Source organism: Fukomys damarensis, unplaced genomic scaffold (assembly GCF_012274545.1).
Source record: "Fukomys damarensis isolate Sample0158 unplaced genomic scaffold, DMR_v1.0_HiC HiC_scaffold_33, whole genome shotgun sequence".
NCBI classification, from domain to species: Eukaryota; Metazoa; Chordata; class Mammalia; order Rodentia; family Bathyergidae; genus Fukomys; species Fukomys damarensis.
Window position 1 is genome coordinate 5,677,706 of NW_022900945.1, and position 72,089 is coordinate 5,749,794.

General features: G+C 40.2%; 1 long non-coding RNA gene across 1 annotated transcript; it reads left to right on the top strand.

Moving 5' to 3' along the window:
• Positions 1-26,976: 26,976 nt before the first annotated feature.
• On the top strand, positions 26,977-30,132 carry LOC104848909. The gene is made up of 3 exons (XR_776589.1): positions 26,977-27,357; positions 29,220-29,284; positions 30,072-30,132. It is a non-coding gene; the product is annotated as an uncharacterized LOC104848909 (long non-coding RNA).
• Positions 30,133-72,089: the final 41,957 nt, after the last annotated feature.

Below are 72,089 nucleotides of genomic sequence, written 5' to 3' on the forward strand. Positions count from 1 at the left end.
GGATATTCCTGTGCTTACTTCTGATCCTAACCTCTTGCCTTGCTGTTGACATTGTAACAATGGCCTCCTTGCTTGTTTTCAAGACGTATTTCTCCACGTCGGCAAATAGGATTATCTTTCTGAAGTGCACATCTTGCCGTGCTACGCACGGTCTCCACAGATTGCTTTTAGCGTTCTCTTGCAAACCTTCAACCCTGTGGCTCCCTTCTCTCTTCACCCTTCCTCCTCTCTTTCCAGTCTCCCTTCACCCATGGGCACTTCTTGCAACTTGTTCTACTGTCAGGATGCTTCTACACCTGCCTGGTCACTGTGTCTTCATTCTCTGGGATTTATGCGACTCTGTCCTTAGCCACAGCGGCACCATGGGTCTGGGAGGGGGATTCTTTGTCTGTACTACGACCATACCTCAATTCCCTGAGAATATTTTTTTTGTAATTTGAGAGCTAGAACTCCACGTCATTCGCCCCTGTGCTTCTATGCCTATCACAAGGAAAACGTTTTGCAAATTTTGAGTAATTTATTGACAATCTGTGCTCAGCAGATGAGCACACACAGAGCCCTTTCTATGGTACAGCCTGATTAGGGATCGCAGTTTCGGTCAAGCAGTTTACCACCAAACTGAAAGTCAGAAAGTCTATTTCTTACTCTTGACCCTAGAAGCCCAATTTCTGGTTTTTAGCTACATATTTACTGAGTCCCTAGCATTGTTCCAGAGCCAATAGCGCAGTGCTGAACAACAAATTCACATCGTGCTTGGGGAGACAGAAAACAAAGGAACAGACTCACATCATATGTCAGGTTGCAAGTTATAAAATAGAACAGGATAGAGTTGAAGGAGGTAAGAAGCGGGTATCTGAGCATAGGCCAAAGAAGCAAAAGGATTGAGAATGTGCATTTGTTTGTTTGCAGGGGATCGAACCCAGGGCATTCACATTGCTAAGTGACCCAGGCTGGGCTCAAACTTACAACCTTCCCCCCTCACCCAGTCAGAGCGCCAGGATCACAGGTACACTCGTACTGGCCACGTGGGTACTTTTGGAGAAAGCATCCCAGGAGAGGGAAGAGCAAGTTCAAAAAGCCAGAGATATGCCCGTTCTCAGCCAGGTCCAAGTCAGCGTGGCTGCCCGCGGCTGCGGCACCGAAGCAGAGAGGCTCCCGGTGTCACATGAGGCGGGAGAGCTGGCAAGGGTCGAGGAGCGTGGCGTGTCTGCAGCTCCAGGGGGAGCAGCTTGCTTTTTACTAGGTGAGAAAGGAGTCCCCTTGGGGCAGATTTGTGGCCTGATCTGAATGCCTTTTCGAAGGACCACTGTGACTCCGAGTGGATTCCGACGGGGCCCGGGGTAATGCTGGAAAGTGAAGCGCCCGGTGGGAGACTGCTGCTGAGAAAGGACTGGAGTGTGGCGGAGAGATGAAAGAAACAAATTAGCTCCGGATACATTCTGAGGGCACACTTCAGAGCATGGAGCTTTTGCTGAATTTGCTTCTGAGATATATCAAGAAAAAGGTCAGCAATGACGAAAACTTCAGGCTATTTACTGAGATGAGGAAGACTGTAAGAGGAGCAGAGGAAGGCTAGTCTTGCGGCTCAATAGGTAAAACCCCAAAGTGTCTCTCTGGACTTCAAACTGAGACTGTTTGGGAAACAGAAGCTTTCTCTATAGTCCTCATCTACACCAAAAGACAGGGTCAGACGAAGGAGACTGCGGTGTCCTCAAACCTTCATCCTGAAACTGGATTGACCGAGGAAGGTTTCACTTCTGTCGCAAAAGAACACAGAAGATCTGAAGCCTGGAGAAAATTTGTCTGTTGCACAGATTTCTCGATTTCCCCTAAAAAGCATCTGTGTCTCCTCTAAAAGTACCCTTTACTTCCGCTTCCCCATGAAGAGAGAATTTAGACCTGAAACATCTGGCCCTGCCCGGGTGTCATATTATGCACAACTCCCGTCCACAGGTACAGGTTGGTAGATTTGGACCCTTCTTCCTGTTTTTCCGCCTGCTCTGTGTTTGTTTCAGCAGTCAGTTACCAAGCTTTCAGTGAGAAAGTCTGCACTTCCTACAGCGAAAGGGGAAGATTCAAAGGATTAGAGTTAGATCTCAAAATACACAGATACAAATATAGATGTAGGCGCAGCTATATATAAGCATATAGATGAGGTATAAATGATCCATATAGAGATGATGCAGACATAGAGACAGGAAGGTGGAGATCGTCAGTCAGCAGAGAGATAAATGAGTCTGTAGGATAGGTGAACTCAACGTCTGAGATAAAAGATTGGGAGTCACCTGAACGTGGATGGAGTCAGAGGGAACTGAAAGGTGGCCCAGGTGAGAGGTAAGGCCAGCAGGAGACACCAGAGTCAGAAAGTGGCATTCATGGAATAAAAGAAACAACAGAACATGGAAACCAGCTGAAGAAGCAGTTGAAAGGAAGCGATTCGAAGTTGTTTCAAATGCTGCTGCTAGCTTGAAGAAAATGGAAGCTGTGACTCTACCCTGGATGCTGATAATGTGAGAATTACTGAGACTCCTGGACAGAGCAGCTCCAGGAGACGGAAGGACAGACATGGCAGCAGTGAGACCCTATGATAGACAATGCGTGAGGCGGGACTGTGGGGATGAGTAAGCTGCGGCTCTCTCCATTGTAAATGAGTTAGGACGAATCATATCCACGTTATATACCCCAGTATTTACGCACGTGGCTGATTCAGAGCAGCTGAGCTAAGCCTGAAATCCTAAGAAACGAATTACCTTGAACGCACTTGGTTTTTCTTTCGAGAATTCAGCCGACACTTTAGCTTGTTCAGAGCCTGAGGGCCACTTTGAGCTGCATCAATTATCACTGTAGTGCAGAACCGGTGAAGTGCCTGTTAATAGGATTCTGGGTGGCAGAGAGGCTCTTGCAGTTAGTCACCTCGTCTCATGCCCCTGCCTGCCCTGTGTTCCGTACAGCCTCTCATGAGTGAGACCATCCGTCCATCTACCCACCCATCCGCTCATCCATCTTCGCTTATTATTCGTCAAGCCCTGGGGATCTCAAGAATTCAGGCTGTCTCTTATTTGGGATAGAAGCATCTCCCAAAGAAGGTTGCACTAGCTGAGTTACTGGAACCAGATTTTCATAATCACAATCCCAAAATGAATCACGGGCTGAAGATGTGTACATTAGGCAAAGTATCATATCGAAAACGAGGATTTGGTGAGTCTAGTGTAATGTCCAGCCTGTGTTAGGAAGAGAATGTTAGGATGCGTCCTTGCAGGAGAGGGCTAGAAGCCACTTCCATGGAATAAAAAGGTACATGGACGGGTGCAGGGCTGATAATAAGAACTAGCATGCAGTAATAGAATAAAACACAATTAAAGTGGTAATGATTGTGCTGTAGTAAAAATATGAGGAAGACTCAAGAGTGAAGGCTCAGTTTTCCCTTCCTTCCTTTATTCCAACTTTTCCTATTCTTCTTCCCTTTAGGCTGTCATTCTTTTTCTCATATAGTCCAAAGACAATTCTGATGTCAAACAAAACATTTCTTTTCTTAAAGCACATAGTTGAATTTAATATAAGTTAATTCTTCCCTTCTAATTAGGCTTTGTTTTTTTAAAAAATTATACCTCTAGTATTCCAGAAAGCACAGATATTAGCCAGAAGAGACATTCCTGGCACTTTCTCAGTGGGCAGAAAACACTGCCTGCCGTGGTATTTTAAATACAGCCCTCAGCACAATGAATACATGAGAGATGGCACACTAGAAAAATGTTCTGAAATCTTTGTACTCTTTGCTACTTCAACAGGACAAGAGAAGTGATGATTTGGGTTTATGTGTAAAGAAAGGTTCAGAATTAAATGCAGTGAGGCAGAACAAAGCCCATCTATCAGATGAAGAAGTTCAACATGGCCGTGACAGGAATAAATATTCCCTGCCAGAGAAAGAGGATCCTGATCCTCACACTGGCCTCTCCAACAGACACTTAAGACAGCGTGTGCAGTGGGGCAGATGTTCTCTGGGAGGTTGCGTAGATGGGCATGATAGCGGAGCATACAGCAAGGTAGCTTCGAGTTCTCCAGGAAATAAGTTACCACAATCAATGAAATGGAGAAGGCTCATTACGTGGGACGCTCCTATAGGGCAGGGATACTCCCCAGGAAATTCTCTGCCAGTGCCTTGTGACTTTTACCCAGCTCAAGCAGATTCGAAGTCTTAAAATTGATCTTTCTTTCCAAAATAGGTTAGGCTTTTGCTCCTGCCTTGAAAAAGAATTTCTAGTAGTTATGCCAGAGAGAGAGAGAAAGAAAGAAGAAAAGACATTCATTCCAGGGCCTGTCTCTGTATGAAAAGGGATGCAGTTGTGCATTGCTGGTGAGACCTAATCAATGAAGGCTTGGACTGCCTAAACTCCAGTCTTTCACTTTTCCCTGTAGGCCCGACTCCACCAGTGTGGATGTACCGATCAAAGGACTAGGGCATCGGTAATGTTAGAAAAGCAGGAGCACCCACCCAGCTCCCTTGTGCAGGAGGCTGTGTCCCAGAGGTCTTGAACATGCTGGTGTGGCACGAGCTTGCCAAGCAGAGGGGCACCTAGGGCCTTTGAGTTTGACTTCTCGGAATATTTCTCAACCAAGTGGCCCTCGTCGAAAAAGCTCTGCTTAGCTTGTGGAGAAGATTAAAAAACTATCACTGACTGCAAAGCAACTGTTTCTCACTATAAAATGTTGATTGATTTCATCTCTATTTGGGCTGATAAGGCACTCAAGGGCAGAGATGGTCACTGCTCAGTCTCCACCGTTGGTACATTTTAAATATCAGATAGGTGTATCTTAACAGTAGAATGCAAGCAATCATGACTGTGATAATACTTCTCATGGTATGGGGCTGTTCCTGTGCCCCTGTGCCCCTGGCCGTGCCTAGCCCCCACTGAGTCACTCTGTCTCACCACAGGGCAGCCCAAGCCTGGCCGACGTGGTACTTGAGGGCTGCGCTGTCCAATCCTGCAGCCCTAGCCACGCACACAGACTGAGTACTTGCAAGGTGCCTCCTGCAACTGAGAAGCCGATTTTTAATTTTCCTAATTTGAATTTTCAATTTGGCCCAGACTTCAGCTAAATGAAAACTTTAAGTATGCTTGGAACATCATAGATTTGTAAATCAACTTTATGCTCTCCATTTTATTAAATTAAGAGATCAATTATTTCTGAAGAAAGTTTAGCAATCTGGCCTAGATAAGCTCTGATTTCAGATGAGGAAAAAAAGATAAAGCCTTATTAGTGATTGCTTGAGATGATTACGTTAGGAAATGACTGCAGTTGGGACAACTGATAGGAAACAAACAAATTAGTAAGTTAATTTCTCCTATTCCTTTTTGAATTTTTAAGTTTCTAAATGTGGCCACGCTGTATGTGCTCTGGACTGTGACCCCTCCAAGAATTGCCACCGACTGCCAGATGTGCTGCACTTTGATCAATACGATGAACATCCACCGGCCCTGCGTCCAGGGGGGTCACGATGGTGACAGTGATGGTGATAGTGATGCCTCGTACCTTGATCTTACTGCTCACATGCAAGTTGAGGGTTTGCAAAGCATTCTTATATAGAGCATTACATTAAGCTCCATAAATCACCACGAAATGCTGCCGAATCCACCGACGCTCAGAGAAGTGAAGGGACTTACCCACAGTAAATCTCTGCCCACCAGTGGCCGGGCCCATACCTCATCCCAAAGGGTTTTTCACCTTCCATGCTGCCTTTTCTTTTTGTTGTGCTGTCCGGGATTTCTCTACAGATGTGTCATCTTAATTATGATAGAGTATTAAGCACAGCTGGATTTATTTATCAGAAGTCTATTGAGTGCAATCATATTGATCAGTTGTATCACGCGGATAGCAACCAAGCCTTAGGATTAGTAATTGACCCGATGTTAGACCATTTTTACGATGCTTTCTTTTTCCTCCACAAAGCTGAAAGGTCTCTATCTGGGCCTTGGACTTCTTAGTAAAAGTTTGGAGTGGGTCTTTCACTCTGGTACTATCAGAGCTCTGAAATGAGAGAGCAGGACGTCATCCCTTACCTCCCCTCACCTGCTTCACGACTGCCAGAAAGTTAGATCGTCTTTGAGGAAGAATGGTAGGCTGAGACCTGTGCTTGTGACTTGTTGATGTTGACTTGTTGAGGATCTTCTTGGGAGCTGTCTTCTTGGGAGATGTTGTTGTTGTTGACTTGTTGAGGATCTTCTTGGGAGCTGTCTTCAGGAAGGATTTAATGACCATATTCTGCAGCAGCCTCATCAGCTGTCAAGAACGAGAAGGGAAAGGAATTGCTATAAAGTAAGGCAACAGATGAGCCCAGCAGACGCCTGGAATGTACGTCCTATACCTCCATGTGTGGGAACTTTCATCCTCGCACTTAATTGAAACATAAAATAGCCTTTTTTTTCATTATTTAAATAATACTTTATTAGTTTCTGTAATCAAACCCACATAGATATGACCTTACATATTTAGTACAATGTGTTACCCCTGTACACATGGAAAAAAACAAAATAAAATAAATTAACATTTCTAGACCAATATGGTTGTCCATTTCTGTGCAATGCCAACTCAACACAGTAAATTGGGATGACTTTTTCCAAAGTTGGCAGCACCGTTAAAGTTTCCCAAAATTCAATTTATATATGTGTGTGTGTGTGTGTGTGTGTGTGTGTGTGTGTATATATATATATATATAAATACTAATAATAGTATGTTATGCATCGATAGCAGCAACAGCTTTTCCAGGTTCTGCAGTCATCTGAACAAAATTATAGACATTCAGCACATTCCATTAAAAAAAAAAAAAAACAAAGAAAAGAATAATATCCAGACAACAGCAAAGTTCTGTTGCTGTTGTGGTACCTGGCACCATTTTTTCTATTAGCCTCTTAATCATCATCTGGAAAGAGAACATTCTAGAGTAATATCATTAAATGTAGCTCTGATAAAGCACGGTCCCTACTATGTATCATAAAGCAGGTACTAGATATTTTACATTCATAGAGGTATGATACAGTACTGTCCTACATCAATAATACTAGATTCAGTTTTGGTTTGAAATTTACTTTGTCTGCAAATAAGATTGCTACCCCTGTTTTTTTCTGGGCTCCTGTCACATGGAGAATTGTTTTCTATCTTTTCACTTTCAGTCTATGGGCTTCTTTTTGCACTAGGTGTGTTTCTTGTATACAACATATTGTTGGATTTTGCTTCTTATTCCATTTTGCCAGTCTATTTCTCTTGATTGGTGAGTTGAGGCCATTGACATTGCTGGTTATAACTGATATGTACTGACTTATTATTGACATGTTATTGGCCTTTTGTTGACTCTTTTTACTTTTTCACCTTCTCCTTTTAATTTCTTGCCTTGCCTATTTGATTTGCTCTGTTGGGCCTCATGGTGTTGTTGCCTTCATTGTCTTTTTCTAGGATCTTGTTTAGAATTGCTTGTAGTGCTGGTTTGGTATTCATGTAGTTTCTCAGGTGTTCTTTGTCGTGGAAGTGTCTTATTTCCCCCTCCATTTTGAAAGAGAGTTTTGCTGGATACATCAGTCTAGGTTGGAGGTTGTTCTCTTTTAGTACTTGAAATATCTCATTCCAGGCTCTCCTTGCCCCAAGGGTTTGTGTTGAAAAGTCTGCTGTGATTCTGATGGGCTTTCCTTTGTATGTGATTTGTTTCTTTTCTCTTGCCGCTTGTAGTATTTTGTTCTTCTGTTGGGTTTCTGGGATCTTGATTATTATATGTCTAGGTGTAGATTTTTTTTTTGATTGTAGCTAGTTGAGGTCCTATATGCCTCAGTTATCTGAATGTCAAATTCTTCCCCTGTGTTTGGGAAGTTTTCTGTCATTAATTCTGCAAACAGCTTTTTAAGGTCATTTCTATGTTCTCCTGCTACTTCATGTATTTCTATCAGTCTTATGTTATTCTTCTTTGCATCATCTAGGAGTTGTTGGATCGATTTCTCATGATCTCTTACTGTTTTTAAGAGATCTCTCTTTTCCTGGTCATTGACTGCAATCTTATCTTCTATATTTGAGAGCCTATCTTCGCATTCTTTTATTCTGTTGTGTACACTTTCAATAGAGTGTTTAATCTTCTGGATATCTGTTTGAATCTGTTTTATGGATTCCCTTTCTTTCCTATGTTGGGCGTTTATTTTTTCCATTTCTTTCTTATGCTGGGCCTTCATGGCTTCTATCATGGTCCTGAGCTCATCTATTTTTCTGTCAGTTTCTGCTCTAGAGTCTCGAATCACGACTTCCATTTTGCTCACTATCTCTATGGTTATCTGGGAAATTATTTCTGTTTTGAATTTTTCTAGAGCCTGATTGATCTGTTTTGTTACTTCCTGTCCTTTGAGTTCAAGGTGTCCTGGTGGTTCACTATCGGCCTTTTCATCCTCATTTGCCCTACTGTTTGCCGTTGGTAAACTGGAAGTCTGTCCTTGTGTCTTGCTTAAGTGTTTTCTCATTTTAATTTTTGTTGTTGGACTGTCCTTGGTTTAATCTCTGGATTATCACCCAAATCTTCCTGATATAATTGCACCCTAGCTTCTGTGTCTCTAACGACCCACGGACATTCTCATCTTCATAACATCAGAGAAAACAGCTCATCAAATCAATGGCAATGCTTTACCCCAACTGATACAATCAGCAACACATTAAGATCAAGCACAACTTGGACACTGACCACCTGTGGTAGTCACTAGTCTATCACCCTTAAATCATTTGAATTAAATTGAAATCAAGAAGCAGTCCAGAACATGTCTGCATTGAACAAACTTTTCAAAATAGTATATTAACAATTTAATGGCTCAGACAGAGCGAGGATGGAAGACCCCTGGTCTCAGTTAGCTGATTGCTGAACCCCATGATGCTGACTGACCTCGGGCTGCAAGGCCCAGATTGAGTTCCCCATCCTTCTGAATGGTTGAACTCCGCAACATTCTATTACAGATTTCCCCCGCCCTTTCTTTAAAGATGTTCAAAGTTGGGAACTCAGAAAAATACCCTTGATGACCACCTCTGTTTTTGCAGAGTGGATCCAAAGACTTGCACAGTCAGGAGGTCTGAGAGTGTGGGGGGGCTTATGGGGGTTCAGGGGGCTACCTTCCCGGCGCTTGAGCGATGGCTGCTGGGTCGGGAGCAGGCGTGGTTCTCCTTCCCCTAAAATAGCCTTTTGAGAGAGACTTTATTACCATTTTGTAACTGGAGGCCGAGTAGGGCAAGGAATAACCCCTGTTACTATGGCTTCATCTCTTTATTATTCCTTCTTTTACAAAGTGACAATTGGGGCTCATTGCAGTAAGCACTAGGGTTTGAATCAGAATTAGATCCACTTTAAGGCATAATACTTAAGATTATACGTTGCTCGAGATTCAAAAATATACATAATATTCAAGACTCAGATTTCAAGCGGAATATTCAATCACTATCTAACATTATTTTACATCTCTCCATTCATTCATTTATTTATTCAATAAAGGCTTGCATATTGCCAAATCTGTGTTAAATGCTTCGATTTTGTGAGATAAATGTTGTGCATCAATGTAAGCACTTTCACAACATTTTAAAAATCAACTGTTGCTCTAAGTATTCATTTCTATTTTTTCTTTTATTACTAATGGTGCAACAGATTCAGTGGAGAAATTCTGGTACCAGGTCCTGGTTGCAGACTTTAAAGGGATTTACAGATCCTCGGCTACTGTGACCAGTGCCAGAAGGCAGTGTCAGCTAATACCCAATCCTCAGCAACTCACCACGACCATCGCCTTAACTCTTACACCTCTGATTCCTCTGGGAGCTGTCTGTTTATTTTCCTTCTGGATCTCTTTGAAGAGGCGGTTATTATGATGCCTTATCTGGTTCGCTGGCCTCAATCTGAACCGAAGCTAGAGTCAGGATCCCAGAGGGTGGGCTGGAAGGTGATGCTGTTCCTGTCCAGCTGCTTCCCACCACACCCACTCACCAACCCAGATAGGTCTGCTAGTCATCTGCCCGCACAGGCCAGGCAGGCTGAAGGCTCAGTATGCCAAGTGTGTCCCTTCCTGTGCCCAGGATGCGCATTCTATTTCTTCCCCTGCTGAGCTCTTCCTGATCTCTCAAATATTATCACAGCATTACTTCTTTTAGCTTATTATTTTCAAATCTTTTACTTCTAAGACTTAGACTTAATTGAGCAATCCCTGCTGATGGCTCTTTGTTGTCCTAAAATAAGCAAAAAGTATGATGTGATTATAACACTGCTAATACCTAACTTCATTTGTTTTATTTAAACAAGAGACTGACTCTTCTAAAATGTATGCTTCTTGGAACAAAGGGTCATGTTTCCTTCATCCCCGGTGCCTGGCACACAGCAGGGATTCTGTACATGTTTACAGAAAAAGTAAATGAACAATTATCTTGTCATAGCTTAAAACCTTTCAGTAGATGACTATTGTACCCCAAACAAAGTCTGAACTTGCTTCATAAAGTTCTTGCATAATGTGGAGTCTTGTCTCTTGCTGTGTTCATGTACTTAACCACGATCCTGTTATATTAAACTAAAAGCCATTTCCCCCAATGGACTTTAGAGGTTCAAGCTTCTGGCCTTGACTCATTCAAGTTCACAGTGAAACTATTTCAGGGTCTGGTCAGTCACACCATCCCTGTACTAAGGTGAGATGAGACAGGGCTTGTAGGGGCTCTTTGTTACCTCTAGATCTAAAGAGAGTGGGTGTGCTGAAATATAGGCCAGGCTTTAAAAGCAAAATCTAAAATCTCCCTGGGCCACTTTTTGTACCCCAGCTTTTGCCCATTCTGTCTCAAGTCCTCAAAATCTCACCAGCTCTCTACTTCCGCATACTTCCTGCTGCTCCCACCTTTTTGTGTGGATGCGGATGACTACAGCTTTCTCCCAGCTTTGCCTCTGGTAGCACCACGAAGTCCTAGATGGAATCTTAAATCATAAGTGTGATGCCTTCTGTCCACCTCGCCATGATGCCGTCGTGCTCTTAACTGCATGGTGGGAGACCTGCAGACGGGCCCCGTCCTGCACAGGGAGCGTGTGAGCGCTTCCTCACTCTGCTCCAGACAAGGGGGTGTGCTTTCCAAGAGATAGGACTGTGAGTGGACTTTCTGCAAGTCCCATGCAGTTAGTGCATCCACTTGACGTGGGTTAGAGCTGGCAAGGCAATGCCGGCTTTTCCTCTGCTGCTAGCTTGTAATTAAAGACTTTGTGAAATAAGTATCCAGGGACATTCAGGTACGTGAAAAGCACCACAGAAACAAAAGTTGCCTTTGCCTTTGTTCTCTAAGGCTGCTTCTTCCCTACATCCATTCAGTAATTCTTTCTCCAGATACTCACTGGTCCCTAAGAAGGCTGCGTTGCATGGGAAGACTTTGTTTTTCCAATTAGAAAATCTCTAAGAGATAATTGAATCAACCGGGAAGGGAGGCCCTTTAATTTTACAAGTGAGGCAGTGGCTATGCATCCTTCTGCCTCTTGTTTCTGTTCTCTAATACCACCTCGGAGAAGTTAGGAGCAGTTTCAAGTCCATCCAGTTTCTAGCTGACTCTGCCTTTTCCATCCCTCTCCGCCTGCTTTGTTTTTGGAGTTAGTTATGGCCAAGCCAGAGGGATAGAAGAAGCTCTTTCACACTCCTGTGGGTTTAGAAGGGATCATGTGGCTGATGAGTTGAATGGGTAGAGGGCAGTGGGCCTCTTGGTTGAGATCAAGTAGCTTTCACATCACAATATCCTCTGTGCCCCAACCCTTCACCCTGTAGATATTTTCCACCGGAAAACAAGCTAATTCTTTGTCTTCTCTGCCCCTTCTGTTTGTATGATTAGACAACAATCCTTCCTGGAACCCAGACTCCATCAAACCTGCGCAGCTCCTATGAGCTGCCTGTTCTCCTCTTGGTAGAGTCTCCCCGATCTCCCGTGGGGGACACATCACCTCCCACTGGATGTGAATCTGGAGAGTGATATTCCCACTGCCAACTCCATCCTCAGGTGCGGGAACTGACATCAGCCTAAACCGGGCCCAACAGGCCCAGACCTGTCTGCTGAATTCTAGTTTTTTCTCTCTACTTACACCCTCAGTGCCAAGGCATCCTACACATGCCATGCAGGGAGGCCAGTCTGGTTAGGACAGCCCCAGCTTAGCATAGTCACTTGTCTTTATCAAAGGGAAAATATACAACTTTTATTTGTCATTCTTATCTTTGACATTGAAACAGCTAGCTGAACTTTGTTCATATTTGAAGATCTGGCAATATTTATAACAATGTTCACGTTTTTAAAAAAAACTACCTCTTATTTATTAATGTGTTGCTTATTTTGTTGAAAAGAATATGGAAATATAAATATCACACACACTAAACACATGGTGAATATTTATATTTAACATAACTATAACAGATATCATAAGTATAATATATTTTTGATACATGCTAGAATCTTCAATTTAAAAACTTCATAGTGGAAAAGCAGATGACCATAAGCATTTCAGATCTGAATATACACCAACAACCTTTCATAAAAACAATTTTAAATATTCTACCAATTAAAAGACAACAATATCAAAAGCCCACCTACACTATGCTATACATGAAGCATCAAACTCAGCCAGCAATGTTTCGGTAGTTCAAAGAAAAGGAAGCAAAGGGACCAGATTTGCTTTGCCATGTGAGGAACAGAAACAACGCTTAATTATACCCTGTGCATCAGCTGAGTCTAGATTACACAATGAGGACAATGTTCCCTACAGACAGCTTCATCCAAAAATAATATTCTCTTATTCTGCTACCCAGGAGGTGCACCAGCTACCTACTTATAGAAGAGGGTAAAAGTGGCTTTTCCATTTCCCAGTTATCATGTACCCACTGCACTCTGGAAATCAGACTGGGAGTCTTCAAAGGACAGTTTAGGTTTCCGTTGTTAGATTCGATAGTACATCATGTGCCATCCCATTAAGCAAGACAATGGTGCTTCCAAGAACACATTGGAGATGGGGTTGGTGGGGCAGATGTGGCAGATGTTCAGGTCATTGTCTAATAACATGCTTCCTGGTAAAATGGTTCGATCTTTACACACACACACACACACACACACACAAGCACACTCAGAGGGAGTAGAGTAAGAGGGAGAAAGGGGGCTTTTTACTGAAATATAACTGGTCAATTTTGGACAACAGGCTTACAATAGGCTTAGCCATGCCACATAGCTGTAAGACACTTCACTTCTCTGAATCTCAGTTTCTACATCTCTATCAGCAAAGGGACACTAATATCCACTTATCCATATGTCTGATGTTGGTGCTAAATGAGATAATGCATCCCTAATAAGAAGATGAGATCATCCAGCCAGTAAATTTCATTTTCCCATTCTCTTACAGGTGAAATTTGAGGAAATCTTCACAGTAGTGCTCTCACCAAGCCATGCTGTACCCAAGAAGAAGGCTCGTTGGGGTGGACATACTGCTGCATTGACTTGGTCATCTAGTTTGATCCTCCAACTGAATCTATTCAAAACAGTCCTGGTTGCTTTCACAATGACTAACATATAATATGGTAGTTAGTACAGGATAATTGTCATAATTTCTATCTAGTGAGAGTCATTCATTATATCTGAAATTTTTTCTTAAAATAGAAAATTTACTATACTCATTTTGCAAACAGAAAGACGCCAGCAATGTTAATTTAAAGACTCTTCCAAAGGTGTATGTCTAGCAGTATGAAAGCTGGCAACTAAGCACCTTTGAGGCCTCGTAAGTATGTATTTCCATTGCACCACATGGCCTCTCTTCTGCTTTCTTGTCGCTCCACTTCAGTTCATGAAACAGGACCTATGTTAGAGTCATGCTATGACCTTTATTGCATGATACATTTGGAAGCACAGGGCAGATCCTTTTGAATAAGTTCATAAAGGAAAAAAGGATAATTCACCCCAACTAATCATATAATCCCTAATCATATTATCAGCTCGATAAATACTTCCCAAGATATTACAGTAGATCTATAACATCCTTGTTCTAGCACTACAATCTCAAGAAATATTATTATTGTCATAGTTCACTTAAAATCAATTCTGAAGTTTCTTTCCCCAAAGAACTTGTGCTAGGAGACTCCGTATGTGTGACACTGAGGTATCACAAGACCAATAATAGTGAACTAAAATTTACCTGTAGAGTTTTGGTTTTGCATTTGGATTCTGCTTCAGGTGGTCTGAAAAGTATTTGGCCACCGGGGTGGGTGTTATTATTTGACTTGGACTTTGAACAATGAGTGGGATTTCAGTAGGTGAAAGTGGGGAGATGGTACTTTTGTTTTGTGACAGGATCTTGCTATGTAGTTCGGGCTGGTCTTGAACTCACCAGTTAGCCCAGGCTGGCCTCAGACTTGCAGTGACCCTTGTACTTCAGCGTCCTGAGTACTGGGACTACAGATGTGCACCACCACACCTGAAATGCTATTTTTTTTAATCACACAGAGATATATCAGATATATTAGCAAATCTGAAACATTAATTTGCATGCCTCAGAGTTGTATTGAGAGATAATTTCAGCTGAATGAAGAAGCTTTGAAAAATGCAGAAGTGACTTGTTTGTTTCATTGAAATCAAAGTCACCACAGAAGATGAGCATTTGAAATCTATCTTTGAGAGGAAGAAATAGTGCACAACTTCTATCAACAAGTTTCCCTTTATCTATGCCCTTGCAAAATATGACAGGGAAAAGTCAACTATTATCTTGACTTATGTAGAACTGCCTGAGTGTGAATTAAATGGAAGGAGCAATAAAAGATGAACACAAGGAGAAAGAAAGGAGAAATCCAAAAATCCTTGAAGTGTTAATTGCAATCACTGCAAAAGAGGTAACATGAAGCTGAAAGTAAGATGGCCTGCTATAAGTAGCATCTGAATGTGGAATATTAGGTCAGCCGATGGGGTGAGGTGAAAGGTACATAGGAGTTCAGACTCAGACTATGGGATAGATTCAGAGAAAGGTAGAACAGGTTGAATCTAAAATTCAGAGATAAGCTTTCACTTTGTGTGTTGGATAGGAAGAAAATGTCTCTCAAAGCAGGGAGACTAGAGAGTTTGTGGTAGTGGAGTTGTAAAACTATGATACCATTGTAGGTATGCAGGGGACAGAAAAGGAAAAATGTGTGCTCTGGGCAGGTGGCCTACAGCTGTCTGTACAGACATTTCCTGCTTTAGGCTTACGGCCTGTCTTTCTTTTGGTACAATTCTATACATCTTTTTTATGGTGCCTCAATGTCCTTTTTTTTTTTACAGTACAACTTGCATACAGAGTATTGTAATTTTTGCTGATTGGACTGTACAGTTCAATCCTATAGCTTTATGTTTTGTTATACATTATAGCACCGCACATAAGAATGATACAATAAAAGCAAAGTCATCAAGATGGAGTTCCTTTGCCCATTTCTTTGTTCTGAACAGAATAATGTGCACGCTGCCTACAATTCCTCATACACCAACCAAGTCGATTAATGACAGAGTCACAGGACTGGAACTCGGCTGTTAAACTAGGAGTGAAGTCTGTACCCGGGACTGACGGCGCAACATAAGCAGGTCATTTAATCTCCCCTGGCCTCAGTTTCCACATATGTGTAACTGCTATGATTTTACTCTAAAAGGTAGTGGAGAAATCCCAGTTTCAGAACCAGAAGGCCTAGTTCAGCAGGTTCTAGCTCTACCATTTACCATCTGTGAAACTCGGATAAGATGATTAGTCACCTTGCATAATCTTCTTCCCCTATAAAATGTAAGTGATTTTAACCGCATTATCACACCACGCATGACAATTAGTTCCCAGGACAAGTGTCTGCAATGCCAAACTTTTACAAAGAAATATATAATGATACCATTTGTGGCTTCAAAGTTAGAGAAGTTTTTTTCAATAAGAAACCAAAACTTTAAAACTGAAGAACTGATATACTTGTCCAGGTTAAAACTAGATGCAAATAATATGGCTAAGAATGAAAAAAAAATATAAACTATAATACGTAAAAACTTATTATAAAATATAATATTGATGTTCACAATAAAATTTTTAAATCTTAAAAATTAACAAGACAAAAGATAATCAGTCTGATATGCCAATGGGGGGAAAATGGGAATTACTGATTCAGATAGTGTTTTCTTGAGTTAGCGAGTAGGAAAATGCATGTTCATTTTCTCAAGTGAGTGGTAGATCGTCAGGTGTTTATTTTATCATTCTTCATATTTTATAACTCTTATGTAAAGAACATGCTTTTCTCAAGATGTTTTTTCTTTTATGTGGCAATGAGAGAAAAGGATGCTCTGAATATAAACAAGCCATTTGGAACGGTGCCTGCAACCTAATAGGTAACATTCAAAGATGCTAAGTATTACTGCTGCTGCGACTGCCACTACTACTATCACTATTATTGTTATTGTATTGAAAAGTTAGGAGCAGCATAGGCACTTCGTGAAAGGTAGTTACTATTGTTAAGCTATTATCCCCAAAGAACTGTCACGGAGGTAAGTGGTCTGCCCAGAGAGTGTAACATAAACCTTCCGATCTGCACTTGGCCCATGTGTCTCAATGCAGGCTTATCACGGGGTTGGAACTCTAGTAAGCCAGGTTCAGGGTACATTCCTCTCATACCAAGTTCACATAAATGCTCTACAGTTTCTCATCCAGCCGTTCCAAGAAGGAGAGAATGTGCAAATGAAACGGCATACAAATTCTGCTCCTTGGCTGGTGTTCTCCTACTGATTCTATTAACAGAGAAACATCCTACACTGTGTCTCAATCCATGGCAACCTCAGTTATTAGAAACTGTAGACACCTGAATTTAGAGAGTATCAGTAGAAGTGTGTTTGTAGACTAATGAAGTAGGAGACCTGGGCCATGATCCTGAGAGGTGCAGCTGGCCAGAGCAGCCTAGCAGACCCTTGTCTAACACTTCCCAACCAAACAAGACTGGAAAACAAATTTTGATAAGAGACTCTGGTGGTGAAAATACTGGACTCCAGTCTTGAGACCATTTTGCTCTACTCAAATGGCCAGGAGTACTAACCTGAGAAGAGTTCCCAAGTATTGTTCAGAGAATGTAAAAGAGTTAACAGATGTGTTCTGTGAGTCAATCACACAAATGTAATAAAAACAATGGTCTCAACAGACAGTTTCATCCAGAAATATTCTAATTATTAGCCACAGGGAAAGGGAAGACACATGATAACAAGTGGATGGTGAAATAGGCAAGAACTTATCACCAAACTAAAGAAGGGAGTGCTTGTTTTGCTTTTGTTTTACGAAGACATAAGGTGTTAAGACAAAAACCATAGCTATAATTAAGAGAGAATAAAGATTAAAGTGTAGAAATAGTGCTCCATACAAATGCAGAGAATAACTCGCCAGAGAGAATAGCATTTGCTCTATGTATAGTTTAGACCGTGAAATGTGGAGTAAATCTATCTACTTCCAAGGCTAGGTTTAGAAATAAACAAAATGATCAGTGAAACCACACATTTAGGTGTGATTTGAACATTAATATGATTGCAGAATCTGGATTGGAATATCTGAGCTCATGAGGTCAGTCCTTGTTAACAAAACTGTGAAGTAATCACCAAGGGAATTGATAAGGTTCACATAAATAGACACTGTAATAAAGTGAGAGACACTGTGTTTTCTGACCATAATATGATAGTAGTTAAAATTAATTTCTCAAAAGCTAGAAAAATTGACAGAGATAAATGGAGGCAGATTGAATTCTCATTAGAGCAGATAAATTGTTCTTAATGGTAAGCAGATTGATAAATATGACAGAAGGCTCTCTTTTCTCTCAAAATATCCAAGAGTGGTAACACTTGACAGTAAGTAATATTTTAAAAAGCTCTTGGGAGAAGAAGTAAAGCCCCAAATTCTAAATCTGTATGCAGAAATCATGAGAGTCTTGCATAGAATTTTAAGAGTGAAGAAACTGGAATAAAAGGCACATATACCCCTAAAAGCAAATGAGGCATTATGATAACTCAAGAGTGAGTAGGAAAGAGAGAAGACAGACAAGGAATACAACCAGACAAATATACAAGGAACATGTTAAAAGAGAAATAGTAGGTAAGGGAATAGTTCATCTGGGAATAGTTTTAGAAGCAAGATAAAGCATGCAGAGGGTACTGTTTAGTCTGTCATTGATACAGTCATCATGGAGAAGCCGGGTGAATTCCAACACACACACACACACACACACACACACACACACCCCACAGCCGGGTGAATTCCAACACACACACACACACACACACACACACACACACACCCCACAGCCGGGTGAATTCCAACACACACACACACACACACACACACACACCCCACACAGGTGAAACTGGATTAGTTATACAATAAGGTTTTGCAAGAGAATCAAATGGGCTTGCCAAGGTGGCACATAGATGATTTGACAGGGAAGACAATAGACTCCCAAACTGGTTGGGATTTTTATCGTGCTTGGGGTGAGCACAGGGCCAGGCATCCTCCATGAGCAGGAGATTGCATAGTTTGAATCTTCTGCCTCCACAAAGAGAGGAGAATTTGGGTTTTCTAATTATCTTGCCAGGTGTTTGACAGAGGGCAATGGGACCCAGATGTGAGCCATGGAAGGGAAGTGCAATATTTTCCCCAATGTGGCTGGAGAGTACTGGGGTCGGAGGGTTTTGATTTGATGTACAAGTGTAAAACCTCGATTCCTTTACTCTTGCCCTACTGAAATACAAAGTAGAGAACAGAAGTGAAGACCGGGACGTGGTGGGGGAGATTCTGAAGCAGTCTGGGCTGTGGTACTTGGCCATTAGCCATGAGGATGGTAGGATGAAGTTGTATTTGGAGAGAATTTAAGAGCACAGCCAACAGGACTAGATGAGAGATTGCCTTTAAATGTGAGACTAAGAGGAGAATATAGAATAATCGCTAAGTGGTCAAGTAGGTGAGTATAGGTTCAGTTTAATCAAATGGGAAAGACACCTGGTGGATGGAGTGTGTGGAGCTGTGCGTGGACATGCCAGAGAGACATCCACGTGAGCATTTCAGTGAGGCACTGAATGTAACAGAGATAGTACACTAAGAAGAAATCTACATATTTAAAAATCACTATAGAAGACCAATCAAATATTAAGGCAGATTTGGTAATTTATGTAAAAATCTACTGCATACATTTAATTTACTTTAGCATTATTAATCAACAAAATTCTTGTGTGTATTTATGAAGAAAAAATGCTTTGGTGAAGTCGAAATCACTGCCTGGGTCCATTGGCCCAAGCAGCAGAGGAACCCATGTGACGCTGCCCCATCTGATGGAGACCCCTGACCCGTTCCCACAATTCCCAGCGGCTTTGTCCTCACCCTTGGCTGCATTTTTAATGGCATATTGGCCAAAGATGTAATGACCAGCATGATGAAACAAGAGCTGTTAATAATAGTATTTAAACAAAAAGAAATGAGAGAAAAAAACAGAGTGGAGGGCAATTAGCCTTACTTATCCTTGACTACCCCATAATTTTGGGGTAGATTCTTATTCAGTTTCTGGCAGGAAAACAAAAGCTAAGACAGTGAAGTTAGCAGACAGTCATAAACCTTAGGAACTATCCCCTGGGAGTTTTTCATTGTCATCTAGACACACAACGCCTGTCTTCTCCTGTGGAGAAGCTTCGCTTGGTCACAGCCACACAGACTTTGCTTTCTCTATGGCTAAGAGGACTGAACTTTGACTTTGTGAGCAAGCACAACAGCTATTAAGTACTACAGCCTTTAACTGTTAAATGTCTGTTTTTCCAGTTTGACTGTCGGCACTCTGAGGCAAATACCGTATTTCATTTCACATTTATTTTGGGGTTTCTATGACCTCTAACAGAATTTCATGGTCATTATATTCAAGACAATCTTGAAATAATGAATTTTAAAGTGCTTTAGCCATGCCTCATATACAGATAGGATTTAATTTAGCCTCATACTTGATATTAATATCAGTATTTTTTTTTTTTTTTTTGGTACCGGGGATTGAACTCAGGTCCTTGCGCTTGCAAGGCAGGCCACCGAACCGCTGAGCTAAATCCCCAGCCCTTAATATCAGTATTTTAACAGTACATCACAGGGCTGAGTATTTTTCTTCATTCCACATCTCTATTATCTAACTATCAATTAGGGTTTGATGCAAAATTTGGGGATAAAGTATGGTGCTAATTCTTTCTCATTGTAGTATCGTTTTAAAGGATGACCAGAGCATAGGTCCCTATTCATGATCTAGGGATTTTAAAGATTGCTTCTAGTACTTTTCTTTGTTAGTCCGGCTGCAAGATCTGAAGGCTTTAGATAGGAATTCAAGAGTGATTTCAAAGTGTTATGTATCAAATCACCTAATAAGCATTTATGAAGCTGTTAATGTCTCCGTGGAAAGACGCTGTGAAAGAACAAATGCCTTCTCTTTATACCTTCAGTTAACTTCATTTCGCTCATAGGTTTTTTTGTTGTTCTTGCTCCCAACCTAATAGCCTTAATCTTATTCTTTCTGTATAACAGTGCTCAGCCTTATTAAAACAAACTGTTCTCTAGGAAGAAATTATTTTAATGACATGTTCGAGCTCCATGCCACATCAAAATATAACAAAAGAAATCCCTGGTAAAGGTAATTCTTCCTGTTTAAAAAATAAAGAAATTCCCTATTCTTCTGTTTTTATTGATATTTCTGAAATGATTAGCCACTTCGGAACATTTTGAACTTCTGGTATTTAATATGCCTATCAGGAAATTGTGAGGTAAGTGTTCATTTGAAGATAAATTCGGCAATTCCTCACTGTCCTCACATTTCTTCACTTTTAACATCATTGAGGCTGCAGGTCGCATAGCTGCTCCTCATTTAAAGACAGCTTAAAAACAGAAAAGGCTGCTACAAAAGAAGATAGTTTTTAAAGAAAGAAAAAGAAGAAATTACTGAAACACCAATTGTTATTGCAAAATATGTAGTATGTATTACGCTGTTGGTAAACGATATTTTATGATCTATCCCGTGTCCCCTCAAAATTCCCCAATTGCTAAGTAACTCAGAATTTTTATTTTTTATTAATAAAGAGGTGATGCTGCCAGGGCCGACCCTAGGTCAGTCTGGCTAGTGTCCTTCTAATAAGGCAAAATTTGGACACACAGAGTCCCCAGAGGTAAGACCCTGGGGAGAAGGCAGCAGTCTGCAACCCAAGAAGAGACCACAGAAGAAACCAAACCTGACCACACCTAGAACTCAGATTTCTAACTTCCAGAACTATGAGAAAGTAAGTTTCCATTGATTAAGCCACCCAGTCTGATATTTTAATACAGCAACCCTAGCAAACTGGAACAGATGCTGCCTCAGTTTACAGTGGGGTTTTATCCCAGCAACTCATCATAACTAAAAGTACTCTCAGTTGCAGTGCACTTAATAAGCTATGCTGCATGCTGTGGGGCACCTGCTGGGACCCCCCATTGCATGGCTGCCCAGGAGCTGCGCAGCTCATCACCTCTGCCCAGAATCTAGAGTGTGGCAACTGCAAGCCCTGAGCCCCCAAAGAGATGAGAATTCGACACTCCACATATGGTTTCTCCTGAGTGCATATGACTTACACACCATCAGAAAGCTGAAAAACTCCAAGTTGAACTGCATATTGTAAATCTGAGTCTGTGTACTTATTTTGTACAGAGAAGGAGGACTACCAATTTCAGTATTACCTGTAGTCTCTCTCTATCCCTTTGTATCTGATTGGTGCGTTGGGATACAACAAACAGGCATACTTTGACCCTGCCCCTCTTCCCCTTCCTGTTTCTCCTTCTTCTTCATCTATTTTTATCTTCTTCTTCCTCTTTCACTCCTCCTCCTCCTCTTCTTCCTTTTTTTTTTTTTTTTTTTTTTTTTTTTTTTTTTTTTTTTGTATTTGTCTGTCTCCAAAAATACATGGTCCCTCCTGCTGCTGGCCAGGGCAGATCTGACCATAGGTGTTTTGGTGATTCTCTTCTCTCTTTTCCTTGGAAACTGTCTCCTCACTGTGGTCACACAGTCTGTTCCTTCCCTGTTACCAGGTCCTAGTGGCCCTCTCTGCCTTGATGAGGAAGCACTGCCCATTCCCGGTGCTGCCTGTGAGTAGATTAAATTGTCAAGTGATGGGATACAGTTGTAAAAGCCCACTGTGACCCTCAACCATATTCTTGTGAGCAAATTATTCATCATTAGTTAAAATGATTGTTTCCATCTGACTTACCATGTTACTTATTTTCTTTTGGTTGTGCTTTATGTGGGTCATAATGCATTTACATCTTTAAACATCAACGTAAAACAATAAATAAATTAGAGAGAAATCACAGGACTTCTAAACTCATTCATGGCTCATGATACATAATTTACCATGGACTAACTGACTACATCTCAAAGCCAGACAAGTCAGTGAGTGGAGTATGTACACTGGCGCTCACCAACTGCAGGTGACTGGTTGGTTGCCTTTCTTTAAGCTGTCATCTAAAAATCAAATTTCCAGTTTGTATTGGTCTTAATTTATTCTTCCCTTGCCTACTGGCTGGATTTTGGACATTATATCACTCACAATCCACTTTTCCCAAAGGTGAATAACTCAAAGAGAAAAAGGAAAGCTAAACTCAGCCAACTCTAGTCCCGGTTAGCACATCTTCTTTTTATTAAAAATGGAAACAGAGGCCTAGCAGTGTTGTCAAGTTATTCAAGGCATAAAAGTAATATAAAATAATAATTTCACTCAGGTGATGTCTTGTAATGCCAGCATGTGTGTGCTGCAGTGGAACCAAAGGACAGCCTGGGCATTGTCCATCTTGAACAGCCTATGCTCTAAGGCCCGTAAAGAGAGCTTAAATGCCTTCCTTGATCTCACCCAGTTGGCGAGAGATGGGGTTGGGACTCAGACTCAGCCTTTCTGACTTTACTGTTGATGTGCTGCTCACTTCAACTTGCTTCTGTGTGGCACAGGCACTGAGAGGGACGAGGAATCCTGCAGCAGCGAGAAGACAGGACCGATTTCGGGTGGCACCGGCCAGCTTCACGAGGGGATGATCCGCTGAATGAGGGATGCTTCATTTTGCTGAAAAGAAGAACTGGAAGATTGTGAGATGTAATTCAAACAGATCCTGCCACGTCGACTCCGTATGAGTCTACCCAAATTCCTTTCTTTTATGAAGTCAAAGAATATGATGCTCAGCTGTTACTATAATTGCTGTAAGAAAATTGGTGGCTTTTTAATCAAATTTTCAGAGCTCTGGGGAAAATAAAACAAAACAGTCCAACTGATTTTGCTAGAAACATAATCTTGTAGTGTGCTAAGATGCCTAAGTGCTCTCTTCAAAAAGAAATACTAAAAATACATAATTTGGCAAAACTGAACTTACATAGGAGAGAGCTAACCTAAAAGTCAACCAACACCAGCCAGTCAGCCAAGGGCCTGTGCTATTAAACTCTTTTGGTAGAAGAAAAACTCCCCTTTGGCTTTTCATTAATGTCAACAGACTGCTTAAATATTAAAAGATTTTTCTTAATTGTCAATGTAATAATGTTCTCTATTAAAATCTAAATCTGGATCCTGTGAAAATAAGTGTGAGGAGAGTGAATCTCATTTCACATCCTACGTTAACTAAGCATAGTTCCACCAAATGCATTTTCTCTGATGAGTTGGTTGCTCACAAAGGAGACCTCAAATATGATATGAAGATCCTAAAACCACATGCAGGGAAATTTAATGAGCATTAATGACACTCTAAAGGAGATGCTAGACTTGTTAGTGGTAAGCAAGCATGCTTAGATCATGCTACTGTTGAAGCCTAACAGACTCCCTAAATGTCTTTCATGTTGAGGCGAGATTCCTGTTTCCATGGCAACCTTCAGCGAGTTAAGAAGGGTACTGTTAAACTGTACTGCAATTTTGCTTAGTCTCCCTGAAAGAAAAATGTCAGAAGAAACCATTTCTCTCTCCATGATTATAATCAGAGATTCTCCTCCCACTGGCTCCTGTTGCTGCTCCTGAAGAAGATAATAAAGGCAGTAAATCACAAATTTGTTTAATGATCCTCTGTGGTCTCCATGAGCTGCAAACCCCTTTCTTGGTCCAAGGATAACATTTGTAGCACATTAACACAGGCACAACTGTAGGAAAGGATCAAAACAGATAATGGTGCCAAATAACGAGCAGGAGAAACAACGAGGGATGCATCTATGATGCCCTGATTCTTAGAGGCTGCTTTTAAATGTGTTAAAATAACTTCCTCTAGGTTAGTGCATTACTGTTCTGTTCTTGATGCTCTGCTATTCTTTGCCTTTTGAAAAGAATGAAAATCTAATGAATATTTCTGCTGTTCTGCAAGGAATCCAAATCAAAGCTGTGACAAGGGATATCCACCCACATGTTTGCTTCAGCTTTTCCTAAATCATTCTTTATCCTGCTCCCAGCTCAAGACCAAACTGACTCACCAGAACGACAGAGGCAGCACAGCCATTGGCAGCTCTCCTAGACCACTCAAACTGAAAACTGAACTGAAAATCAAAGACCCTGGCACAGGGCATCTTTTAGCTAAAAGAACACACAATTTTTAAAGCCGCATCTATTGTTGTATGTCTTAGAGCACTGTAGCTACCATTTGCTAAATACCTACTGTATTCCAGAAATTATGTTACAATTTTTATATACATCCTTTTAGTGATTTTCATACAATTACAGAATATATTGGATTATGGACATAATCTCATTTTACAAATGAGAAACTATCTAAGTGAATTGCCTAAGATCACACGTGTACTGGGGCAAATCTTACGAAGTAATCAGAGGTAGGTTTTGAGACTGCGTACCCCTTTAAAATTCTTCTGCTGTTTAAAAGTAAATAAATATATCCCTACTGTATTCACCACTTTCCCGTTGCTGGGGCACAGTACCCGAGGAGCAGTTCAGTTGGCTCACGTTTCCCTTGAGCTCAGTCCATGGTGGGCTGACTCCAAGGTGGAAGCAACACGGCACAAAAGTGTGGCAGAGGGCAGCTGCACACCCCGCGAAGACCAGAAAGCAGAGAGCAAGGAGAAAGGGAGCAGCTGGGAGCAAGAACACACCCTTCCAGGTCACACCCAGTGCACAATCGGCCTCTCTCCTATTAGCCCAGGAACTGCTGAACTAGCAGTGGATGCAGTGGATGCATCCACTGGTGACTGTACTGTCTCCACGATCCAATCTCCCTCCAAACGCACCCTTGGGGAGCATTTTAGACCCCAGCCATAACATATACTTACAAACACACACACACACACACACACACACACACACACACACACACACACACCCACACACACACACACACCCACACACACACACACACCCACACACACACACACACCCACACACACACACACACCCACACACACACACACACCCACACACACACACACACCCACACACACACACACACCCACACACACACACACACCCACACACACACACACACCCACACACACACACACACCCACACACACACACACACACACACACACACACACACACACACACACACGCTTTCAGGAGTCCTGTCAGCAGCTTAACTGAGTGAGACAGGCCGGTGGTCACCTAAAGACAGTGGACATTGGTAAGGATTGATGGGTCCACATGCTCCAGCTACTGCTCAGCTCCTGTTGATATTTATCATGTCGAAATACGGGTCAGTGTGGCCAGATCTTTCTTTGCAAGATAACCCACTGGTCCTGTTTTTTCAATTTTAAATCTATGCATTTTTAAAGATGGCGCCCTGAAAAGAAGCTTGAGAATCAAGAAAACCTGTCCTACATTACCCAGATTGCTTTTGCTGTATTAGGAAGTAACCACCCTTCTCACCAAAAACACAAAGAGGACTTCTTGCAGCACCACAAAAAATAATACAGAAGATAAAGTTTAAAAAGGAAGTAGGAGGGGCAGGACTCGAGGTGCTAGTCAACCTTCCTGGGAAATAAAGGAGAAAGAATGCGTGCATGAAGTGCACCTGTGTGGTTTAGATTTTGATTACATTTAGTGAATTTCTCATAGAAACGTATGGCTTTTGCTTTGATTTAATGTTGTATTTTTTATACCAAGCAATTGAAGTAGAACAGAGCTCTATTTACTCCTTAATTAAATGAAACTTTAAAAAAAAACCAAACTTGTCCTTTAATTTTGTTTTGCATGATGATGCAAATGGAAAGTTTAATTTTATTCAGTTGAACAATGACAACAAACACACAGAACAGACTTGAATATTTAGACTTCCAAAGTTCCTGCTATTAAAGTCACACTGTGTCAAGATAGCTAGGGACATCCTTTAAGACACATCCCTCCCACAGCAGCAGATCTGCTATGATTTAAATGTGTCTCCCCCCGACAATGCAGGTGATGATCTTGTTTTTGGTACTGGGAATTGAATCCAGGGTCCTCAAGCACCAAATTACAGCCCCAATCCTTCTACTTTTTAGTGTGAGGCAGGGTCTTGCTGAATTGCTGTGATTATAGATATGTACCTGTGTGCTTAGCCAGGTGTTGAAATTTTGTGGCCAATGTGAAATTATCAAACACTGGGCCTTACAGAGATGATTTGGAGGCTGAGAGCTCCTCTCTGCTAATGAGATTCAGGCCTTTGCAAAAATGGCTACAGGGACTCTTCAGCCAGCCTGCTCGTCTGCCTTCTTCTGTGTGAGGTCAGAGTGTCTGCTCCCACTGGAGGGTGCCACGACAAAGTGCCATCCTGGAGGCAGACATCAGGGCATGGTCAGGAACTTCCCAGCCCCCAAACCTGTGAGGAAATAAATTGGTTTTCTTTATAAATTATGTAGTCATAGTACCACAGTCCTATGTAATAGTAAATTACTGTTACAGCAGCACAACAGACTAAGACAAGCCTGTACTCGTCAGCTTTCTGTTTCTCTCACACAGTATCTGAGATGAACAACTTATAACAGAACCTTTATTTTGCCTCACAGTCTCAGAGGTTTTGGTCTATGAATGGGTGGCCTGGTGTCTTTTAGGCCTGTGGTGGCACAGTGAATAGGTGCAGGAGCACATATTAGAGAAGGCTGCTTACCTTATGACAGCTGGGAAGTAAAAGGAGAGGACTGGAGTCCCTAAAGCTCCCTTAAAGGCCACACCCTCAAGGACCTCACTTCCTCCCATTAGGCCCTGCCTCCTGAAGATTCCACCATTTCCCAATAACTCTATAGAATGAAAAAGTTTCAGCCTATAGGGCTTTGGGATGCATTTAAGATCCAAACCATAACAAAGTCACATTCAGAGAGCAAGTAAGAATGAAGGTGAAGGTTACCCTAAAAGGTATGTGCTGTTGGGTGTCTTAATATGTTGACTTTTGATGACACAATATTAAATTATGTCTATTTCTATATAAGAGAAAGAAAAAGTAAAAGAATCTAGTTTCTTGAAGCTGTTTAACTATCTCATTAATATGCCACTGGATCATAAAATTCTTTCCTGGGAAAAAGGTATGGAAATGTGTATGTTCAACATATTTCTTAGAAATTTTCTAAGGCAATGTTAATATTCCATTAGATAGCAATAAATCCTTTTGCTGAAATTGTGATGTTAGGTGAAGTCTCTTTTTACTAGAGTCATTAACTGATCAAATTAAAGACCCCACATCACATGAAAGTGAGCAGGATCAGAAGAATAAATGTGAGCACTCACAGTGGTCAGTCAGTGCATGCAATAATTCATGACTATGGCCCCACAAAGATATTGCAGGGATTTTTTTCCTAACTTGCTAAAGCTGTGAGAGACTATAAAGCAGCCCAACTCCAACTGCATTCTGGTGTTAATAGCAGCCAATCAAACCTAATGAATCTTTGAAATGCAAGCACATATGGGTGGGAGTAATCATTTGTTTTTTCGAGGAATCTGAATTTGAGGGTGCTGGCAGGAGATCAGAATGAATATGGAAATCTCCATTTTTCCCTTGATTTACACACTGCGTTTCTCATGGCGCGTGCTTATTTAATAATGATGGTAATGATAACAGACAATAATATATTCAGTTCATACAGTACCCAGATGCTCCTGTATGTCCCAATAACCCAATCATGAATTGAAAATATCATAATTTAACACACCTAACCTAACAAGTGTCCTAGTTTAGCAAGAGACTACACTGTGGAATATTGGCTGTTGGTCCTCATAATCATGTGTCTTCCTGAATGGTGTAGCTCATTGCCATTGTCTATCTTCAGGGACAGTATCTTAATCACTAGCCCAGAAGAAGATCAAGACTCAAAATTCAAAGTAGAGCTCCTACTGATGCATATCACTTCCACACCATGGTGAAATTTTAAAAGTCAGTATGTTGAACCATGTAAGTTGAAGTCTTGGAACTGAAGGATTGCTTGCACGAGTTGCCCACCTCGTTTACAGCTTTAACATGCAACGTACTCCCCAAGAACCTCACCCTACTGACCACGGTCAAAGACATCAGCAAAGAACAGACAACATCTAAGCCTTGGTGTTTCCAGTTGGCATTGCCACCATGGCCTTACGTCTCTTCACTGAGCAATGAACCTTTGCTCATTTGTCAAGATGACACCTAGGAGTCACTGTTACAATAAAGCGGCTTGGAAATCCCAGCTAAAGCTATTCTTTGTACTCTTCAAACAGTCTGTTCATTTCTCTGCACAGAGAAACATGTATTAATAGAAACCTTTTTTGTTTTAAAGTCCAGCTTCAGAGTTCAATAGCTGCAGTCAAATCCTTAGCAAGCCCCTCCCTAGCTGTGTGACACTGGGCCCACCATATTTTAGTTTTCTCATTTGTAAGATGGTAAGAATAACAGTATATGTCTTGCATGATTGGGGTATTAGTAGTTATGAAGTATAGATGACAATTTATAGAAAATGGTGAATATTCGTCAAATCTTAGTTGGAGTCGGTATTTGGATTCCACTTAGTGTGGTCTTGGCTAGGCCCAAAAGGCCGATTTCCATTTCACTTTTGTAATAGTACTGGAGGGACTTGCTGAACACTGACAAAGTATGTTTTCAAATTCTGGATAGAAAGATGTTTTTTCAGCAAGATACTCCTGGTCTTGTGAATTAAATGTCAAATGCTTCCTCAAGCTTCATCCTTGGCCTTTTCTTTTTTCTGTGCTTTAACACTGCCCTGACTGCTCATGGTTACCGACCTCCCGTGCAGAGACCCGGCTCCTGGTGATATATGTACTCACCCCATTGCAAGCCCACAAAGTGACGGATCAGTAGGTGAGAACAACTTGTTCCAATTTGTCCATTACTCTGTTCCAGAGAGTTGCAATTAGAATTTTAACAATTGCTATAAGAGAGAACTCCTAGGGGAAAAGTTACAAAGCAGGGGCATAGAGATATTTAGAAAACACATGGGGTCATAACTAAAATGAGAATTCATGTGTAGAATGTGGATATTAAATCGGGAGAGCAGCTTCAGCTCATTGGCCACGTGCCCATTTCTGCTGCAGGAAGCTAAGATGTTGTGCCGCCTCTGAAGGATCATGTTTTAGTAATCATAGTGTCAGTCCGTTTGCGGCAAACTTGCTGTGAATCAGAGTGGGGTGGCTACGAATTCAGCAATCACTGCACTCTGCAAAAGCCAGGCATGCTAAACACAGGCTTCGTGGAGGACTGGGGAGCTAGATTTCAATGGAGGCAAATGAGTATGCTCAATTTTGCAAGTGAAATCGCTGTGACTGTCAGTCACTGGTGTGTATTGCCTCTTTTCTCGGCAGAGTATGAATGCTAAGAGGGGTACTCCAAATCCCCACTCTTGTTGCAAGTACAGCCCCTTGTTTGCCATATTCCTGAGACTGTCATTTGTCATCATCAGCCTGCATTTGCAATAGTATCATGAGTCTCAGGGCAGCCCAGCGGCTCTCATTATTTCTGGTTTTATGCTAAACCAGGTTGAAGGGAGGAATGGTGTTTCAGAAACTTGAACACATTTGAAAAGAGCTATTTGCCGTTAGCTACATGACTACTTTTCTTTCCCTCTAATTTCTGATCACATTACTTCCAGGTTTGCAAATCTCCAGCGGTCTGCTGTTTCCATTAGACAGTGTTGCAAGATTAAACACAGGACATTCTGTTAAATGTGACTTACAGGTAAACAAATGCTTTTATGGTGTAAGTAGCCCTTATATACTGTAAATGTTGCCTGAGACTTGTACAAGCTCAGTTAGTGCAACAAGTCCCATCTCATTTAAGTGAACTCACCACCCATGGAAAACACACTGCACCACTTGGCACAGTGCTGGGTTATTGCCATGGAACACATTGTCCTGTTTGCTCTCTCTGCCTGCTTCTTCCCTGTTCTTCCTTCAGTCCAGACAGTCCTTGCTGCCACCAGCCACCAAAACCATTTTCTTGTCTGGCCGACTGATACATGCTCCGATCTTCCAAAGTGTCCCTGGAAAGACCAATTTTGTATACTCTTGGGGTTTTAATTGAGTCAATAGATAAATCCTCTCATTGACTTCGGAGTCAATGAAGACACAACGCAGAAGGTGCACAGAAAGGAAGCACAAGCGATGAAAGAATCTGCCTGTGAGTTGGCAGCCTCTAGATGGGCTTCTACCTTCATCCTGGAATTGGGTCTAGTTCCGCACTTTGAGAGGTGCTACGAAACTGCAGACACTGAGGAGGAAAGCGGCAAGACTGGCCTGGGATTTCTCTCCCTAGCTGCTGAGACAGACAAGTTGTTCTTCCTCCCTTGGGGCTGGAGAAAATTCCGGAGGCTTCTTTCTAAAACTTTTCTTCCCAAAAAGTGGAGTGGAATTTTTCCCCTCTCCACTGCCCTTTTATACAAATAAGAATATGCACTGTGTCCATCCCCAGTGCTTCTAGCTTTCTATTCTTTTAACTTGCTGAGTTGATTTATTAAATCTGTGATCAACTATTGCTGTGGTTGGTTCACTGAAGGAGGAGGCTAAACTGGCTGTGCTACTTTTTAAAAGGCCACTATAGCAACTACTGATCGTTTGAGACCCTCCTCGACAAGCTAGATGCTTTTACCCCACCACCACCACCACAAGGCTCTGAAATGGACCAGAATTGAATTAACTTCAAAATCCTCCTGAACCCTGGATAGATGGTCTGTTCTTTATTTAGCTTCCTTCCCAGTTTACAACTAATCATGACCTCTAAGAGTGAGCGATCCTATAGAATTCCAAATTCAAATAAAAACCATCACCCAAGGTGAAGGTTATGGGTAAAAAAGGAAGTCCGAAAATTATGTTGCTTTTTCTTTAGAAGTTAAAACCAAACAAAAAGTACAGTTCTTTAGCTGTGACTGGTCAATTTCCTCTTCTGCTCAGTCTGAGCTGGAAGGACCCCTCATTCCACGGTCCAGCTGAGACCGAGTAGACAGACACATGGACCACCACCTACTAAAGAGTGCGCATTTTAATCATGTTCAAAATGTATCAGTTCAACTCAAAATGTCTGAGGTCCCGTGATTTTTTAAATATTTGGACATAAAAGAATATCACAATCAACCCCACCGTACAAGAGTTTATAACTCAATGTTTAGCTTCCTCAGGAGTATTATTCCCCAAATCCAGACCTGTATGACCCAGGCCCTGCTTATCGTCGCTAGAAATGAGAGCAAATATTTGGCAGCTGAAGGAAAGAGGTGAGACAGAGGTCAATATTGACCTGAGGGTTTTGTCAGGGTGCCTGCAAGTTCATACAGTTATCTAAGGGCTGTAGCCTATGAAATGAAACTTCTACCAACAAAAAATTTCGACAAATTCAACTGCAGCACTGCTTGCCATTTTAAGAGGGAGAACTGGACGAAGGGTCCATTTTACCAAACTGTGTGAACTTAGAGGACTTTAGGGACACCCTTGCCCTCTCTCCAAGACATTATGGCTGAGCATAAGCAGCCAGATCTCATTTGACCGGCCTTTCTTTCATCTGGGACATGCAAAGTCTCTCATTTTTGGTTTCTCCCGGGCATGCAGGGTGGGTAGAGGACTGTGTTGAGTAATGTAGTCTCTATTTTTTTCTTGTGAGCAGGTATTCTGATCTTGCTCCATGCTGGTGATCATTGCCACTGCTTTTTGCTACAAAAAGTTCTGTGACATTTAAAATCTGACTTCTGCACATTTGTTTATACTGGAGAATAGCCAGAGTTGCTTGCACTGGGAGCGCTGCTGAGGCTTCTGAAGCCCGAGGCAGAGGGAACCAGCGAGCCCCACCATGACTACCCTGCATTGACCCAAACTCTGCCCTGCCAGGTGCCCTGAGGAGAAAAACTCCAGCCTCCCAGGAAGGCCCCAGTACTCCTTCTCTGTGCATTTCATTATTCTTATTTGTTCTTCTTATTGACCTAGATATAATACAACTATCATGTTCTTTAAAGATTTTTAATCTTTTACCATTTTTATTCTTTTTGTTATTACTCTTTCGACAGGCAGAAGTAAGCACAATTTATAACAATCTTTCCCTCCTTTATTTTTTCAGCAAACACGACTGCTGCAGGTGGAGTTTTCTAGGTACAATCTTTCTTAGGTTGTGGGATTACAAAATGTGTATGCTGTTTCTCCCTATCAGCCTAGAAGGATGACAGATTCCCAGTCCTTTTAAAATATGACATAATAGAAAGCAATGCACGTTTGTGGTCAATGACATAGGAGAAGTCTATGTAGTCTAAGGCCCTGGTCAAAATTTAAGTATCCAACAAATGAGCATTTTCACCCGAATTGACTTGCTAGGAGGGAGGAAGATGGAATTGCCTTTGGCCAACCCACACGAATCCTAGATTTTAGGCCTTCACGATCATGATATAGAGCCTCAGGTGGCCCTGTCCTTGGCCATCACAGGAAAAATCTCCGCACACTTAGACTTACCCAAACACAGCCTCATTTCAATGTTTCCTTACTTTAAGCCCAAACGCTTATTCTCCCTGTTTGCTAGTGGGTTAATTTGATCTTTAAAGGCCCATTTCTTGCATCTACTTCTCTGATATCTGGCAAAGGCATCAAGATGAAAGATGAAAAGGGACACTGATAAAAAACACATTTATTTTCTCTCTTGAGTTTAGAATTTATTGATAAAGGAGGTCAGGGCCCATGAATGAATATCAAACGTGCACTCAGCTTGAGTTGGGTAAAGCTAATTGGAGAACGTAGCTTAGCACTGATGCTGGAACCTGACTTGAACACACCCTGTACCGTTTTCAGACACAGTTCCTCACTGAATTCACCACCACTTGGCAATGAAGATCCTGGTGCACCCGTACCTGGCAGCTCTTTATTCAAAGAAGGAAACCAGAGGGGGTTGAGGATATGCTCGCTTCAGCCCCGCTGCGATGCCACTCAGCCAGCCATTCCCTCCTCGGGGAAGAAGTGAGTCAAGGGTCAGGGGGAGAACGTGACAACAGAAATAGTGTCCCTGGCCTCTGCTTCTCCAACTGTCAGTGCTGTCTGCTATTGGTATTCTAGCCACTCTCCTTCTCGTAGCATTTGTCTTCTGAGACACAACATCCTCAAAGGCAGGGATTCTGTTTGCTTTGCTTGTCCACGTATCCTTGGCAACTGGTACAGTGATGGCACTAAGTCAATATTTTCAGAATGAAAAAATGGCTGCACAGAGTCGCAAGTCCTGGGCAGCAAATCTCTCAAACACTTGGGTTGCAGCAACTGGCAATGACCTCACCTGGATACTCAAATATGAGAGCTCTTCTGCTTTCTTTCTTCAGCACAGAAGGGAATAGCACAGCTCTGATACAGAGATATTCGCCTCACCACCGTCCCCTGTGCACCCTACTTCTGGCAGCGCAGAATGTCATGAGGGACCCATCAGTCATTTTCTTCTCTTCCTTGGCACTGACAGCAGGATAATATTCTAGTTATCTGCCCCCTGAGACTACTGAATACCTCCCAGAAGCATTACCTCCTCAGAGAATGACAAGTTAACAGAGTTTCCTCAATTAAAGGACATTATATACAACGTTCACTTTATTTCACCTTTTCCTATGCGCCATTTTAGGTAATAACTTGCAAGGTTTTGCATCGGGTACCAAATAACCTAGAAACTCCACTAAGCACAAACATTCTTCTGGGGAAGTGATATTAATCACAAAGTTTTCCTCTTTACTATATTTTGTGTGGAAATGGTGACAAAAAGAATGTGTGAGGGAGAAAATTGAACAATGAGTCTACCGTAGAGGAGAGCTCCTTGTAACTTTTCAAAGGATTGGAAGTGAAATCTAGGAGAAAAATTAAAGCAGTCATATAGAAAGTTTGGTGATGCCATTTACCCCAGTTGATCCAGGATGGGGTAATATGATTTGGTTCAGGCAGGAGAGAGCTGCCGCCCTGGATGAAAATCACTGTCACTTATACCGTACTCACCATGGTACCAAACACCATGCTTTATGCTTCCTTCTCAGGGTCTCAATCTTCTTGTATAACTAAGTATCAGGTGTCATTTTTTGCCTCCTTGTACATACAGATGAGGAAGCTGTGGCTTAAAGAGATTACCAAATAGACTCAGGGTCTGTTTCTCCGGTCCATGCACATTAAAGGTGAGCTACAACACACATGAATTACACCAAAGAGAAAATAAGCCCAGCATGCTTTCACCTGCTCTACATTAGTGCTCCAGGGAGAAAGCCAAGGGGTGTGGGGGTGACCAGAAGTTCATGCATGATTTTCCAGCTCACTTGGTGGGAGCGAGTTCCAGCAGAAATCAAGTTTGCACAGCTGTGTACCATTTCCTCCACCCCAACACACTCCATGGTGCAAATATTTAGAGTAGGACATCAGACCTAAAGGACTCCAAGGATTGGATAAAATAAGAACCCAAAGTAGAAATAGTGTGAGTGCAACTGTCTGCTTGTCCGCTGTAGCGGAAGGCTGGTACCGAGAGCTCCTGCTGCTGAGCGAGGCCTGTCCCTGTGGAGCTCTCGGTGGTGCAGTGGGAAGAGTGAGCTGATCTGAGAGCCTGGAGAGGTGAGCCTCGTGCACTTAAGACGCAGTGTCTGTGAAGCCCCTCATATGTCCTCTCTGCTCATGCAACCCTGGACGTGCTTCCCAACACTGCACATCTAATCTATCTTACTGGTTTTCTTCTCTTTATATTCCTTAGCTCTTCAGGATGTTTATAGCCTATACTATCATGCCTATAGTCTTTAAATATCTCTATCAAGTTTCTCTTTCAAGCCTGAGTTGCAATTCAGCTACGTACTTGAGCATAAAATGTAGACTGGATTCAGGGAAATGCAATTCGATAGCAGCGCATAAAATTATAGGCCAAACCAAACTTTACACAACAGAGACACAGGACTGGTGAAATATTTTGTTTTCTTATCAAATACATAGCTTTGGAGAGAGGACTGCATAGTTATTTTTCATCTTGATTTGTTGTTGTTTGTTCATTTGCTTGGGGTTTTTAAAATTTGTTTGTTTGTTTGGAGGTCTTATGAGCCCAGCACTCATTACATAGTTTATGCTGGCCTTGACCTCTCTTTGTAGCTCAGATTGACTCCCAACTCAAAGTTATCCTGCTGCCTCACACTTCTGAGTGCTGGGATTACAGGCATGCTCCGCCATGCCTGTCTGGGCATTTTCAGGTCGGCTCTGAACCTGGAATTGATGTGACCTCTGACCAAATCCAGATTTACTTTGCGTAGTGTCCAGGGGAAGTGGTCATGTAGACCCCTTCAGCACAGAAAACCTTCCCAAATTGGGGAGATAAGCACTTCCCCAAAGAGTCATTTAATTATGGAGATGTCTGATCCCTACAGAGTTCTTTATTTCAGTTGAAAACCTTCCCCCAATTTAAAGGATGAGTCTGAAAAAGAACCTAAAATTCATTAAGGAATAAAATCTCCCTTGTTCAAATAAGTTCATCTATTTTCTCCATAAAGAAGTGCTGTGAGTTTGCTCTGGACCTCTTACTGTTCTTTTTACCGGAATATAGCATTGACTGCAACAGACGAAAGCTCCCAATTTATAGATAAGATTTCTTTTAAATTGACTTGTTCAAAGTCACACAGGATTGGGAGTAATTGAAACAGAAATTGGATTGTTCCGTGCTACATATTTTGTCCCCTCTATTCAGGTATCCCTCCCCTCGTTCATTTCTACATTATATGCCTTTAGCCATCAAAACATTGCCCGTGAGCACCAACATTTTCAACACCAGTCTTTGATTCACACGAGAGTCCTTTGTTCATAAATCTATGAAAATAGGGCTGGAGATATAGCTCAGTGGTTCCAGAGCCTGCCTTGCAAGTGCAAGGACCCGAGTTCGATCCCCAGTAGCACCAAAAAAAAAAAAAAATCTATGAAAATAAAAAATGTTGTATCGTTTAGTGATATCTCTAGTTGTATATTTCATATAACAATTCATTCCTATACATGTTTTAACTTCTGCATCTTCCTGTTCTAATTGAATGTATTTGTGATTTACTGCATATTACTTTTTCATTGGTTCATTCCATAATATCTACAGATACTACCTGTTATTTGCCAATCACCATCCTGGCTCCTAGAGATTCATAATGAAAAAGACAAGAGTTTATAATCTGACATAAATATGAGTTACTTAATTGACATCAAGTAGAGATTTCTTACAGGCAACTGGACATGGAAAACCTTTGAGGGAAACTAGTGGGAGGGGAGGAGATGATCCTGGTTGTGTGTGTGTGTGCTTGCATGTGTGTGTATGTGTGTGTCTAGTGTCAGACACACATTGAAGGCTTGAAGGCTGTGATTCTGGGTACATTTACAGAAAGAGTGAAATCTAAAGTGAAAATAAGAGATAATGAAAGAAAAAGATTGGCAGTGTGGTGTGAAAGAAAAAGTGTAAAACGGTCATTCAGGAGGAGGGGGCAGCGAATAGAGTAAGAAAACAGTATGATTTGCAGACCAAAAATTCATGGTCTTCAACCTCAGATGAGCCCTGCCAGCATGGGTTATGTCTCTCTCCAGCCATGTTCAGTGCTTCACTGAAGGTGTAATGTAGCTGGGTTGAACATTTTCAGCATCATTAAAAATATCCCGCCTGAACAGTAGCTATTTGGAAGAATATAGGTACAACTGGCACCAAACTTAGGTTTAAGCAGTGAGTTATCTATGTTTCAGAAAATGCAGGGGTGAACCCTTTGGATGAAGAATGTGAAACTCCAAGCATTTAACTTAAAAGAAAAAATGAAATATATACTGAGAAAAGTGTGCTCTGCCTGGGAAGTTACTAAGTTTTTCCTAATAAAAAATGTAGGGGATGAGCAGGATGCTGACGAAAGAACAGATCAGCCACACAGTGCAAATTTGAGTCTGAGGAGGAACACAGCTTAGGAAAAACTTCTGGTGCCTAGGCAGCCAAGGAGGCTTTTGAATGAAAATGACTAGTTTTCTATTATAAATTATTTTCAATACTTTAAAATAATGCAACTCTAAATAGTACTCTATACATTAATAAAATCCGCCATGCTCACAAATGCTTGAGTGAACATGAAGATAAATCAGGGAAATTGGAGATGGGAGAAGAGAGCCTGGGAAAATGAGAAATGAGACAGCTCCTGAAAAGAAGATCTTGGGACCAGGGGCATCAGGGAGGACGCGAGCCTGCAGAGATGTGCAGGTGCTTTGGGAGCACAGTAGACCAGACAGTTTGCAGATTCTGGTCAGTTTAGAATTATACTTTAGCAATAGCTGGTGTATCAGTAGAACCATGTTAATAGCAGCTATAGTTTGAAAGCCAACAGTAATCCTGCATATGCCTACATGCGTGCCTATTATGAGTAGGTTGTTTTCCAAGACATGGCAAAATAGGCATTATTAAGTTTTCATGATCATAAAGCCTCTATTTACGCTTTTTGTAATTGATGTATTCATTGCATTTTATATAAAGTATTGCCTCTTGTGAAATGCCATTATTAAATTGCTCATATATCTTACTTGTGAAATTATCTTGAAGTTAAGGAAACACGGCAATTTGTCACTTAGAAGTATTAAAAGCAAAGTTCAAAAGGGTTAATGAACCGGTCCAATTTCCCACCAATGACTGAGTGAGGGATTCAACCTAAATCTCTGAAACTTCAAATCTCTGATGATTTATGTAAATGCAAGTTATTTCTTTCACTGTTTTAGAATCAGCCCTGATTCAGCCTCACAAGCCTAACTCCATTTGCATACCCAGGAATACATGCAAATATCAGAGAAGCAAAACATTTTCCCACAACAATTCATCAGCCTAAAAAAGTCATGGTGTCAGCAGTGACACAGAAATCCATGGTGGGAGAGACGAAAACAAGCAAGGTAGCTATCTGATTTATGAAAGAAAACAAAGGGGTCACAAAGAATGAGATAAATTCTGAGAGATGGAAAGAAATCTTGTTTTCTTAGTGAGGCCAGCGGGGGTGGGGGAGTCAGTCAGAAGCAACTGAATTTGAAACACAAAAGTGGAACAATCAGTTGAAAATACAAACAGACAATTCAGCCACTGTGGTCTTTCTATGTATTCAGTGGTGAATGCTTGCACACCCCTTAGTCTGCTATGAAGTCACTCATGGCATAACCCCAATGTAGCTTTCAAAATATGGTTTATAAAAGGGAGGCTGCAGCAGGAAGGCACAAGGTTGGAGCCCAGCCTGGGCCAGTTAGTAAGATCCTACCTCAAAATAAAAAGGATCGGAAAGTAGATTAGCAGGAAGGCCCTGGGTTGAATCACCCCGTCCTGGAAAACAAAAAGAAAACGGCTTATGGATCACATGATTTTATCGGAATTTTTTCATTCAACACATTTTTTTGCTGGACTCATCCATATTTTTTGCATCTAGAAGTAGTTTGTTCTTCGCGTTCCTCTATCTTGTCCCACCCTGTGGTGTTTCAGGGTTTATGTTCTATTGCGAACAGGCATTGGTTTGACTCTTGCAAACCGGGACTGTCTGAATACTCGTGTGCCTTCCAGTGGGCCTGCATGAGCAACTGTGGCGGGTGTGTGTGTCAGGAAGTACAGCTCCCGGCTTGCAGAGGGCACACACCTTCAGCTTTCATCAGCTCTGGTAATGTTTCCGAAGTGGTCCTGGGAACTTACACTCTCACTCGGAGGGTGTATGAGCTGGAGCAGTTTCACAGCTTTGCTGACACTTTCAATTGCTGATTTTTCTTCAGTGTTGATATTCTGATGGATGCATCTTAGTGTAGTTTTCACTTAAATTTATCTCAACACGAATCAGGGTGAACTTTCGAAAATTAACTTATTTGCATTTTTTTCCTGAGATCTACTATTGATGTCTTTAAAGTACAGAAAAGTATGAACACTTATCCTCATCTGCCACTGTCACAGACACTAGAAGAGCCACTAATGCTTCCTATGTGACCAACTGCAAAGTCCTCTCGACCTCTCTGCTTCCTTTTTTGCTGTCTTACAATCTAGTATCAGCATAACAGACCTCGTAATAGTGATTCAGCTCATGTTACACCTCTGCGCAAAACGGTCAATGTTTCACTCATCCCGTCTAAGATGACCTACAAATGCTGTTCAGTGACTCTGACTTATTGACTAGCTACACCCCCTCTTGCTTATTTTGCTCTAAATCTACTGACATCCTTGTATTTGCTTAAATATTCCAAGAACATTCTTAAGACATTTATATGAGCCTTTCCATATGAGGGTTTTTTGTCTTTATTGTTTATTGGTACACTTTAGGTATGTAATACAGTTACATTCATCATTGGGATCTTGTACCTTTACATGACTTATGTTGGTTCTTTTTTTAACTTACTGTGTTTATTTATTTATTTTTATCTTTATTAAATTTATTGGTACATATTAGGTATATAATACAGCTAAATCCATCATTGGGATCTTGTACCTTTACATGACTTATCTTGGTTCTTATTTTCCCCCATTCCTCAGCCCCCCCTTCACCTCCTTCTACCCTTCCCTATGTACAAAGATGTTATTTTTATGTTTTTCCTTTTCGCATATTTTCTCTCTTTTTCCCTTCCTGTACTCTTTTATATTTGTCTTCCTATTAAACAATATCAATTATACATTTTAATCCTTATTTACACTTTTACTTTTTCATACCAGAGAAACTATTTGATATTTATACTGTGTAACTTGTTAATTTCACTTAAGAGTATGGCCTCGATGCACATTCAAACTTAGTTATAAATCTCTCTAGTTTCTCATTTGTTGTTGCTGAGTAGTATTCCATTTTATAAAAAAACCACATCTTCTTTATCCAGTCTCCAGTTGATGGGCAATTGGGTTGTTCCCAAGTTTTAGCTATTACAAACTGTGGGTCAAATAGGACTTCTAATCCTAGTTGTTTGAGGTTGATTTCTTGATAGCATCCATTCTTTCTGGGGTGAGGTGGACTTTCAGTGTTGTCTTCATCTGCATCTCTCGAATTACCTGTGATGTTGAACATTTTTTTCATATGTTTATTTGCTGCTTTTACTTCTTTGTCTGAGAAATGTCTTTTCATTTCAGGGGCCCATTTTTGAATTGGGTCTTTATATTTTTGGGGAGCCTGATTTTTTTTTTTGATTTCTTTATATATTCTAGATAGTAGACCCTTGTCTGAGGAACAGCTGGTAAAAAATTTTTCCCAAATTGTAGATTGTCTCTTAGCTCTGCTTGTGATTTCTTTGGCAGTGCAGAAGCTTTTTAAAGAGATAAGATCTCGGTTGTTGATTCTTCGTGCTAGATCCTGTGCTACTGAGGATCTGTTCATAAAGTCTTTTCCTGTGCTGATATCTTCAAGAGTTCTATCTAACTTATCTTCCAGCAAGTTTAGTGTTTCTGTTTTAATATTTAGATCTTTAATCCACTTCAATTTTAGTTTAATGCATGGTGAAAGATATGTGCCTAGGTTTAATCTTTGACAAGTTGAAATACAGTTTTTCCAACACCATTTATTAAAGAGACTATCTCTCCTCCAATGAGGATGGTTAGTTAGCTCCTTTGTGAAAGATGAGGTAGTTGAGAATGTCAGAAGTTTCTATATCTTCAAATCTGTTCCACTGATCCTCTGGACTGTTTCTTTGCTGGTACCTTACTGTTTTTATCAAAGTGGCTTTGTAGTATAATTTCAAGCTGGGGATTTTGATACTCCTTGCCATGTCTGTGTTGCCTAAAATTGCTTTTTCTATTCTAGATCTCTTCTGATTCCAAATGCATTTTTGTATTGTTTTCTCTAGTTCTATGAAATATACTGTTGGGATTTCAATAAGGATTGCATTGAAACTGTATAGTAATTTTGGAAGTATGGTAATTTTCACTATATTTATTTTTCCTACCCAGGAACAAGGGATGTTTTTCCATTTTCTTGTATACTCTTCAATCTCCTTTTTTAGAATGCTGTAGTTTGCAGTGAAGATGTATTTTGTCTCCTTCATTACATTGATTCCTAGATATTTCATTTTTTGGATGCTATTGTAAAAGGGATTGTCTCCCTCCCTCACTCTCACTGAGACTGCTATTTGTGTACAGAAGGCTATTGATTTTTGAGTATTTACCTTGTATCCAGCTACTTTACTGAATTTGTCAATCAAGTCTAGAAGTCTTTTGGTGGAGTTCTGTGCATCTTCTATGCAGTGTATCATATCTTAAGCAAATAATGACAGTTTAACTTCTTCCTTTCCTATCTTTATTGTTTTTATTTCTTTCTCTTGTCTAATTGCTATGGATAATGTTTCCAAATCTGTATTGAACAGGAGCAGTGATAGTGAACATCCTTGTCTTGTTCTTGATTTTAACATGAAGGATTTCAGCTTTTTACCATTTAGTATGATGTTGGATGTTGGCTTTTAATAGATAGCCTTTACCATCTATTCCAATTTTCTGTGGGATTTGAATGGGTGTTGAATTTTGTGGAATGCTTTTTCTGAATCTATTGAGAGGATCATATGGTTTTTGTCCTTGACTCTGTTAATAAAGTGCGTTACAATTATTGATTCACTTATGTTGAAAAATCATTGCATCTGTGGGATAAATCTGACTTGGTAAGGGTGTGTGATCTTCTTGGTGACTCTCTGTATTCTGTTTGCCAGTATCTTATTGAGGATTTTTGCATCCATGTTCATTAGGGACAGTGGTCTGTAGTTCTCTTTTTTGATTGGGTCTTTCCCTGGTTTTAGAATAAAGTAATATTTGCTTCCAGGAATGAATTTGGAAGCATTACTTCTCTTTCAATTGCATTGAAAAGTTTAGAGTAATGGCAATAGTGCTTCTCTAAATGTTTTGTAGAATTCAGCAGTGAAGCCATCAGGACCTGGGCTTTTCTTTGTTGGTAAATTTTTAATTATATTTTCAGTTTCACTGATTATAGTTGGAGTGTTTAGAATTTTTATATCTTCTCCATTCAACTTTGGCATTTCATATGTATCTAGAAATCTGTCCCTTTCTTCTGTGTTCTCCATTTTATTAGAGTACAGGTTCTCAAAGTAGGTATTGATGATGCTCTGAATTTCTGCTGGATCTATTGTGACTTCACTGTTTTCATTCCTAATTGCATGAATTTGAGCCTTTACTTTCCTTTTTTTTTTTTTTTGATAAGGTTGGCTAGGGTTTATTGATTTTATTTATTCTTTTGAAAAACCAACTCTTCAATTCACTGGGGTTTTGTTTTGTTTTGTTTTTGTTTTTGTTTTTTTAATCATTCTCTTAGTCTCTATTGCACTGATTTCTGCTTTGATCTTTGTAATTTCCTCTCTTGTATGAGCTTTGGGTTTCTTTTGCTCTTCTTTTTCTAGGAGCTTAAGATTCACCATTAGGTTGTTAATTTGAGCTCGCTCTGTTTTCCTAGTGTGGATATTCATGGCTATGGCTTTCCCATGTAAAACTGCTCTCATTATATCCCATAGATTCCTGTATGTTGTACTGGCATTATTAAATTGTAAAAACTGTCTACTTTCTTCTTTAATTTCCTCTGTTACCCATTGGTTGTTCAGGAGAGTGTTATTCAATTTCCATGTATTTGTGAAGTTCTTGTAGTTTCTTATGCTATTGGTCTCCATTACACTATGATCTGATAATATTAATCGGATAACTTCAGTTCCTTTGCATTTACTTAAACATGTTCTATGGGCTATCTTGTGTTCTATTTTGGAGAATGTCCCATGTGCAGCCAAAAAGAATGTATATCCTGATTTTGTGGGATAGAACATTCTGTAGACATCTATTAAGTCTATTTGTTCAAAAGTTTGGTCCAGTTGTGGTATTTCATTGTTGATTTTTAGTCTAGATGATCTGTCTGTTTATGACAGTGGTGTATTGAGATCCCCCACTATAACTGTATTAGTGCTTATTTGTTGTTTCATGTCCCTTAATATTTGTTTTGTATAGCTGGGCCCGGCATTAGTGTTTGGTGCATGTATATTTATGATTGTCATCTTTTCCTGTTGGACTGTTCCCTTTTCAAGGATGTAGTTGTAATTAGTTTAATTTGAATTTTACTTTGTCTGCAAATAAGATAGCTACCCCTTCTTTTTTCCAGATACCTGTTGCATGAAGGACTGTTTTTCATCCTTTTATTTTCATTCTATGAGTTTCTGTTTTGAACTAGGTGCATTTCTTGTATACAGCATATTGTTGGATTTTCCTTCTTTATCCGTCTTCCAGTCTATTTCTTTTGATTGGTGATTTAAGGCCATTGACATTCATGGTTAGAGCCGAAATGTATTGACTTACACTGTCACATTATTTTCCTGTTGGTTCTTTTTAAAGATTTTCCTCCTTTGCCCTTCGAATTCTTGCCTATTGGATTTGCCCTGTTGTGCCTCATGGAGTTGCAACCTTCATTTTCTTTTTCTGGGATAATTTTTTAAAATTGTTTGGAATGCTGGTTTGGTATTCATTAAGTTTCTCAGGTGTTCTTTGTCATGAAAATATCTTAGTTTTCCACCAGTTTTGAAAGATAGTTTTGCAGGATACATCAACCTAGGTTGGAGGTTGTTTTCTTTTAAAGCTTGAAATACTGCACTCCAGGCTTTCCTTGACTTGAGGTTTTTTGTTGAAAAGTCTCTTGTGATTCTGATGGGCTTTCCTTTCCATGTAATTTATTTCTTTTCTCTAACTGCATGTAGCATTTTGTACTTCTGTTGGGTTTCTGGGATCTTGATTCCACATGTCTAGGTGTAGATTTTATTTTATTGTAACTAGTTGGAGAGCTATATGCCTCACTTATTGGTATGTCAAGTTCTTTTGTTCTGTTTGTGAAATTTTATAGCATTAATTTTGTGAAGTTTTTTATGTCATTTGTGCTTTGTTCTGCTTTTTTGTGGACTCCTGTTAATCTTATATTACTCTTTGCTTCACGTAGGAGTTGTTGGATTCATTTCTCATGGTTCCTTACTATTTTTAAGAGATCTCTCTTTTCAACGTCACTGATCACCATCCTATCTTCTATACCTGACAACGAACAAAAACAGGGAAGGGTGGAGGGGGTGAAGGGAGGAACAATAAGAACGAAGGTAAGTCATGTAAAGGTGCAAGTTCCCAATGATGAATATAACTGTATTGTATACCTAAAATGTACTGATAAGCTTAATGGAAAAAATGCTGTAGTATTTGAGAAAATAAGCAGTTAAATATCAATAAAATGCTGTAAAATAATTTTAAATATATAGGAAGATACTTATGGCATACTCATGAGTAAATGTATCATTCTCTTTTTCTATCTAAACATTTGATATATACACTAATGTGGAGATTGTTTTGAGGCTGTTTCTGGATAATTTATTTTCTTTTCTGACTCTTTTGTAGATTTAGTGGCCTTCAACTTTTCTACAGTGGCCCTGTCCTGCATTCTCAACCAGAAAATTATTTACATAAAATGAACTGGTTGAACAATGAAGAGTTAACATGAGTGGAGTCCTAGTAGGTGCTGGAAATTAGCCAAAATATATCTCATAATGGCCTAAATTGATCGGGCCTCTCAGACACTAATACGTAGTTTAATCATACTCATAAATGAAAACAAAAAGAAATATTCAAGAGAAAGCCAGTCTATTAAAACCAGGCATAAATTATTTTATGGTTGCATCACTCATTAGTGTTCAAACATGAAGAATAGTATCTGAGAACTGAAATACTCTTAGAACTGAGGAAGACTTAAAGGTCCCAACAGTGTCCTTTCCTTGGGTAACTCTTACCAGCAGATTTGCAGCTGGGATCTTACTTTCTCTGAGGGCCTTTTGTAAGCCTCCAGCCCAGGTTCCTGTATCTGTTCTGGCTCCCAGGTTACCCTGCTACCTCCTACTGCATCCTCTGCCCTTTGAGTTACAGCTTCCTGCTCACCTCTCCATGCTTCACAAGGGCTGAGACCATCTGTGTTTTGTGCACTGCCCCATCCTTGCTCTCAGCCCAGTGATGAGCACATAATAAGTGCTAGTGGCTTTGTGGCACCCAGCTGAGCTGCACAGGACTCTCTTCCAGTCAGAGTTGGTGTGGTCCACGGCTGTCACCACACCAGGAGACAGTCCAGAAAGAGCAACTTCCAAATCTGTTAAAATTCATGTGCTTGGGTTGTCACTGGTCTGGCTCGTCATTTTAGAATACACGGAAAGGTGAATGGACAGTTTGCTTGGCGTGTGATTTTGTTTTAATGTTGTATCTCTCAAATGGACCCTGGGAAATGTTCTCAGATGTGACTGGTCACTGGTAAAGTTCTGGACCCTCCTATCTTGTGCTGACAATTATAGAAAGATCCATGTTCCTTACAGATCGCATGAGATTGTGATAAATTTCCATTTTGAAAGTTTTGGTTTTTTTCTGAAAGTTCATCAATGCAATCAACCCTTTTTGCAAAGAAAAAAAAAATCGAGGTCCAGGAATCTAGCTCCTGTGTGGAATCTAGCTTGTGGCACCTGCCTCACAAGCCCAAGGATCTGAGTTTAATCCCAAGAACAACAACAACAACAAAAAAATCTCATTGTTTCATGTGAGTAAACTGACAATTTAAACCAAATTATATGCCCCGTGGCACTGTTACAATAGTTCTACCCTTGGAAATATAAGTTCAAGAATGATGCAATCTTACTGTACCATAATTAGAAATATTCTCAAGTTTTTTTCCTTTGCTTTTCAAAAAGGACCATTTTATTTATGCCATTGCTATTTAAAAGGTAATTGAAACTTTTAAACCATTTACCAAAAATGCAAATTTTCCTTATAAAACAATTGATTCCAATTCTGAATTTGGCCAGAATTATATACCAATGCCAGTCAAATGCTCTATTCTGAATTTTATTATGGATAATAAAGACAGTTGTTAGGCTTAAATCAATACCAATATTAACTCCTAACTGTATTATTAAATAACCAATGTCCCCAATTATAAGATTTTCTTGCTAGTCAGAAATAAAATAATAATTTTAGAGATAATTTTCAAAAAAACCTGATGAGGCATTAGAAATAGAACTCATACCTGTAATCAATATATATTAAAGTATGTCTGATGATTTGCCAAATTCCATTCCTTTGACATTTGTACAAAAAATCCCTAGTGCATCTTTCATGTAAATAAGATAGGGTTATTGCTGCTATAAATGTTAACTGTGACCATGAAAACCCACTGAATATATTTAATTACTTTTCTTAAAAATTATGGGGTTTAAATATCACTCCATTCCCTATGGTTGATTATTTAATTATTATTGTTGTCATCTTTCAGGTGATAGTATACATACACATCTAAAAATTCTTCTTAAAATTTAGGAAGAGGATAGTTTTAAATCAACAAATTAATCATCCTGAGGGACACAGGTATTGTTTGGCCACATTTTTCACTTTTAGAAGTCTTAGTTTCACAAGTCGTAGGAAGCACATGTTGGTAGCAGATAAACTGTCAAAATTTGTCCTATATGAAAGAGTGAGATATATAAAGCAAGGTACATTTAAGAGACAGCTGCTTCCTGGTTTTCCCCTCAGAATTTTCAAGTGGTCCAATGCATTTGTGATAAATTTTGTATCACCTCTCTGAAAGAGCATTTGAGACACAATTTTTAAGATCAAATATAATTTTCTGGTGTCCAAGATGCAAACAGTGAATTACAGGTGCCATAGCTCCTGGATCATCTCCAGTGGTCTGGATGGACTTATTTATCTTGGAAAGCACTTTGCTGTATCGGAACCATGGCTTTTCACAAGGAAAACTGCCATATTCCTCAATAGTTACATCTAAACACATCACTAACCCTCCAATTACTGTCTACATGCTGTTTCTTTTAAATTCTTACAGTTGAAACCCTCAGTTTAACTCTAACATGTTTTTGTGTGTTCTGACACTTCTAAAACACTGTATTAGCCATTCTTGTTAGCTTCTCTGGCTTTGAGTTCCCTTCATCCCTATGTACTCTCCACTTGTCCCAGAGTTACCTTCTGTCGACCATGCCAATTACTCTCTGCCCAGAAAATCCCATTAATTTTCTTGTGTTTCGTTTCCTTCTGTAATACTTTCAGTCTTCTTTAATTGATTAGTTCTAATGCTTGATGGTTTAGTCCTTGAAGAGAATAAGGTAACCGACAGTGTTTCACCCCACAGAACACTGCTACCTATGTCCACACATCTACCAAATAAACACCTCTCTAGTAGAAGGTAAGTTGAGATGAATGCAGTGCAGTCCTTCCCCGTGTTGTGCGCTAGTTTAGTAAAGCAAAAACAGTCATAAATAAATAAATGCAACAGTATAGATCTCAATCAAGTCATTAATCGACTCCTCTCTTTGTATCTGATTGACAGCCATTATGAGGCATTCACTGTGCCAAGTCCCGCCAGATTATAGAAAACAAAATATTCACGGTTGTCCCCTTTGTGGAATTTATATTTCATTGAAAACATTGCAACTGAATTAGTCATTTAAATAACACTTAAGAGACTATTCGTTTATCACCTCTGTGTTTTTGGTGCTAGAACAACATTCTTGTGCTTCATGTTCTGAAGACAAATATGGTATTAAATGAAATGCTTTGACCTACATTTTATGTATATCAGGCTTCTGGTAGTAATGGACTAAAATCATGACGATCACCATTCTCTGACTATTATTTCCTGCAGCTGCATCTGGGAGCTGAGTAGGGTCACAGGAAGCCTCCGAACGCATGGCCATTAGGAGCGGTGATTTATCTTCATTCTGCATGGTAATATTTCATCTCACCCATATGCCAGATGGACAATGCTTGCAGGGACTCTTTCCTTTTTGCTTGTAAATTCCTGAGCACTGGACACACTGAAAAGGATTTTTTTTTTTTGACCAATCAATATTATGATTTGCCACACAATATCATAGATGCAGACAAAGTCTGATTTCTTAGAGGAAAGAAATTCCCAAAGTTTAAAGCAAAAATCCTTCATGAAAATTCTGTAGAACTTTGAAAACACTCAGCTAATCAATAATAACTTAAGTATTTTTCCATGTAAGGTCTCTTTTGATTTTAATACTAACCCATTTGGGGGAAAAGTAGAACAGTTATTACTGCCCACCTGTTAAAGGGAGAAACCTAAGTGAATCAAAATTGTTGGCAGTAAAGTTCCTTTGGATTCTTCTGTGCAAATCCAACTACATCGGGAGAGAAGGAAAGGAACGTATGTGGAGAAGGGAGAGTGCGTACTTCGGGTTAGAAACCATGTGAACGAATTATAAACACTACCACATTTAAGTGCGTAGGAGGTGCAAGTTGACTGAGAAGCTGATATCCAAGGGAACCTTGCAAAATCAACGCTAAAAATTCCAGAAGTAGGTCCTAACAATAGGTCTGCCCGATCCCGTGTTTATCTTTGATCACAACGCTTAAAAGTATATAACTCTAACTGAACCTCAAAACCTTCGTATGTCTTCTACTGTGGTGATGACAATGAACAAGAGACCAATGTAGAACTCACTAGTCTGGTAAAAAGACCTGGGCTCACCATCCACTCCCCTTACACACAGTGTGCGTGTGCACACACACACACACACACACACACAAAACTTAGTATCATAAGTTTGAACAACAAATTTCTCTTCTCACTTCTCACCTCATATTCTCATTAATATTATGGCATTGCTGGCAATATTGTATTGCCATGCAACTGGTAATAAGAATCCTGGAGTCATAGACTAACTAGGTTCACTAACTTCTAAACATACTTTAGTTGGCAAGGGCTAAAGAGAGTCTTGCTTCAGGTGAAAAAATAATCTACCATGAAGAGAGAGCACTGGCATATTTTGTTCCCAACACCATGCTCGTTTGAAGATGTACAGGCAGATCCTGATGAAGTAACGGTGGCAGGGAAATAATTCCCCAGTGCCAACTCTCTCTGCTGGCTCTGTAATCCATGCAGTTATATGCATGGTTTTCCTCTTTGCTAGCAGTAAAGCTAATGGCTAGGCAGGCTTATCCCTGAGCATTTCTGCAGCATTCTAGGAGTTCTGTCCCCTTTACTGCTGCAGAATCCCTTTGTACCACTGGACTACTACATTAGAAATATACACAGGGCAAAATGATCGGTGGGACTATGAAAAGTGTTTCTGGTAAATCTCATGTAAAAACAATGTACTCATTCAGCATAAAGCTGCAAGACATGTTGACTTTATGATAATTGCTGATCAGAAGCTCACTACAGTTTTCCATGCAAAACTTTTAAATCGACATTTGTCTTCCTAGTGCCACCCCAAGTTTTTTCTTTTTAGACAAGAAGGGCACTGTGGTAGGCAGACACAGCTACAGGCAAGTGGCAGAGATATTTTGATATTTAAGCCTTAATGCATTCCCAACCCCTTTCTTCTTTATTGTTGTAACTTTTCTCCTTTGTCCTCTGTACATCTTGTTTTCATGGGTATTCTTGATGAGCAAACAGGAGGACAAGTTTCAAAAGGTGAAAAAGTCAGGAGTTGTAGCATTCTTTACACAGCAGGGAGATCAAATAAACAAAAGCTCTCTTTTTCAATATTGTACCTAACTGTGCTCTCAGGAATGTTAATTAATTGGGAAATACTGCCAGAAATAGAGGTGCTGGCATTAGACTTTGAAAATGAACCTGGAGTCACATATGCATTTGTTATTAGATAAAGGAAGAAAAATGCTTTCAGAGGGATTGCTGAGTTTTTATAAGATGTTTTAAAGACAGCTTGGATGTACAAGGTTGATATCTACATTTTTCTCAGTTCTTGTTCAAAACAGCAGTTTTTGGAATGAATGACACCAACCTAAGATATTACATAATATGATAGCCTAAAAATAAAATGTCTGAACATCAAATTTCCTTAGTGTCCTGAGGTTCACAAGATGAGAAGGAAAAAAGGCTCTGAAATAGGGCACAGGATTGAGGACTGTGAAAAGAAAGTTAAGGCACACAAAATAAAGGCAGGGAAGCTTAGGAAGCTCTTTTATCTACTTGTTCCGTCTATTTTTCTGCTGCAGGTAGAGTACCAGTTACCTAACCCACCTGCTCTCCCCCTGATCTCACAATCAGTATTCATATTTCTGAAAACTGACCTTTAAACATCAGCTTTCTGACATTTTGTGTTTCACTGTTTTCCAGCACTGTGCACTTACTTCATCCTAGAGAATGCCTGCAAGTATACGAGGGGCCTGCAGTTGACACCCTGATGCTGTGCGTCTGCCAGTTTCTCATTAGGCTCGTGGGTGACGGACGGCCACCTATGCTGAAACTCAGATGTGGCCTCTGTGAGACTTTCTTTCTTCTGCTCTCCAAAGCCATGTCCATCGTGTGCCCCTATATCCTTTCCTTGATTGCTTTTCTGCCTTTATGCTCCTGACAACACCAGTCTGAGATGCCTGCTGTATATGTAATCCCTATCTTTTGTACATCAACTGGGTTTAATAAGCACAAAAAAGGATGTCAAGGGATTTAATCTTTCTAGTAACATCCCAGATGGCAAGATAAACTTGTGACCCTTTTCCTTTCTTTTGCTCAAATTAGCTATTGCTCCAAGAATTCCTTCAAGATGTTCTGTGTCTCAAAAATAACCATCATTCCAGTGTGTGAATTCTACTCCCGTCCAAGACAGAATGTTGCATTTTTATTTGGGGGCGGGCGTTGTCTTTTCTTCCTGAGGCTGTGTCCTAGCACCATAAATCCTGAATATCTGTAACTCATCCTTGCTGTGGGTGGAAGAGGGAGGAAAGGAAATAAGTAAGGGAATATTTTCTTCCCTCATTTTCCTGTGTGGCTCCCATGATCTTAGAGGCATTGTTCTCAGAGACCTGAAAGCTAACGTCTTGTTTATACAGCTGTCTAAATTGAACTCTGCTGCTCGTATTCCCAGACCAGCCTTTTATATTCCTACATAATTCTTACCATAATCTGTATAATTTATTGTAAATGGGTTGAAGAGACCATTCCTCCTTAGTGAAGAATTCCAAATATTAAATGGAAACACTCTTTGCTCTGAAAGATGACTTGGTTGCTCCTTGGTAATGACCAGAATGTGGGCAACTGAAAAGAATAACCTAGGGTCACCATCTCCATGGGTAAAACAGGTTGACAGCATGAGTCCTTAATATGACGTGATGAAATAACATTTCACTTCTGTAATATTCTTCTACAAAATCTACAACACAAGTCTAATCGTGAGAAAAACATCAGACAAACCCAAACTGGAGCATTCCATAGAATACCTTATCAGTACTTTCCAAAACTATCAAGGCTTTGTGCTAAAAGCAAAGAAAACCTAAGAAACGATCATAAATAAAAGGAGACTAAGAAGACATGAAATGGGATATCCTAGATTGGATTTTGAAGCACGGAGGGACTTTGGTAGATAACTGGATAAACTCAGTTAAAGCCTCTAACTCAGTTAACAGTGTTTACGCATGTTAATATCTTAGTTTTGACAAACGCACCATCATTATATAGGAGGTAAATGTTAGGGGAAGCTGGATGCATGAGATCTTCCTGTACAATCTCTGCATCCTTTTTAAAATCTAATATGATTTTGAAATAAAAAGCTAAAAAAGAGTGAAAATTTTGTTAAGTGTGAATCGTTTACTTTGGCCTGTCTTATAGCACTGAAGCTCCCGAGGCCAGTGAGTACAAGGACATCTTTTTCCCTGGGCCTAGCATTGGAAGAAACCCTGCTGAGACATCAGGAAATACTTGTTCACTGAGTATATCTGAGTAATGAGAACTGACCCGTGCCTGCTGTCTGTTGATTCTACCAGAATTTACAGTCATACAGAGTGAACTCGATTAACCATGGGCACAAGGTAACCAGGGGCACTAAAATAGTTTCTCCTAGGAAAAAATATGTATCTTCTATAGTTTTCATTGGCCGGGTTCCTTTCTTTGCACTTCTAAGGCATTTTCTCTGACATGTCTCAGTCCAACTACCAAAAGGTAGATCTGACCACTCAGCCATTTCACAATCATCGTGGAGCTGGAAATGGCCACAAATGACCAGCACTTCTTTTCCTGAAACCTTTACCGTATTTTTAAATAAAACATAAGTGAACTCATGGAAGACACCACGGCTCTGCTCTTCTTGAAGCCCCGCATGGCTTCCCCTTCTTGTCCTTACAGACAGGCAACGGAGGCCCGGAGCTTGGTGGGACTGAATTTGAAAAGCACAAAACCAACTTTTTACTTTAAAGAAAAACAACACTAAAGCTCTGAGAGGTGAAATGATTTGGACCAATGTCTATTCCAGAATATTTGACAAGATCAAGAGAACAGCCACAATTTCTTGAGGATTTTTTCTAATCAATTTGACTCGTTTAGATGCAAATTATGCAATCTTCCATCACATTGAAATTCTAATTCATCTCGCTCAAAGCCAGAACATATATATTCCCACACCAACCTTTTACATTTTATGCGTGTGTGTGTGTGTGTGTGTGTGTGTGTGTGTGTGTATTCCCCACCTTTCTCGCAGGTTTTATTTTTCTTTCATGAGAATCGTTTTTCTTCTCAGAAACCCAAATGTATTCCACAAAGAGTAAAGTTGAGGACTTTTTGTTGAACTGAGAAGCTGAAGCTATCTGAGGGGCCTGTGTCAAAGGCCCTGAAGATTCTTTGACCTTGGCTGAGCAGAGCATTGTGATTGAGGAGAGACAGAAGGTTGAATGGCTAGAGCCAAAATCGCCCTGCACTATCTCAGGCCCTTCAGTAGCAGTTTACTTTGATTCTGCGCTGGACTTCACATTCTCCTGACTATTATGTAAACATCTCTGAACATATCACTAAGCTGAGCAGATCTCCAGCCACACCAACCCGTAAGCTAAGAACACTCTAAGATGACATCCAAAACCTATAGGAAAGGCTTCTCCATTTTGCTTTCCACTGCCTACCTAATACCACTACCAGTGTATTTGTTAAGTATCCTGATTTACGTTTATACACTGATTTATTATTATGTCTGTTCTTTGGCTATGAAAGTTTATCTTACTGCTTCATGGTGGAACACATCATTCCAGGTAACTTGAACTCACATTTCCAGACCATAATCACTCATGTTTGTCTCAGGATAAATTGCTTCTTATTTCCCTTAAAGCACACTTGTTTTAGATCAACAGAATTTTGCAAATTATATTTTCTAAAAACTGGTTTCCATGAGTACTGTCACATTGATATGAAGATTTATGAGCTTCTCCAAAACTGCTTCTATTCCATGTACAAAAAAATAAAATGTTGAAAATGACATTCATATGAAGATTTGCGAATGTCTTTGACACTAGACTTACCTAGGATATAACAATTGCAACCCTGGGAATGATATGATTAATTGAGAATGTGTGCTCAGCCTTATCAGAGAACTCAAAAAAAATGAAATCACTTCAGGGCATAAATTATATAAATCAGAAGTAATAAAGTATGAGGGAAGAAGGGTGAATTGGTAGAAAACTCGAAGGAGTAGGGTGTCAGAAAATCTGGGTTCTGCTTCTCATTGAGCCATAAATTCTATGCATTAATTTTGTAATTTCTAAGGTTTCGAAGAGCGCATGGTCTACAGGAAGAGATGGAGCCCAAGGCAAAGCTGTGTTTGGATCTCAGTTTGTAGTTACACCTCTGCTGAGGAGGCAGGGGGTTTCAGTCTGACATTTTCTCTGCTCTTTCAGGAGCATGGGAGGTACTCCTTACGTGTCTGGAAAGTTCCGGTATCTGACTTTACCTTCACACATTTCTCAGGCCAGCTCACCTTCCCTGTATTAATGGGACTTTTCGGTTAAGTCCTTTCCTGCTAATGATGCCTACAAACTGAAGGCTAAATAATGAGCAGATCGATAGCTTCCATTAAAGTCTCTTTGTAGAGCTTCTTCTAATTTTATCTCCTCTGGCATGACCTCCAATTTGCATAAGAGAATGCTGCTTAAGCTTACAGACAGAATTGATTAACTGAACCTGACAATGGTGGGGAAGCCATTGGCTCATTTAAAGAAATCCAAAGGATGGTGAGAATGATTAAGAAGTGTGCTATGAATACTCTCATGATCCTTATTTCTGATGGCTTTGAAAATTAATCCCCTGAGTATATTCTGTTAAGGCAGTGATTAAATACCAATAAAATGATTCTAGGGTAAGGGGCAGTGAACCAGGTAGCAGGGATCTCAGGTACCAGAGGTGGAAGGAATGTGTTACCCTGAGACATTTGGCTATCAGAGTGTCAAAAGTTTTACATTCCAGGCTGTACCACCAGCACCAGCACATTCTTTCTACATTTCCACAGTTAATTGTTTCAGTGTGATGGAAGTTGGCCTGAGAGATCCCTCCACTCCCTTATTTTCAGCTGTTCTCTTGTTCTTGTATCATCTATCTAGCATGTCCTTTGCTTGCCAGAGATGTTTTGCATCTTTTTTCGGACTCTCTCTCCAGATACTTGTATACTCGTGTCTATCTTGACGAAATAGGCTTGATATATAGTCTTGTTATGGATATAATTAGGAGATCTTAGAAGTGTTTTCTCTTATTTTAATAATAGTTCCTATTATTAAATGTAAAAATTAGAGAAATCAAATTTAGCAGCGTTATACGGAGCAAAGAAACACTATTGAACTTGGCAGCTGTTAGACCCGGGAGAGTTCCAGAAAGTTCTGTTGCAATGTGAGGCAGGCAACATTTATGGATCAAAAATGAAACTCAGGTGCAGAACCAACATGATTGGTTACAGGCGGGCCTTTTCCTCCTTTGACCATGGTATGATCAGGTGTTTGGCTACCTGTGATTGACGTAAACTTGGCTCCCGTCATTGGCTTATATTCAGCTCTTTATTACAAAACCATACTCCTATGCTATCTTTTCATTTAGTTTACCTATTGAGTTAAGTTACAGTTTGTTATGTAATCATTTGCCTATAGAAGTATCCTTTAGCCAAATTAAGTTTAGCATCACTACCATTACTGAACAAGTGTCCAAGGATTAGAGTGAGTACTTCGGTGGAAAAAGCTGCAATAAATTGATATTTAAAATAGTCATAGCTAATATATATTGGGTGCTCACTGTATTGGGCATTGAATAAAGATTCTGTATAAGCCATCTGACTTAATTCTCCAGCTTAATACACAATTGGCTCTAATTTCCAGTTGGGGAAGCTAAGGTTACGTAGGGCTGATCTTCATGTTGCAGTCCAGGAAACAGAAACCATGCCAAGCAGTTTAAGTCAACTTAATGCAGATCTAGATACCTAAAATCATTAGAGTAGAGGGGATGGCCTTTAGGCTGGGCCCTTAAGAACAACACCTAAGGAACGTAGAAGTCAAGAATTATCTTCCAAGGAAAAGGCTGGGGTAGCAGGTCCCTGCTGAGATACTGAATGTAAGAACACAATGCCACAGGTGTAGCTGCTTGATACAGAACAAGAAGATAGGGTCAGGAAGCTCTGGATGCCATCACAATTCACTCTTCATTTTTACAAATCTAGATATTGTAGAAAAAAGCCTTTATGTACCTAGTATTTTTGCTGCTGTGGAATGGTAAGTGCAATAAGAAAATGCTGCACATGATCTCCCTTTTATCTTTCAAGGCTTTACAGAGTGAGCATAATTGGCAAACATAATCTGGGAAATCTACGCAATATAGTTTTCAGCCTTCTAGCCTACATAGTAAAGGAAACCGTCTCAGAAGGAGATGAAAGACAAGTTGAGTGCCAAGTAAATACTATCTACAAAACAGAGAGTAAGTGTGTCAGAGAGATCTGGGCAACTGGGTGTAGAACTCAGACTGACTTGGTCCTCAGAGCCTGGCACTCAACCACTCTGCTATCCTGCCTCCCCTTCAAAGACGTCCTCCACTTCCAGGTGGGGTTATGATTAGAAAATGTAACACTGTTTAGCGGGGAAAATCGTCCTACAGAGAAACAGCTAGAAATGGAAAAAAAATCTCTCTTTTCTTCAGCTTATTGCCCTACTGGAGCAGCTAATAAGTCTATGCATTTTTGATGTGCATACAAATGTAGGTTGCTAAGACATCTTCCAGGTTATGCCAATGGCAGAACTCCTTACAAATATTCTTCATCTGTAGGAAGGATGGTTCTTGTGATATTATTGTTATCATTTTTATAGCCTTTGCAGTCTATAATTTAAAAGCCCAAATATTTATTTCGGGAAGGTCTGCAGGATTCTCAGCATCTTTAAGGTTCTGGAATAATCACCCATAATTGCCAAAATGTATCTGACTTCCACACTTGTGGTAGCCAGTTGTGCTGGGCTAACCTCTGACAATGGAGGTGTAAGAAAGAAAGAAGACAACCTCAGCAGGCCCCTTTCCTCTGTCCTACAGATTGGGAGTGGACTGGCAGGTGCTGCTGATCCTATCCACCTTGGCTTATGTTCCTTATTTCTGCATTGCAGATTCTGGTGCATTCTTAAGATTCACAAGCAACTTTCCAAGTCTTGGAACTTTTCTTAAATTTTTTAAAAAATGTTGTTATTATTGGAACTATACACATTTTACTGATTTCTCTTACACATCGATGTAGCTAATAAAGATTCAGTCACTAAGCTCAGCCTGCTCACAAAAGTAAGACACACTTCTGACAGTCAGATAAACTGATTTCTTCACCACTGACAATAAGTGAGCGGGACGAAAGCACCCCACTTCCCCCAGTCTCCTTCACCCTCAAAAGATATATAATGTTTTAATGGAATCATTATTCAAAAGAATCTCAGGACTCCTGTTTCATGAATCTGCCCAATTCCATGTTTTATTAAAATGATAAAGACAATGGATTCAACTTTTAACATAACTTTCTATCATAGGGATAAGAATAGAGTAGCAATGAAACATTTGTCACATGCATTAACTATTTCTTCTTTCAGAGGTTGCTCTTTGCCAGCGTTTTTCTTTTTCTTTTGCATTGAGTGTTGTAAGGTGCCTACTGCTCACAGTAACACACAGAGCTTGAATATTTGAGAAAAACTAAGGTGTCATTTGAGTGGCAGAAGCTAGTAAATCTGCTGGAAAGAAATGCAATTTGCATGTGTGAAAAAGATATGTTTTTAAGGAAGGAACATTCTCATCCCTAGCTGCTGTTTCTCTTTGGTCTCTGCAATTGCAGTGGTAGGATAATAAACAGAATGCCAGAGAATGTGCAAACATACCCTGTGATGAATAATCTCATGAAATAAGGACAAGTATTCAGTAGTGATTTTGTGGCTCCTACCATGCATAAGAAAAAGACCATGTCCTGGAGAGCTGCAGTTTTTTGTACTCTTTGTATTTATCTTCTGATGTAACGTAAAGAAAATCATGGCTTCTATTTTATTCAAAAGTGACTAGGTACCCTACTTTTGATTTGAGGGGTTCACAACTTTTATTCTTGAAATGAGGAGAAATCCAAGGGGAAAAGAACAGAGAAGTAACTCAAAGTAAAAAACAAAAACGAAACAAAACAAAAAAACACCACCAACAAAAAAATTTCTCTCTTAAATCTTACTTGGCAATTACATAAATTCACTATGCAAATAGATATGCATAGGGTGCTTTTTCACTTTGTTTTATTTTTAGCAAAGAGCCATTCATGAGTTGGGTAATCACAGACCCAAAGAAGCTCATGAATGGAGAACTTTTATAAGGTGAGCTAGAAGGTAAGACAAAGAAAACATTCTATTGGTTGAAGTGGAAGATCCCAAGTTAGGGTCAGTTGGCAGTTTCTTGATTGATAAGGCTCAGTTTTATGTCAGTTGGTAGCTTATGACTGGTTAAACATAACTACGTTTCCTAGGTTTTGAGTTTGAGTTTGGTTTGCCCAACGTGCTCAGTGTAACAGCCTTCCAGTTACTACTACCTCTGCTGTTTTTGTAACATAGTTTTGTTTACATCCCTTCATCTTTGTTCTTTTCTAAGAAACTGTGCAAATGGATGATCTTTCCAGATAGAGGGGGATTGCCTTCTTTTCCTCTCCCAATAGATTTTAGGCTCATTGATGTGTGGAGAAACAACCCTGTCATATTTATCTTTTTCTTTTCTTATTCCTTTAACAGGAGTGCCTCATTTGCTTAAACTATGAAATTGCAATAATCAATCACCTTTATCAAGTCCATTTTGTAAGTATGACATTTTTGTTTTGTTGAGACCCATACTAAGATCTAAGGAAGCAAGAATTCTGTGCTTCTCACATTTGTTTCTAAAGCAGGCACTGCTATGAAAAATAGCCCGTGGCATGCTTTGTGACACTATTCATTACTATTTTATCAGTTTTACATTTCTTATAGTATTTGGCCCACTTCTAATCATATTGCTTTGGGTCTGTTTTCCCTAGTAGATTAAATTCTGTGATAGAGGGACCATGTTCGTTCTGTTTAACAGTCTATCGCCAATATTGTACAACATGATTTTGTATGCATTGTATCACTTAATCTAAAGCAGCCTGACACTGGGAGCCTTTACCTTTCTTTAACATATAGGAAAACTAAGGCTCAGGGGATTAAGAATCCTCGTGAAAGTTATATAGCCAGTGAGTGGCAAGAAAATGATTGTTACCCCGAGACCTGTAACCCACATAAATGCATGTTCTATAGCACCTTGCTGTTAATGGAGCTCTAAGGTGGTAGAAATTCATGTTCTATAAAAGATACAAGACTATAGCTCATCTATAACTCTCATTCAATTGGGTAGCATGGTGACCAACAAAACTTGCTTTCACTGGACCTCAACAAAGTAATAGCTCCCACCCCATGTCAGATATGACTCAAGCATATTAAGGTGCTCAGATTAAAGGCATCATAAATATGAAGTCTTATGTTCAAGTCTGATATGATCACGCATGCTATTAAACTGAATAGGCCATGATATGGCTTTGGATTTTTAAACACTTTTCTTACTACACTGAATTATTTTATCTAATTAATTTCTCAATTATTTATACCTGTTTACCAGTGATGTCATCTGACTTCGTTCAACTAGACAACATTGATATTTGTATTATTACTTAAATACTACCAAAGTCGTGCTTGGTGAATAGCTAACATAATTACATTAATAGACATCAGTCATTGAATATTCAGAATGTGTCATCATGCAATTGTTAAATACCTCCATGCAAGATTTTTAGTAGCTTGAACAACCTTATGGGACATATACTAACTTTTATTTATCCTAACTTTTCACATGCAGAGGCTGAGCTTTATAGAATGATTAAGTACTCCTCACATTTAAGGCAAACCTCAAATATCACCTATTCAAAGGGTTTTCTAATCCCTTTACATTAAGGAGAATCCCTGCTACTCTGTTATCAACTTCTACACTTCTAATTCCCTTGCATAACTATTTTTAAAAGGTATAACTAACCACTGTGCAAAATTATAAATATTTCAGATGACTTTTTTATTGTCCTACTCTTCTAACTACAAAGATATATGATACTGTGTGTTCATCTTACTATTTTGTATGTCTAGTGTCTGAAACAGGCCATAGACCAGAGTTCAAACTAGATAGATCACTATTCTTGAATGAATAAATTAATGAAGCAACTGAGGTGGATATCACGTTTGGAGGTTAGAAGAAAACCCTTGTTTTTTTTTACTTCTCTTTGTAAAATACTGTGTAACATTATATAAGTAAACTGAATGTATTCATTTTTAAATGGGTATTTAAAATATTGATATTTTTCTTGTGGCTTATTTATACTTAAATAGTTTCTGTTAAATTACATTTGATGAACAATATTCAAAGGGGACATTTTCATCTGAGAAATGAGCTGTTGTTAAGGATGGTTTGCAGATAGACACCCCTGTGTGTAATGCATCTCCAGTAGCTGTGAGAGAAAAAGTCTTCCCTGAACAATAAACTATCGCCACAAAGTTCAAATGTGTGTACTCTCCACAACGTATTTATTTTAATTCTTAAATCATGATTGAGCAATTATTTTAATTTCCAGCATGTCTAAAGTTCATGCTTTCACCCTTTCTGAGTCTGAAAATTGACCTTTGGTGAAAACTTTTTCATTCTTTTTTCTAAGAAATAGAACAGTAGGGCTGGGGATTTAGCTCAGTAGTTCTGGTACCTGCCTCACAAGCACAAGGACCGGAGTTCAATCCCCGGTACAGAGAGAGAGAGAGAGAGAGAGAGAGAGAGAGAGAGAGAGAGAGAGAGAGAGAAGTTAAACGAATGAGAATTTAAGAATTGAATTTGAATGAAGTATAATTCAGTTAGAGAAGACAGCAGAGGTAAAGTCATTTCATTTGTGACTGTGGCCCGTGGGGTCCTCCTGGCTCCATCTGATGAGCTTCATGTCTCCAGCACCCACACCCCGAAGGCCGTGGCAGGGAGAGTTGGGTGAAGAACTTGCCAGCTCTTTTGCAGACATCAGCAGTGAAGCACACGGTGAAGAGCAACAGAGCACAGGACCCAAGTGCACACCATGTGAGGGGAATTTCCATGTGAAGGAGATGATTTTGCTCTCTTCCCAAGGATAGAGATGAGGGTGGCTTGGAGGAGGAGGAAAACAGGATGGAACATGTCGATACATTACTATGCTAATGAGATTCTCCAAAGCTAAGCTTCTTGTTAAAAGTCAAAGAATTGTTCTCAAATATGATACTTCTGGCATTCTAACAGCTATTTTCAGCCCTGCTAGTTCTTAGCCAATTCATTGCTGCTATACGTGTTCTAGGATAACATGCCTAAGTCATTCTTTTAGCCTACTGCCCTTATGAAGAATATCAGGAGAAACCCTTCCTTTTCTAACATTAACTAATTTGTGCGGGTGTTTAGAAAACGTCTTCAGGTGCCTCCATATGCATTCTCTTGTCTGATCCTTGTGGAAGTCACGAATGGGGTGTTTACGCACACACATGTGCATGTATGTGTGCAAATGTCTATTCATGTCTATTCATGTGTATTCTGTTCATGGCTTTTCACACCAAAAAAGTAAAAACGCACAAAGAAGTTACTTGACCTGATCAAACACGCATAATTTAGAACATATAAAGCTGAAAGTTAACCCTGAGGCTTGGGAATTCAAATGCTGGGTCTTAAAAACAGTGTTTATATTGGAACACTGTACAAATCCTGAGAGAGTCAGTGGACTTTACTCTGCACTGGGGTCAAGAAGTGGACACCCATGCCTTCTCTATGAACAGAAGGGAAGATGCTCCTGAGTGCAAGCTGCAGACTGCTGGATTTGTCAGTGCAGTCGCACGTGGTCTGTCTGATGCTGAGCACTGCGCCGGTTACAGAGGACCCTGAGGGGAGCAATAATGTCTCCTTGTCTTAAATATGTTTTCCATGTCCTGCTTCATGGAAAGCAAATGCTTGCGCTATTCTGAAAATAAAAGTCTGTGGTGATTGGCAAAAGATAGGAAAATGGGACAACACAATAGTTAAAATACAGGCTCTGAAGTCCAACTTCCAATGCTCAATGGACAAACGGATTTCAGTCCAGCGACTCAACCTCTTTTGCTTTATTTTCCTCATCTTGAAAATGGGCTGGTTTGAAGATTGAATGGGTTGATATTTACAAAGTGCTTGACATATAGTAATCAGTAAATGTTTTCTTAAGTAAAATACGAATCAGGAAGGACAGGAAATAAGGTTGAAAGCAAAACAGAAACTGATATTTACTAAATGCGAGTAAATGTCAGGCACTAGCAGAGCACTGAAGTTTTTTACCTGTCGCAGTCCCTGGGGTCTCTCTGTGTTTAACCCTCTCAACGCAGGGTCTCTTGGTATTGAGAATGGGTCATTCTTTTGAGTCTGGGAACATTTTTCACAGTATCCTTAGTGTCTGTGATACCAAGACCCCTGCTCTCCTGTGTTGTGAGAAGATCTCCAGAGTGAGGACCCTGGATACATTACTGCTCCACTCTGGCTCTCGTTGCTGCATCGGGAAGACAAGGGTAGGAAAAGTTAAGCAATTTTTCCAGGGCCGTACCGGAAGTGATGAAGGCACAGTCCAGCAAAGTTAGCCTGTGTGAGCGCAGAGGGGAAGACGACATGAGCCAGTTTGATCAAGTTTCTAGTCCTGGGCTGTGAAGTCTGTGCTCCGGAGTTGGACTTGATTATTCAGTGGGCAGAAGCACTGAGTGAGGGGTGGAAGGAGTTACGCACTCACGCAGGAGAGGCCTAATGTGGGCTCGAACAGAACAATGGCGAATGAATACAAGAACCAAGTACATAATGAGCGAAACAACCCCAGGGTGCAAACTGTTGAGCTTGTTCACCCTTGCATTCAGTCTATGTGGGGGGCTGTCCCTGGCCGTCTAACTTCAGAAGGGTCTTTGCAAGATAAGCAGAAATTCTCTTTTTTGTGGGGTGGGGTACCGGGGATCGAACTTGGGCCCTTGTGCTTCTGAGCTAGGCGGCCGAACCACTAAGCTAAATTCGTACTTAACTGCACGTGGTGGAGTAGGCAGCTCAGACCTGGACAGATTTATTGCAACCACGCAGTCATACAGATGATCAGTGGTCCTCAACCCTTCAATGTCACCTCTCGGGTGCCTAGTTTCCCCACACTTCTCTCTAATAGAAATGATCTACCATCACTGACTGAGCGAATGGATGTTTACCAAGCTAATCAATGCCCATGTAATAGATCTGCTCCCACCCACTTTCCCTAATGGGCGCGGCGCGGCCCCAGCAGCCCGTTCAAATAGCAGAGTCTCCATCCTCGCAGACCGACGCCCAGCGTTCGTCACTTCTTCCTCTGCTCCTTTATCCCCCAGAGTTACCATCTCCGCTTCTCTCCCTCTCTTACAGTATGATTCGGAAGGTGCACAGGGCTTCATAATCACAACAACAGAATCAACAAAAACAGCTGACACGTACCTAGCATTTGCTAAGGGCCTGGCATAGTTTGAGGCTCCCTGAATTTATGAATCCCTGTATTCTCACAACTCTGAGCAGGCTGCCACTCTCATTGCCCTTGCGCAGATAGGAGCCAGGCATGCTCCCTCCTCAGCGGCATCAGACTCCGATGAATTGGCAGATAGATGCGCTAGCAAATTGCGAACTGCAGCACAAATTCAAGCTGTTGTTCTTAATTCATATTTCGGACTTCATTATCCAACAAAGCAAAATCTGACAAACTCTTCTTAACCTACACCCTTAAAACTTATGAACAGTAACTGGAATGGTGAGCAGACGCTTGGTGTGTAATAAGGTTTGCTCTAACAAATAACAACAGCTTGTTCTTGTTTACATACTTGGAAATGAATTTTTGCTCACTGTAAAGCAGGTCAGGTATAATTAGTATTAAGGAATAAATGGACTTAGAAAACAGTGGAATGTAAGTGTCATCTATCTGTCTAATATGCCTGAATTAAAAGGATTAACCTGAATGACTGAAATGTATTGACCTTGTATATTTACTTTCTATTCTTTACTCAAAATATCGAGGGACAGATTTATTGAAACATAGACTCTCTACAAAAGGTGGAAATAAGTCCTCCAGCCAAAGCTAATTTTGTCATCCCACCAGACTTATCATGACCCTTAAGGCTAAGCACAGAAACTGGACTAAGGGTAGCCAGGTGTGGTAAGAACACCTGTAATCGTAGCACTTGGGAGGCTGAAGCAGGAGGCTCGCCATGAGTTAGACACCATCATGGACTGCAAAGTGAGTGCAAGGCCAGCTGGAATTACATAGTGAGACCCCGCCTAAAACAAACAAATGGAAATAGGGCAAAGGGCAGTACATCATGATATAAAACTGGTTTTCTCTTAAAACCCTGAAATATTTCTCGCCCCCGTCCACGTTACATCTTACACTTGTCACTTTGTGAGACGGCATCCCTAAGACCAGACACTCCTTCCTCTTGTGTCCAAGTTAGGCCTCATTCAGTGCATTTTGTTCAGAGTCACAGAAGTGCTCTGGGGGGCCAGCCCTGGTGGTCACACCTCTGTCACCGCCTTCCCTTGAGCTCCTTCACTATTTGCTTCCTCAGCCCTAAAATTTGGTGTCTTCAGAACATTCAGTTTGCCTTGCTCATCTCAGCCTTTGCATCTATCCTCACTACAGCCCTGGATTTTTTTGCCCCTAAGGTGTGGTCTTAATTCCTTTATAAACTTTCTCTTTTCCCCACCTCTGCCCTTTCTGCCTCCTCTTTCCTCCACTCCTTTTCTCTACTCTTTGTGCCTTTCTCTATTTTTTGGTTCTTTCCCAAAGAGTCAAGTGCTATAACTGGCTGAACTATACTTGGTTTCAAATGCTTTATCTACCTTTCTAAATATTTCAAAACCTTTCCAAATGATAGATACTTGTGATTTCTCTGGCTGTGATTAAAGGGATATTCAGAACAACAAAAGACCATTCCAGTGAGAGGTTTTGACTTTGCCTTAGTCCTTTGAGGTGACGGCCATGGGTGGGACTTGTCTGTTTTCTGAGAAATCCTGAAAAGGCTGCTCAGGGAGCAGAAAGGACCAGAGTGGTCTTTGCCGGCAATCAGCCCAAAGCCAAGTTCCTGTAGGTGCCACTTTCATCAAGGGAGGAGTGGTTTTCATGCTTTCGTTATCCTCCTTGAGCAGAAATTAGGCAGCATCTAAACGTAATTTTGTTTTGATTTATTCAATGTTGAAAGGAACATATTTTTCTACAAGTTATTTATCCAGGAATATGTGGAAAAAATTTTAAAAGCGTGATTTCATGTAAAAAGACTCAGAGTGAGATTTGCAGATGTTACCTATTCTCTTCACAGAGAGCAGCAGTCTACCTTTCTGGAAAGGCATATCGACTATTCCTCAAGAACAAACAGAAAATAACCACCCTTTGCTAATTACATTTACTTTCCAGGGAGAAGAAAAAGTGTTACAGGGTGGTCTGAGGAAGAGGATTTTCCTAGGGATTACTCTTTCACACCACCACATTTGGACTTAGAGACAATGTTTCTGCTCTACTCTACGACAAAAGCCACACAGACAGCAGAGGGATTTTGTAAGCAGCAAAAGTAATAATTTTTACTCATCTATTGTAAGTCTCATGGCTGAGTTCCCTATAAATGGAAAAGATAGATTAAAAAGAGAAAAGCCCTACAGATTTAATGTCAGCTTTACCTCAGGGAAGCCTGTGTTTCTGTGGTGAGGTGTGTTGAGAAGTAGGTGCTGTGCAGGGTTTGATTGGGCCCAGGAGGCCTGGAGGCTCTGTGGCAGTCAGCTCAGGGGTGATTAACAAGACCCATTTGTTAAAGTTCTTCTTGGTGTATCTGTGTCCTAAGGATACAGGTGTTCCTGTTCTCCGGGCGTAGCAAGGAGGCCACTGGAACGAAGATGCTATCCCCTGATTCGGGGCAGAAGGGTAGTCGGAAAAGATGAGAGAGACCCTTCTGCTTCAGCTGTTTTCTTGAATGCCAACATGCTCTATCTGGAGTAGCAGATCTTGGGCACTGTCCATTTCTCCAGCACGTTACAAGTGATATTCAATGTACTTTTAACTGGTTGGGTATCAGCGTCTCCTTGATGTCTGTGATGGTTAACTGTATGTGCCAGCTCACTGGGGTAAGCGTTGCACAGACAGCTGGTGAAGTACCATTTCTGTGAAGGTGTTTCTGGAAGAGATCATTAGTGCTTCAGCTGGTAAACTGAGTAAATGCGATACCCCTTATGGATGGTACGGCATCATTCAATCCACTGAGGGTCTGAAGAGATCGGGGAGGTAGACGAGCAAATCTACTCTGCTGGATGTTCCAGCTTCTAGCCTGAGACACAGGGACCTTTGGTTCAGGTTCTTTTGCTCTCATACTATAACTGGGACGTGTACCAGTGGTTCCCACACCTCTCAGGCCTTAGGCCTCGCTGGACTGACTCTATCAGGATTCCCTGGTCTCCGTCTCACATGAAGCGCATCTCAGGACTTCTTGATCTTCATAATCATGTAAGCCAATCCCTTCTAATTATATCTGTCCACCATGCTTTCACCAACGGAGATGCCACTCTTTCCTATTATTTACCCTTCAAAAACTATTCTCCCCTCAAAAATCAAAAGCAAAATCACTCTGAAAGCCCACATCAGCTGGTTGAGGAGATCGTCCCAATGTGCTCCACAGGGCTTCCTCACTGTAGCATTCGTCTCTGACAGCACGGTCACGGGTTATGCTTTGACCCAGCTCCTGCTTTAGTCAATGAGGGTCGTATGAAACAGTTCATTTCTGCCTTGCTTCTCTAACACACTGCTTAGTACAGAGCAGTGCTTTATTTGTTTGATAAACTCATGAATACCGAGTTCATTATTTCCTACTTTTATGGAAAAAATGCATATTGTATACGGTTGCTGAAGACACGGTAAAAGATGATAAGGGGCTAGCAGTGATAGGTTTACCATTTCCTACTACACGGACCTCAAGCTTTACCTTAAAAGCCAAGCTTCCCACAATTTGGCTCTTTGTGTCTGCTTTCTAGGGATAACTTCTGGTGTTTTTTTTCTTTATCTTAAGCACTTTCTGTGTAATATTGCCTACATAATTTGTAGATCCCCACATAAACTAAAAATGTAGTGACACTTTACCTTAAAAATCACAATTTCAAGACAGTCATAGAGACCATCACAGCCACTTCAAGGCAGAACATGGAACAAACACAGATGCTGTTTGTGGGAAAGCTGGCCTTGCTTTATTGACATTGCCCTTCTGGGAGACCTCAGAAAGGGCCCGGGACTGTTGTGTATTCATACTGAACACTGATTTCCATTGCCGTAAATTCTAATTAGTTTAGACTAAACCTGATTTCCAGCTGTGGCTGCACTGTAACTACTAATGGTATCTTTTTGCAATCTTGAAATTCATCCATTTGAATATGACACAGGTACCATGACTCTGAAAGCAGGAACATCGTCTGTGCTGTCCATTCTGTTCTCTAGGATTTCACAATGTCTGTACAATGATTGTTACAATTATTATTTTATTAGCACATGTTTTCAGTAAACAATGATTACATTCATCATAGGGGATCAGTGCACATATATAACACATCTTAATTCTTTTTTTTACTCCTTTCCCTTCTTCCTCCTCTGTCCTAATCTCTTATTTCTTTTTGTAAAATATCTATCTCCCTCTTTCCTATTATTTGTCTTTTATTTTGCTCTTTATTTGGGGGGTTCTCGTATAAGAGGAACTGTGCAGTAGTTAAGTCTGTGCATCTGATTCATTTCACTTGAGATTGAGGTCTCCAGGTGAATCCATTTCCTACAAATGTCTCGAGTTTATCCTTCTCTCTGGCAGAGTAGTGCTCCATTCTGTATAAATGCCACACTTTATCCATTCACGGATATAGGCCCTTCCAAGGTTCAGCCTTTATGAAATGTGTTGCTATAAACATAGGTATGCACATACCACTGTAATATGATTTTTTAATGCTTCTACGAAGACACTTGGAAGGGGAATATCTGGGGTCGAATGGAATTTCTAGTTTTGGCTTTCTGAGGAACCTCCATACTGGTTTCCATAGTGCCTGTATTAGTTTACATATCCACCAAGGTAGAAATGTGGCCAATCTACACTGTAAAAATGTAGAACTGTAGACCATTCTGCACCAATCACCAGCGTAGAAAGTTTCCTTTTTCCCTACAGCCTCACCAGCATTTGTTATTCGATCTCTGTACAACCATTGACTGCATACAAATATTTAATTGTTTCAGATCTCAATGTGAGATCTTAAGAAGAAAATTTGACACATAACTAACTCCAAATTTCAATTTTCTCTAATCTGTCATAATGTACCCCATTAATATCCACATCTGTGCATGAGAACTTCTTTCCCTTTCTGTACCTTTGTTAAATTTATATTTTCTTGCTCATGAGGGTTCCTAGGCCTACTCTTATGTTATACTATGTACCGCACTGGGCAGATTAAGGGTTTAGCAAGACCTGGTTTTAAAGAAAAAAAGGACAGGGGCTAAAGATGTAGCTCAGTGTAAAGGCCCTGGATTCAATCCCCAGGAGTGGAAAAAGAATTTTAGAGGAATAACGCTGTAATTATACCCTGATAAGATTTCTCAAGTAAGGGCAGGGGGCAGCATGCCATAAGTGAAATTATTGCTAAATTGATCCTTAAGCGAAGTTAAAAGAGAAATCTTACACTAGGAGAAAATTGTGGCAATGGATATAACCAATAAAATGTTATTATTCAGCCTTTTGATAAATAAGCATATAAAGACAATCCCCAAAGCAAAAAAATCAACAATCCATTGGATAAACACACAAACGTATGCACAGAAGGCAAAAGCTGACAGACATAAATACATGAAAGATGTTTAATCTCATATTTCCACTCCCAGCAGAGTTGTAAAATTAAAAGTCTGCTAACGTAAAGTGTTATGCAGGAAGCAGGAAAGAGGAAACTGATATACTAATAGCAGTAAGAAGGGAGAATAGTACTTGATCTAAGGTGAAAAGTAGAGGTGGTCTTACCAGTTAACAAATCAGAGTTACCTTGAGCAAAAGTTGTTGAAAATATGTAGGGATTTCACAGATCAAAGAAAAGTATTTAACAGTGCAGCATCTATGAAATCCGATGCTATGGGAAATGAAAAGATCCCAAAGATGATCATGGTAACAGAGGAACCACATGATAGCAAAAGATGTAGAAGGCAATTGGTGAAACACACAACAGTTAAATTTATGGATCCTTTAACACTACCCAGCCACAAATCTCTTTATTTCAAGCCTGTCCTGAATTTGCTAAGACTTTCTACCATTAACAATTTCGCTGATTCCCTGGGTGTAACATTTCCAGTAATAGCTTTTCCCCAGGGTCTCCAGTTTTATCACTTAGTACTTCCTGGGCTGACGGCGGTAACCCAGCAAGCACAGCCCTCCATTTTCCCTCTGCCATGACTCAGGCCTTCGTCCTACTTTGTGCCTAGGCCTTCATCTCATGCAAGTTTGAGTTCATTTCTGGCCTTTGCTGCTATTACAGATCCGGGCAACCATTTCTTGAGTCAAAGACTCAAACTGTACGGTGCGTTTGGGGAAAACACAAGAATGCCAGGCTGGCTGTAGTGCGTTTAGTTCCTACAAACATCAAATTAATCTACAGTGTTAGAGGTCAGAAATGAGCCTTCTTTGGGTGCACGCTGGTGGCTGTTCCTGGGGACACGAGGAGCGCTTCTGAGATGACTGCTAATGCTGTTTCCTAATCTGCGTACAAGCCACGTGGGATTGTTCAGCTTCTGGAAATTCACTGACTCATCTGTCATTGTGTACATTCTTCTCTGCATACTTTAAAAAATAAAGATGATGCCTTTTTACCTATAAGAAAGGCAGAATAGTTATTTAGAGATGGTGACAAAAAGAAAAATGTTCTCTTGAAGTGGTGGCATGAATAAAACTTAGAGCAACTTCTGTGGAAGCCGATTTTTATCTTATCAAACACCAGACTTACAAATGCACGCATTCTTGTCCCCCATCAAATCTATTCTGGAGAATATATCCCTCAACTACTTGCACACACAAACAATATTACGCAGGTTCAAAGCTGTTCATTGTAGCATTGTGTGCACTAGCACGAAACTGAAACAACCTCAAAGGCTATCGGGAGAAACTGTTTAAATTAATTATGCCAGTGGTTATTCAGGGGAAAATTATGAAGTTATGAAAAAGTATAAGGAAGAATTTCACTGACTAATATGGAATAACTGTCAAGATATGTATTGTTAGGTTTTTAAAAAGTGAGTTGCTGGTGGTCTGACATATACTTTCATTTATTTTAAAAGAATATGCATCTGTATATGTATATGGAGAATGGTGGATAAAAAATTAACACTTGATGCTTTCAGGGGTAGAGTGGAAGAAACAACAGATAGTAGTCTTATGTTTTATGAAGATTTTCTAGCCTAAACTCTCACTGTCGGAAGGATAAGTGAATGTATACCTACTCAAAGTACAAACACAATGAATGCTAAGATGAAAAGGTATGCAAAGAGAACAAAAACATATACCTCCTATCATCTAATAATTGTAGTGCTAGGGTGGTGAAATTGTAGTGATATTGTAGTGAAAGAATTTTCTTACATGGATACTGCATCAATATTTTAGTATGCTAAAGCCACATCTTATATCATTAAGTGGGAGATTTAGTAAATTGTTGAAGACATTCAGAGAAGGCAGTTTTATAGTTCCTACCTAATAGAATATAGGATACCCTTGTGGGTATATTTATTGGACTGTGTCATCATCAATTTTAGATTATGTCTACCTCTTTATTCATTGAATTGAAAAGAAAATAGATGATCTAACATGCAGTCAATTTACAGTTGCCTTTCTGTTTTCAAGTTTTTCATAATTTAAGTGCAATACTGTAGAGACATGCTCTTTGAGAGTACTTACACATTTTCCATATATTTGCTTGCTGTTTCTACTTCTTCATCTGAGAAGTGTCCATTCATTTTAGAAGCCCAGTTCTGGATTGACTCTTTCAATTGGAGGAGTCTGATTTTTTTTTTTTTTGATTCTTTGTATGTTCTTGATATTGGTCTTTTATGTGAGGGGCCACTGGCTAAAATTTTTTTCCACTCTGTGCGTTGTCTCTTCACTCTGTTGGTGATTTCTTTTGCAGTATGAAAACTTTTAATAGGACAAGAGCCCGGTTATTGATTCTTTGCACTATTTCCTGGGTGGTTTAGGTTTCGTTCATGAAGTCATTGCCCAATCCTGTTTTACTTATTCTGAGTTCAACCAATTCAGCATTTCTGTTTTTAATGTTTAGATGTTTGATTCATTTTGACTTTAGATAAGAGCACAGTGAGAGGCACAGGTCTTGTCTTACTCTTTGACATGTAGAAAGGTAGTTTTTTTCCAGCACAACTTATTAGAGTATACCCTTCCGCCAATGAACATGTTTGGCCCTTTTGTCAAGGATAAGTGCCTGAGTGCATTTGGTACTAATTCTGCCTTTTGTAGTCTGTTCCACTGATACTCAGGTCTGGGGTTTTTGTTTTGTTTTTGTTTTTTTTTGGTTTTATATTTCTTTATTAAGTTTATTGGTACATTTTAGATATATACTACAGTTGCATTCATCACTGGGATCTTGTACCATTACATGATTCATCTCGGTTCTTATTTTTTCCCCATTCCCCAGTCCTCCCTTCACCCCCTCCACCCTTCCCGGTTTACAAAGACATTGTTTCCATAGTTTTCCTTTTCACATATTTTTTCTTTTCCTTTTTTACCTTTCCCCTACCCCTCCCACTTCCTCTACTCTTTTAGAACTTTTCTTCCTATTACACAATATCAATTATACATTTTGATCCTTATTTACACCTTTAGTTGATCACACCAGAGAAACTATTTGGTACTTATACATGTGTGACTTATTAATTTCACTTGAGAGTATGTCCTCAATGCGCATCCACTTAGCTATAAATATCTCTGGTTTCCATTCGTTATTAACACACACACACACACATACACACACACACACACACACACACACACACACACACACACACATTCTTTATCCAGTCTCCAGTTGATGGGCAATTGGGCTATTTCCAAGTTTTAGCTATTGCAAACTGCCTTAATAAACATGGGTGAGCATATATCACTGTGGTATGATTCTTTTAATTATTTTGGGAAGATACCCAGCAGAGGGATAGTTGGGTCAAATGGGACTTCTAACCCTAATTTCCACAGTGGTTACACTAGTCTGCACTTGCACCAACAATGAAGAAGGGTTCCTATCTCCCCACAACCCTGCAAGAATTTGTTATTG